The 72089-nt window shown below is 37.2% G+C and overlaps 2 protein-coding genes and 1 long non-coding RNA gene across 3 annotated transcripts; 2 read left to right on the top strand and 1 right to left on the bottom strand.

Moving 5' to 3' along the window:
- Positions 1 to 11947: 11947 nt before the first annotated feature.
- LOC127104079 (succinate dehydrogenase subunit 7B, mitochondrial-like) lies at positions 11948 to 12654 on the top strand. Its single transcript, XM_051041292.1, has 3 exons — positions 11948 to 12095; positions 12208 to 12276; positions 12454 to 12654. The coding sequence occupies exons 1-3, from the start codon at positions 12039 to 12041 to the stop codon at positions 12652 to 12654; spliced, it is 327 nt and encodes a 108-aa protein (XP_050897249.1). The 5' UTR covers positions 11948 to 12038.
- A 159-nt stretch (positions 12655 to 12813) lies between these two features.
- On the top strand, positions 12814 to 15069 carry LOC127104080 (uncharacterized). The gene is made up of 6 exons (XM_051041293.1): positions 12814 to 12822; positions 13806 to 13904; positions 14292 to 14416; positions 14634 to 14742; positions 14828 to 14891; positions 14975 to 15069. The coding sequence occupies exons 1-6, from the start codon at positions 12814 to 12816 to the stop codon at positions 15067 to 15069; spliced, it is 501 nt and encodes a 166-aa protein (XP_050897250.1).
- A 16171-nt stretch (positions 15070 to 31240) lies between these two features.
- LOC127105157 (uncharacterized) lies at positions 31241 to 31937 on the bottom strand. The gene is made up of 3 exons (XR_007794914.1): positions 31838 to 31937; positions 31503 to 31680; positions 31241 to 31372 (listed from the first exon to the last, which is right to left on the bottom strand). It is a non-coding gene; the product is annotated as an uncharacterized LOC127105157 (long non-coding RNA).
- Positions 31938 to 72089: the final 40152 nt, after the last annotated feature.

The following is a 72089-nucleotide window of genomic DNA, read 5'->3' on the forward strand; positions in this document are numbered from 1 at the left end:
ACATAATTTTATCCCGATAAATTGACTACCCCACCTTGGGGAAATTTATGCAAAAATTAGGGATTATGGCAAGTAACTGCATCCTGCTGATCTTCAGTCTTGAAGACATTCTTGAGCACAACCTTTGGTTCTGATTCGTCTTCAACCAAAGCCAAGAGCACAATAGATATCAAAGTTGGTAAACGGGTTAGTGATCATTGTATTCAATGTAGACCTTTTCCATGTAAATCACCATTTTTTCAACTTTTGTAAAAATCTATGGAGTCTTTTCATTTAAAGACTACCATCCTATTAAATAAAGTTGAGCTTTTACCCAATTGTTTCTACTCTTACTTATTTTAGCCAAATAGGTTTAAATTTTTATGATGATCATTTTGAAATTAATTTTTAAAGCAAAATCATGTTTCTTAAATAATAAGAGCAATCACTTTTTAAAAGCAATCGATTTCATTTAAGGAATATCAACAGCAACCCAAGAACAGGTGAGCCCTAAAATGCGAAGCACTGTCGGTTCTCCCAAGCAGTTGGTGTGAGTTTTGTATCCCCTCCAGCAGTGTTTTTGCATATCTAACCGAGTTTTATTGATTTCCCCAACTGAGTTTGTGACTGCCTCCCTTGAGTTGTAGGCATGTTGTCTCAGCAGTTTGCATTAAATCCAGCAAGATTCTTGTTTCCCCTCAAGTCTCCAGCGGATTTCATTCAGCACTGATTCTAGAGCAGTTGATTGTTCCTCTGCAAGGTTGTCTCCCATTTGATATGGTGTTGACCTAAAATTCCTCACAGAGTTGACAATTCAGATTCCCAATAGATCCGACATCTTTCCCCAGCCAGGGTTGAACCTTTGAGATGGATATTTTGCATTCATCCTTCACCTCTCTTTCTCCAGTTGATTCCCTCCTGTTGAGATTGGCTGAGTGTTGTATTGATGATTCAGATCGGTGACGTTTGTATCCTTTGTGATTGTTTTGTCAGCATAATCATCATATACATGCATATACATTCATGAATTTCATTATCACATTATTGCACTTTGTGATTCATTATTTCTATGATTCTCTGCTATGATGGTATCCTTTCCCATGCAGATTTGGTGTGTCTGTCCTCTTTCAATTGTAGAGTGTCAGCCCCTTAAGCAGAAAGAATTGAACCTTTCTCATTCCCACTGAGTTATTTCCTCGTGGATGATCATTATTTCAGTTTCCTTCTCAGTTGATTGTCTGGATAGACACACTCCCCCTGAGCTATATCCTCATTGGGTTGAGTCTTTGATTGACCGTTTCTTTCTAGATCTTATCTAGATAGATGCTTTTGGTCCCCTGAGAGTCTACTACCCAGTAACTGGTAATATTCTTCTCAATTTGCAAGTATTTCACCTTTGCCCAATACCCGACAAAAGTAACCTATTTTCCCCAGCGGATTCGTTTTCACGTTTCCCCAGGAAGGCTATCCTTGATATGTTCATCCTAACCGATGATGAATATTTTCTTCCCTTGCTTTGAGTCTATCCTTGATATGTTCATCTTAACCGGTGACAAATATTCTCTCTTTGGTATTCTACCCAGTAAATAGGTAGTTATAATCCCTATTTCTTTCCCAGAGGGTTAATCCTTGATATGTTCATCCTAACCGATGACGGGTTTCCTTCTCTTTGCAGTCTTCTGCCTAGTAACCGGTAGTTGTAAATCCTGCTTCCCCTCGGAGTCTATCCTTGATATGTTCATCTTAAATAATTACATGTATTCTCTTTTCGATATTCTATCCAGTAACTGATAGATATAATTCCTATTTCTCCCCTCAGAATTTATCCTTAATATGTTCATCTTAACCGATGACAAGTATTCTCTTTTAGGTATTCTATCCAGTAACTGATAGATGTAATCCTCACTTTTTCCAGCAGTCTATCCTTGATATGTTCATCTTAACTGATGACAAGTATTCTTCCCTTTGAGTCTATCCTTGATATGTTCATCTTAACCAATGACGGGTATTCTCTTTTCGGTATTCTATCCAGTAACTGATAGATGTAATCCCCATTTTTCCGGCAGTCTATCCTTGATATGTTCATCTTAACCGATGACATATATTCTTCCCTTTGAGTCTATACTTGATATGTTCATTTTAACTGATGACCAGTATTCTCTTTTCGGTATTCTATTCAGTAACTGATAGATGTAATCCCCACTTTTTCCTGCAGTCTATCCTTGATATGTTCATCTTAACCGATGACAGATATTCTTCCCTTTGAGTCTATCCTTGATATGTTCATCTTAACCGATGACGGGTTTTCTCTTTTCGGTATTCTATCCAGTAATTGATAGATGTAATCCCCATTTTTTCCGGCAGTCTATCCTTGATATGTTCATCTTAACCGATGACGGATATTCTTCCCTTTGAGTCTATCCTTGATATGTTCATCTTAACCAATGACGAGTATTCTCTTTTCGGTATTCTATCCAGTAACTGATAGATGTAATCCCCATTTTTTTCGGCAGTCTATCCTTGATATGTTCACTATAATCAGTGACAAATATTCTCTCTCTTTGGTCTTCTGCCCAGTAACCGGTAGTTGTAAACCCTATTTTGGCTTTTCCTCGGCATGTCATTCTTATCTAGTAACTAGTAATGAATACACCTCCTAGTTACCCTCAGTGAGTCATCCTTGATATGTTTACCCTAACTGGTAACTGATGACCTCCCTGTCATATTTGTTATCCCCTTACCCAATCGCCGGTAGTGGATAATACATTTTTGTTACTCTTATGTTGAAGATCATTTCTTCCCCTAGTTGAGTTTGAGTACGTATTTCCTCAGTGAGATCGCTGCTTCCTGCTTGAATCGAATATTTCGGTTTTGTTCTGATCTACCCGTTTCCCCCTGCTTGGATCGCGTATTTCCTCACAAAGATTACTTTTAACATTTCATATCATATGCATCATGAGGTCTCTTAGGGACCAAAATTCGTTTCTATTTTTGTTATTTAAGCCCATTCTACTGAGTCGATATGAAGATTTTAACCTTCATCTCCTCAGCTAGAACGTCCTTAAACAAGGGCAGCTGTAAGATCTTAATTTCAACCCTAAGATCCCTCATGTTATTCTCATCATATGCATTAGCATTGGGATCACAACTTGGCATCCTCCTTACCCCTCATTCATTGGGTTTGCATTAGGAGAGATCACCAAGCACATTTGATTGTATTATACTTCTTTTTTCTTTATTTTACTAACCAAAATACCAAAATTATGTCATTGTATAGTTTAACTCTTTTGTAGGTAGTGTGTATGCTCATATATGATCTATCAAGCTCATATCTAGGGTTTAAAACCCTCAGTGCAAGGAGTTCAATCAAGAATTGGTCTACATTGGCTCTAAGTTTCATATATGGATCCCCATGATCTCCACATGTTATTTTGATCAAGAAATCATCAAGAGTTTGGAGTTTGTTTGCCTTGGAAACCCTAATTCATCTAGGTATCTTATGTGACTTCTTCAACAAGTTTCTTCAACAATTGATCAAATATTTAAAGGGATATTCCAAATTTCATCATCTTATGCATATATGATCCTCCATGAGTCCCAAAAGTCAAGAGAATGTCAAGCTAGCAAGATGGTTCATGGTGGTTGACCAGAGAAACTCAACTCGTCAAAACGGGGGTTCCCTATACCCTATCTCCTACACTTTTTGTCATATGAAAATGACTCCAATAGAAAAGTTACTCTAAATGACATTCCAAACAACTTTCATGTTTATGTAAATATCTAGTTTTTCTTGTAAAGTCATTTTTTATGGTGAAATATTATAGGTCATTTTGTCTAAACCCTAATTTGGAGGTCAATTTACCAAGATCATAACTTGCTCATTTTTTATGATATGAAATCCATTCAAATTCCATGATCAATTTCAAGATGTCTAATTCAACATTTGAGTTTGTAGGAAGTGCAAATTCAACTTGAAAATGCATGTGCCAAGAGGAAACATTATAGGTCATTTTGGACCAATACCATTGAACAAGTGATTTTCCTCAACTTCTAAAATGCATAACTCCTTCATGGAAAATATAAATGAGGTCAAACTGGTGACCAAATTTAAGAGGTTTTAAAGAGCTACAAATTTTATGAAGGAACGTTTCTCATTTGAAGTCCATAGAAAAAGTTATTCAAGGCAGAAGAAGTGAACATTTGACTTAGGACTTAGAAAATTTTCAAATATCTTTGATTTCCCAAACTTACACCTCAAAGTTCATCATGATCCAAACTTCAAATGAAAAAGTGTTCAACATAAAAGTTGTTCCCCTTGATCTTACCTTTCCAAAACATCCAATATCATCTCATTTGTATCAAAATTGAAGGACTTGCGCATGGATTCATCATGGGAAGTGTTTTTGGCAAGTTTGAACTTCAAATGATCATTTGCTTTTGCATGCTTGCACATTATGAGTTCAGTAGACTTTGTGCATGATTTGGAGTTGGATTACATCACTCTCAAGGCCTAAATGATTGCCCATGCACCCATGCAAGTGAATTACTATTTTTGTCAAATTTTCAAGTGGTGCAAATATCAAACACAATGCCTATTTAAACAAGCTTAAGGCTTCAAATTCATCACCAACACCTTGCCTAAGCTTTGCTAGACCTCTGCAAACCCTCACTGCCATAGAATTTTTTGATATTTCTTTGTAATCGAGCTTGAACTTCACCATCTGTTTGTAAGTTCAAACTCCAGAAATTCACTTCCATTTTCAGTTCATTTGGTTCCTGAAAGCAAGAGGAGGAGAAAGCAATCAAATCCAGATCAAGATCAAGTCAAATTATATCAACTCGAAGGTGAATTTTCAGAAACTTCCACTCTTCAATTCTCTCTTATTTCTCCATTATTCTTGTTGATTTTTGGTTGTCTGAAGTCCTATCAATGTAGGCAACAAGATTGAGTTGCTTTGAGGTCAAATCGAAGCAACTCAGATCATGATCCTAAAAATTCAACTCCCTATATCTTTTCATATACTTGGAGTTAGACAAAATTGAGGCCATATTCATGCTCCTGAGCATTTTTTCTTAAAATCCATGTCTTGCTTTTTCATTTTGGTGATGGTTGAAGGTGGACCAGTTCGGTGAGGTACACCGGAGAAGAAGACCGGAGCTCTGGCTCCGGCGATGTGTTGGCAAGCTTCCCAACCACAGGATCCATTCAATTTGTTCTAATCTTGAGCGTTGGTTGTGATTACCACGCGTGCTACGCTGTTGACTGATGACCACATGGAACGTGCGCTTTGGACCATTTGATCTTCCACTTCAATTAATGAGGGAGATCAGATGGTCCACGTATTTTGTAATTTCTGAATTTACATTTTGTTTACTTTATTTTCATTAATTCATATTAATTTTAATATTGATCCAAAAAATATGGGACTTTCACCAAAAAATTTCAAAAAAATTTCTCTTTAATTTCCTGAATTTAAATCATTTTTTGGATCAATATTAATCTTTTTCATGATTTAATTGTTTTTGTGCATATTTTTAATTGTTTAAAAATACTTCTGACTTTTCAAAAATAGTGAAATTTTTTCTCCAAGGTCCTTTGACATTGTTTGACCTATGATAAATCTCTTGGCCATTTATTTGGTGTTTTGAAGAGGTTTTAGGTTTTTGATCAAATATAATTTAATTTAATGAACTTTTAATTGGTTTTTAATTTGGTTAATTGAAAATAAATTGTGTTGAGCCATTTTTATTGACTTGTGGAGTTTGACTATGTGTTTGGGCCTTGGTCAAGGTTGCTTTGACTTTTGTTGGACTAAAATCATTGGATTTAGGAGATTGAAGAAATGTATCTTTCATCTCCCAAAATGAATGAATGATTTTAATTTGATAAAATTCCTCCCATGACCAATTTGTGTTTGTCTTATTTCCCCTCTCTCTTCATCTTCAACCCCTTTCTATTCCACTCCTCTCATTGGCCAATGACATCTCAATATCCTAAGACTAATTGGTTCACGAACCAATACAAGTATGAATGAGATTAGGTCCATCCTTTGATCATTTTCTTTTTGTGTGTGGTATGTTTTAGGAGTATGGTTCATTATACCATATCTCTAACATGCATTAACACCAAAATCTTTATTCCCCGACCTCAGATAGTTGTGACTTCTACATAAGTCCAATTACGATTGCTTAACACAACGCTAAATTTTGACACAAAAGGCATAACATTCTAGTAAGTGGGATTGTAAGTCTCCCCCCTTTCATGGTATTGTGTGGAAACTTGGCCTTTTTTCCTTCCTTTGGAAGATGTCTTGGTTCAAGGATCCATGCTTGTGAATAGAGGGTTGAGTGTTCTCCAAAGAATGACTTAAACAAAAAAAAGAAAAACTCCACTAGCTTCTAATCAACTAACATTTGACTAACTTTTAATTTTAAGTCATTTACTTTGTGCAATTTAAATTCAAGTCATTTATCATTTGTCATTATACATACCATTTAACTTGTTTATTTTAATGTCATTTTCTCTTTGCTCACTTGAGCCATGAATTGTGTTTGTATATACTTGTTTGTGTATCTTATTTGTGATTGTGGTCTTAGGACCTTAAAGTACATAATAAACAACAAAAACCCTAAAAAATATTTGTGTGGACTGTTGGATTGTGATATGAGCTTTGGATTTAGAATTAGGCAACACTCCCTATGTAAAAGGACCTGGCGAATGCCAAATTTTCTGAAACCAAGTCATTGTGAAGTGAGCTTTCATCTGATGTAAGTATTGAGATCCCTCTGAGTTCATCTGCTACATGGTCTGGATGCAAACATTACTTTGAACCTGTGTCTAATGCCTTATTCTGAGCCATTCAAGGAGTATGTCATATGATACGTGGGGGCTTAAGAAAAAGACTATGGAGTTCCTAGCTTGGATGTGGCTATCTTTGTTTGATGCCTTGCTCTTCATCTCGCTACTTATGTATTGATATTGCTTGATTTTAAAGTCCAAGGGAAAAATGGGTTTCTATATGACATTCTTGTCTATTGGATTGCATCCCATTGGTCATATCTTTTCAACTCTTAACTTTTAAATTCTTGATTAGGATTAGTCTCTTCATCTCCTCCCACTTCTTAAATTTCAAATCTCTCCCCCCTTTTTTAAAATCTTATTTGCTTGTGATTTCTAAACTTAGACTTTATTGCAAACTAGAAACTTTGACCTTATGCCATTGCATTTTTAAACTCTTTTCTTAAATCAAACTTGTGAATAAATCTAATCATATTGACTTAAAATTTCAAAAGACAAAAAGAACTAACACTAATTCAAACTCTTTTAGGCCCTTTGGTGCCTTTCTTAAACTTAAATTTTTGTTAAAAGCAATTCACTCACTTTGAAATTGATACCACGAACTACGAGGTTTTGATCCCTCATTTTTATGTTGGTACGTAGGCACAAGTCTGAAGGTCTTGTCAAACACAAAAATATAATTAATGAATTCTTTTCTCATCCCCACACTCTATTTATTGCAAACATCTTTTATACCAAAACACATACACACATAAAAAAGGACTCCCTAGGAGTACCTAGGACACTTTGGGTGCTAACACCTTCCCTCTATGTAACCAAACCCCTTACCTGTAATCCATGAAATTTTATTAGTTTTGATTTGAAAACTTCTTATCTTTGGGTTTTGTTCGTACTTTTCCCTTTTCCTTTGGAAATAATAAAAGCGCGGTGGCGGCTCTGGTTTTATTAATGTTAAGTTTATCCATAGCTTAATGGTCATGAATTTACTGCTACACCCATAATGCAAGCTTCATACTCAACTATATTGTTTGTACATTTGAAGGTTAATCTAGCTGTAAACGGAAAATAAGTACCTTGAGGAGTAATAATCACTTCCCTAATGCCATTACCATATGAATTAATAGTTCCCTCAAATACCATGCCTCAACGGGAACCAGGTTCTGGCCCTTCTTCAAGCAATGGTTCATCACAATCTTTCATCTTCTAGTACACAATCTCTTCTTCAGGAAAAGCATACTGCACTGACTGATAATCTTCAATAGGTTGGTAATCCAAATGGTCAGCCAAGACACTACCTTTAATCGCATTTTGAGATCGGTATTCAATATCATACTCAGATAATAACATACGCCAACGGGAGATCCTCCCAGTTAAAGCAGGCTTCTCAAAAATGTACTTGATTGGATCCATTTTGGATATCAACCTAGCAGCCCAATCCAATGCGCATCATGTTTTCTCAAGCATAGAATATCGAGTCTCACAATCGGTGAACTTCTTACCGAGGTAGTAAATTGCATATTCTTTCTTTCCAAATTTATCTTGCTGACCAAGAACACAACCCATACTCTCTTCAAGCATAGTCGAATACATGATCAACGGTCTTCCTTCAACAGGCAGAGACAGAATTGGAAGCTCAAGAAAATATTCTTTGATACTATCAAAAACTTTCTCGCAATCCTCGGTCTAATCATAAGACTGATCTTTCCGAAGAAGCTTGAATATAGGTGCACATGTAGTAGTCATATGTGATATAAATCTTGAGATATAGTTCAAGCGACCGAGAAAACCTCTGACTTGCTTCTCAGTTTTGGTCGCAGGCATATCTTGTATTGCTTTGACCTTGGTAGGATCAACTTCAATACCCTTCTCACTGAGAATGAAGCCCAACAACTTACCAGAACGAACACCAAAAGTACACTTATTGGGATTCAAGTGGAGTTTGTACTTCCTTAAACGCTGGAGTAACTTCAACAAATGTTCAACATGTCCTTCTTCATCACTTGATTTGGCAATCATGTCATAAACATAGACTTCAATCTCTCTATGCATCATATCATGAAAAAGAGTGGTCATAGCTCTCTGGTACGTTGCACCAGCATTCTTTAAACCGAAAGGCATCACTCTATAACATAATGTTCCCCAGGGTGTAATGAATATGGTCTTCTCCATATCTTCAGGTGCCATCTTGATTTGATTATAACCGGAAAATCCGTCCATAAACGAAAAGACTTTGAATTTAGCTGTATCGTCTACCAACATATCAATGTGTGACAGAGGGAAATCATCTTTCAGACTAGCTTTGTTCAAATCTCTATAATCAACACACATACAGACTTTTCCATCCTTCTTCGGAACATACATAATATTGGCCACCCACTACGGATATTCAGAGGTAACAAGAAAATCAACATCAATCAATTTCTGCATTTCCTCTTTGATCTTCACTGCCATATCAGGATGAGTCCTCCTCAACTTCTGCTTGATCAGCGGGCATTCTGGCTTCAACGACAATCTATTCTCGACAATCTCAGAATTCAAACCAGGAATATCTTGATAGGACCAAGCAAACACATCTGAATATTGTCAAAGAAGATTAATCAACCCCTTCTTAGCCTCCGGACACGGTTAAGACCCAATCTTGACTTCCTTCACATCATCTTCGGAACCCAAGTTGACCAACTCAATCTGCTCTTCGAACAGCTGAATGGTTTTCTCCTCGTGCTTAAGTAGACGAGATAACTCATCAGATACTTCTTCACCAGTCTCTTCCTCAGCCTCAAACACAGGGAAATAAAAGTTTGGAGTGAGAGTAGGATCATTGTATTCAATGGGTTTGGGAACCAACCTACATAATGATTTGATATTTTGATTTTAGAGAAGTGAATTATGACCAAATATTATGCAGATGGACAATTATTATTTATTTATTTATGTTTTTTGTGATTAACATTTTTAGAAAGGGAAAAAGTAAAAATAAAACATCATAGATGTGGATCAAATAGAATTTCATTTTATTAATGATAATTGAAAATGCCTAACAATGTTCACTTCTCCCTTAGGCATAGAAGAAGGATTTTTCTTAAAACATGAAAACAAATTACTTAGAGCGGTGAACGATAACAGGAATATCGACAACAACTCAATTGTTGCAAGTCTTGCCATGTGTCACAAAGTTGGCGCAATCTTTGTCTTCATCACCCTTGATTACAGCAGCTGAGTGTTGTTCATTACCATGAATGAAACCTCAACTGCGGAAACTCGGTTGCACTTCTTCAGCTCTGGTGTTGAACAACCCTTGTTGAAATCCCAACCCGGCCCTATTCTTATTTTCAGCAATTTCTACCATGCGGCCCCACTGATCAGTGTTGCTTGACTCAATAGCCTTCTTAGCATCCTTGAAAGAAGACATGGGTGCCCCAGTTTTCTTCACTTCATCAATAAAAAAGGATTGGAACTAAGTTCCAACCTCCTCCTCAGCTTCAACATATGTAAAGGATGACATATGTCTCACCAATAATGGCTTCTCTCCCCACCAACAACGATAAGCTTGTCGTTCTTCACAAATTTAAGCTTCTGGTGTAAAATGGATGTCACAGCTCCAACCTCATGAATCCATGGCCTTCCCAATAAGCAACCATAGGCCGGGTGGATATCCATTACTTGAAAAGTAATCTGAAAATCACTCGGACCTATCTTGACTGGAAGGTCCACTTTTCCGATGACGTTTTTTCGAGAACCATCAAATGCTTTAACAATCACGCCACTATACCTCATTGGGGCGCCTTGATAGGATAACCTAGACAGAGTTGATTTCGGGAGTATATTAAAGAGAAGAATCGGTATCAACCAGCATATTGGACAACACATCCTCCTTGTAGTTCATCGAAATATGGAGCGCCAGATTGTGATTTCTGCCTTCCTCAGGAAGCTCTTCATCACAAAAGCTCAGATTGTTACAAGAATTAATGTTAGCCACAATGTGGTCAAAATGATTCATAATAACGTCATGCTCAACGTAGGATTTCTCTAACACTTTTTTCAATGCTTCTCTTTGCGCTTCCGAATTCATCAACAGAGACAACACCAAAATCTTCGACGGAGTTTGGAGCAACTGCTCCACCATATTAAACTCACTTTTCTTGATTAATCGTATTACCTCATCATCATCATTAGGCTTTAGCTCGCTGGATTCACCAGACTGACAAACTGGAGCACTAACCGAATTCACCACAGGTACATTCACCTTCTTACTGGCTGAAACATTCTCTACTTCCTTTGGAACAATTGGGCCAAATACATGACCACTACGAGTCACCTTCGTAATATCATCTATATTCACAACAGAATTTTTCATAGGCAATGGAACCTCTTGACCATTCTCCATCATGGTGGCATTATACTGATAAGAAACAACTTTATCGGATGCATATGGGACAGGGCATGCTAACCGTATTACTAACAACAATACCGATCTATTAACGTTGTTGCTGCTGCTACTATCAATTGAATTACTACCCGCTTAGGGGTCTTACACACTGGTACTATCACACTAATATCATCTACCTCTCTTGACTGACAAACTTGGATAAGCCCTTCATCCATCAATCTCTGAATATCCCTCTTGATAATGGCACATCCTCGAGGGTTCACACTGCATACCACACAACCATCATGGTCATGTTCAGAATCACTGACCGAACATATATCTCTATGAATTGCAACAAAAGATTGTCTGATATGGCGAACATCATAAACCTTATATTCTCCAGGACAACCATCTACCATGCTAACAGAAGAGTTACCATGGGCGGGCAACATATTGGCTTTTACATTCGGCGCACGATCCTCAAAGGACACCATCCCACTCTTCACAAGTTTCTGTACCTCATACTTCAATGGGTAATAGTTCTCAATATCATGGCCGAGAGCTCCTTGATGAAAGGCATAGCGGAGTTCAGACTTATACCACACTACGCCAAAAATGACTTTTAACAGCGCATCTTAGACAGCGCTTTTAAAAGAAAGCGCTGTCTAAGGTTAAAATTAAAATAAAACACGGAAAATGTTCCAAAAAAATAATGAAAGCGCTGTCTAAGGGGGGGTCTTAGACAGCGCTTTTAGGCTGAAAAAAAAAATGAAAAAAAAAGTATAAAGGAGAAAAAGTGTGATAAACCAAAATTCGCATGCTACGCACGTGTATCTTTCTTCCCAAAGCGCTCTGTTCTGAACTTGAGCAACATCATTTTCACATCAACAAACCATGGCATTCTTGTTGAGCAAATCAACCCTAGCTTCTCATTTTCGATCCACATCTCAGGTATTCATTCTATTCAAATTACACATCGAATCCTAATCATTTTCCATTTCATAATAACTTGGAATTTTGTTTTTTTCATCTCTGATTCATTATTGTCTTAAATCGAAAGCAGAAAATCGAAGATCCCGTTTCCCTCTCGCGCCGTCAGTTCCATGTTGAACCCGGGACTCGTGAAAAAGCTGTAAGCTTCTACTTTTCCATTTTTTACCTAATTTTCTCTCGATTTAGGGCTTCTAGATTACGGATTTCATTATAAATTACTTCGATTTAACCTTATATTAACCCAAATAATTTGTTGATTTTTTTATGTATATCACTTAGTAGGCATCATTTTTGTGATTTCTTTTATTTGCTGCAGCTCTTGGCAGAAGATTCAGCTCTCAAGCCATTCAAATCATATAAGCAGAGTGTAAAAAAGCTCCGGAAAATTGGGGATGTTTTAACTATTGTTGTTGTTGCAGGTATGCTATCTTCTAATCCTTCTTTTGATAAAATAAATGCGGGTTTAGGGATGTGTAGCACGGATACCTCGAACACAACCCCGACACTGACACGGTGACACCGGTAATAATTTGAAAATTTGGATAAATTAAACTTAATCACAAGTGTCGGTGCAAGTGTTCCACACGGACACGAACACTGACACATCTTTTTCAGAGGTGTCGGTGCTACATAGATGACAGAAAATTAGATGATTTTGATGTGAAGTGATGAAACCATGGCTTTGGTTTGTCATTAAAGTTTTCTCAAGGAGTCTGAAATCTGAAGCTAAAACATTTGAATGGGCCAAGGTTATTAATGGTGTATGGCATTTGATGGCCAAATAAGATGTTTGACATTAGCAAAATCCTTAGGGATTTGGAAATCCAGTATGCTTCTGTAGTTTAATTGTTAATACAAGATTACTTCAAAAATAATTGGGGTTACCGAATCTCATAGATTATTAAAATTACACTATTTGGATATTTTTCTAAAAATAATGCATTGCGGGGGATGTGATTCTCTTTAATCCCGAGGGTGCATTCTTGATACATGATATTATCACAGCCAGTTTATGATTGAATCAATTGGTCATTTTTCTTACCAGGTATATGGTTCCTTTTTACATCAATAATTTCCTCATATTTTAGCAGCTTCATTAGTCACCAATATAATCACTTCCATAATTGTTGAAATTCTTAACTGTACATCTCGTTGGTTTTGAAGCTCTACAATTGGAGGAAATAGCTTCCAGATTCTTATGTCAACATGTCAAAATTGGTCAAACTGTAAGTCAATTTTGTAATCCCTTGTTCATAAATAGATTTTGCATGCTTTTTCCGGTTGAAGGAATGAATCTGAAGTTCTATTCTAGGCCCTTTATCTTAATTTTTAAGGTGTGAACTGTGAAGTATCAATTTGGGTTACCATGCGGATAATGTATTTTAGTAACAACCATATGAACCATGCATTTTTATTAATTAGTTCCCAATACTTTTCGTCAGTGGCTGCATGCTTTGTAATTTGTATATGACTAACTGGGAAAGAACAATTGGATGAAGGACCAACTATAGAAAAATTAAATCTCCACTTGAATAGTTTAATGATATATTCTTTAGTATATATAAAGACCCATTCTTTAGTTATGTGGAACTAAATTTAGCTTCTTTAAACAATTTTCTTTTAAGTTGTTGATTTTTGTATTTCTATAATTTTTTTATATTAATACAGAGATATAACGTGCTTTATGGATTTCTTTGCAGATTAGTTACTACTTCTGCTAGACAATCACAGGATGCATGGGGTTCAGCAGACTGGACTGAAGTCGAGGTAGCTATATACTATTACTACCAATCATGTATACAATTACTTTATGCATCACCGTTTTTAGGATAATCGCTTAATTAGCCTGTTTTATCCAAACAGGATCGGTAACCACTTATTCAATAACTCTATATTATATGGGACTTATTTGCATTTGGATGTCTGTCTTGAAGCTATTTGCATTATCAGCATTTCTTTTCTTTGTAAAAATAGAATTTTGAGTAGATAAGGGGATAAGTTCAACACACATTGTTTCCTTTGGGATATCTTGACCAACTTATTATTAAAGTAAGCTGAAACAACTTATGAGATAGTCATCAAATTTCAGATGATTCTATCTTTTTGAGAGCGTGTCACTCACTCACTAACTTTTCTATTCACAAATAATTTCAGGGATCATGGATTCTCAAACCCAAAAGCTCCAAACCCAATTTTGTTGTACATTTTGTGGGAGGTATATTTGTAGGAGCTGCACCTCAGCTTACCTACCGCTGGTTCCTTGAGCGCCTAGCAGAAAAGTAAGTCCATGTGGTATGATTATTACTTGTGTGCTTATTGAAGGCTTTTTTTTTTCCTTTTCTTTTTTAAATGCATATATTGATTTGTTAGAGTAGAATCTTTGAATGAACGCTGAACTTTGTTCTAGGAAATATTTCATATCAGGATCATTTGAGTCTCATATATCTAGGATCTGTAGTTGAAAAAATAGCTAACTTTAAAACCATTTGTTACTAGGGGTGTATTGGTCATTGCAACTCCATATGCCAGTGGGTTTGATCACTTCTTCATTGCAGATGAAGTGCAGTTTAAATTTGACCGGTGCTACCGCACACTACAAGAAACAGTAAGCCTCATCTCATTATCCAAGGGATGGCTTCTTTGTTTTTTTTAATTTTCAAACAATTCATTAGAAGTACTCATTGTTTCAGGTCAAAGAGCTTCCTATTTTTGGTGTTGGCCATTCTCTGGGATCGCTTGTCCACCTCCTGATTGGTATATTCATAATCTTCTGTTACACTTGATTGTAAAAAGTAAATTGATTTGTAGATACTGAATTGCATTTGCTATTTAACCAGGGTCAAGATATGCAGTGCAAAGATCTGGAAATGTTCTCATGGCATTCAATAACAAGGTATTCATCCAGCAATCAACGAAATATAGCGCTGTCTAAGCCCCCCCCTTAGACAGCGCTTTGGGCAAAAGCGCTGTCTAAGCCCCCCCCCCCCCCCTTAGACAGCGCTTTTGCCTAAAGCGCTGTCTAAGGTATACCTAAAAAAATTAAAATAGGGGGGCTTAGACAGCGCTTTTGCCTAAAGCGCTGTCTAATCCCCCCCCCCCCCTTAGACAGCGCTTTTGCCAAAAGCGCTGTCTAAGGTATACCTAAAAAAATTAAAATAGGGGGGCTTAGACAGCGCTTTTGCCCAAAGCGCTGTCTAAGGGGGGGGGGCTTAGACAGCGCTTTTAAGATTTAAACAAGCGCTGTCTAAACCTTTAGCAGCGGAGGCTTAGACAGCGCTTTAAAGCGCTGTCTAAGGCTAAAAAAAGCGCTGTCTAAGGTCTTGTTTGGCGTAGTGCCACCATGGAAGTGGCTCGGGAATTTGAGGTGGATTTCTTGGTTGAAGTAGGTTCTTGAGAACCAAAGATGGGTAGAGTTCGGCGTATGACATAGGAATAGGGTCAAAAGAGACCTTCTTCCTCTCGAAGTTTTATTGTTGATTATTGTTGTTGTTGTTGTTGGTTATTTGTTGCGGTTGTTGTTGACGTTGTTGTTGAATTGGCACTGGTTGATTGTTGGAATTGTTTGAAAATACTGGAATTACTGATGAAACTTGATGTTGATGCTGACGTAGTTGAGGGTTTCTTCTGACATGAGGCCTCCTCTGCCTCCCCACGAACACTACATTGGTTTCCCCTTCCTTCTTTTTGGAAAAACCACTTCCATACTTCTTACTGGACGACACCTCTTACTTAGACAAACTTCCCTCACGAACTCCTTCTTCTAACCTCATCCCCATGTTTACCATCTCAGTAAAGTCACTGGGGGAACTGGAAATCATGCGCTCTTAATAAAACGAACTCAGGGTCTTCAGAAAAATCTTCGTCATCTCCTTCTCTTCCAATGGAGGATTAATCTGAGCAGCAAGTTCCCTCCATCTTTGAGTGTATTCTTTAAACGTCTCCTTATCCTTCTGATACATAGACCTCAGTTGGTCTCTATCAGGCACCATATCCACATTATACTTATACTGTTTAACAAAAGCTTCTCCCAAATTGTTGAACATGCGAACACTTGCACTGTCTAGCCCCATATACCATCTCAGAGCAGCACCAGTCAAACTGGCTTGAAAGTAGTGAATCAATCACTGATCATTATTAGTTTGAGTTGAAATCTTTCTGGAATACATAAGAAGGTGGCTAAGTGGACAAGTGTTTCCCTTATACTTTTCAAAGTCACGGACTTTGAATTTAATCAGGATCTTTGAATTTGGTACCAGGCAAAGTTCAATAACACTTTTCCCAAACATGTCCTTTCCTCTCAACATTTTCAATTCCTTTCGCAGCTTGAGGAACTGATCCTTAATTTCATCCATTTTCTCGTAAACATCTGGGCCCTCAGGTGGCTTAGAATGGTAGATGGTGTCCTCAACACGAGGTAAGGTATGAACAACTGGAGGTGGCACAAACATGACCAGGCTAGATGCCGCCATAGAAGCAAATGTGGGTGCAAACCCTTCAGGCATGAAATTTGGTGGCATCCCCCACGGGAATCCAGTAGGCATAGTTGGACCGGATTGAGTAGCAGCAACAAGCATGGTCGAGGTAGCAACCTCGGAAATGACAGTCCTCTAGGGAGGAGTTGCGGGAGTTGGTGAAGACTGATTCTACGCAACAAGAATAGACTCCATCATGGCAGTCAGCCGAGCAATATCATCCTTCAGCTCTCTGTTCTCTTGTTCCAAATGCTCCATAATTCCAGGTTAATTAACATGAGTGTGGTATCGGTGAGTCAGCTTGGCTGAAGCACAGAAGAATAACTGATAAGACATCTAGCAGAAGAAAACCTGTTATGCAGATGATGCATGAAATGCAATGTTTTTGTGTATTTTTAATTTCAAGGAACATATTGTGTTATTTGCAAATATATAATAATAATAACAATTTGATTGACCAGAAAAATCTCTTTTATTCATAAATTTTGGAAAGATTACACTGAGTATGATTTCAGAAACCAAAGTACAAATACAAGAGAAAATGAAACTAATCATCCTAAGGATCCCCTAACAACGGTGTCAGATGATCTGGCTGTAGGCGCGTACTTCCTTCGGATGCGTTGAATCTCGGTCTCAAAAGATGTCTTCATCTAAGCCTTCTCAAGGACAAGCTGATCACAATTTTCTTCCAAGCACCGGAAGGCTGAGGCATACTAGAGGAAGATGAACCCTCTGGCTCTCTCTGTCTCTTCACTGCTCGGTCTTCAAGAAGTTCAATAAGTGCGTCTTTGTCCTTTGACTCAAGCTGCAACTCCTCATGCTTTCGGCTTAAAGCATGGAACCTATCTTCCCATATATCTCTCTCTTGCTTCATCTTGGCGAGTGCGTCTTCCAAATCCTCTACATCTTGATTAGGGAGAGTTAATCGCTCAGCCACAACCAAAGACATAGGTCTCTCAAATGCATATGACATCTTCAATTCCAAAACTCTCTTCTTCACCCAAGTAGTATAAGCTTCCAAAACTACACAGTTGCACGGACCAAGCTCAGATCTTCCTTTCCTATGCACATTATGCCAAGCATGTATCACCTTCTGCTTCAAATGTTGGGGATCTTTACTCTCTTGATAAAAAATACCTTCTAACTTAGTGTTATTAGGTATGTCTCTCAGGGGGAACCTAAGTTGACGACGAGCCAAAGCAGGGTTGTAGTTGATTCCTCCTTGTGTACCAATGAGAGGCACATTAGAGAATTCACCACAACTATCAATAATATCCAAGTTACCCAAGAGAGAATCATACCAAAGAATATCATCATTAGTGAGAGACATAAGTCTCTGAGACCACCGTAGACATTGCTTGTTCTCCATGAAAGCAGGCGTCTGAGGCAAGTGCGAAATAAACTACTTGTACATAAGAGGAACACATCACACAATAATTCCACCACCTTTAGAAATCCTCAGATGCAAAGATAAGTACATATCACCCAACATAGTAGGCACAGGATTCCCAATCAAAGAGATTCTAATGGTGTTAACATCAACAAAACCATCAATCTTAGGGAACAAAGCTAAACCGTAGATGAGCAACACAAAGATGGCTTCAAAAGTGTCCATACTACCGGCTTGAGCAAACACAATAACTTTCCATATGAGAAACTCAGAAGTCAACCCAAAAGTCCTCTTTTCTTCACCCAATGAGCCTCAATCTCAGACTTCTTCAGATCAAGAGCTTTAGCTATAAGATGAGACCTGGGAATCTCCTCCAATCCATTAAAAAGCACCTTGTCAGAAATAGTTATTCCCAAGAGATGGGCATACTCCTCTAATGTAAGCATAAGCTGATAATCAGGAAAAGTGAAGCAATGGTAGAGAGGATCATAAAACTGAACCAACACACTAAAGAATCCTTTAACCACATCAGTAGATAACACAGATAAAAGCTTCCCATGACGTTGCTTGAAGTCCAAGAGATCTAATATAAAGGATGACAACTTCCTTAGCTCTTTCAAATCAGGACATCTGGAACTGTACTTCTTAGTGTTCCTTCATCCACAATCCATGGTCTGAAAATATTTTCAAATAAGACCTTAGTCCCTTGAAGTTATTTTTCGTGTGATGAATGTTACGATGCGCATGAATGCATGAATGCAACAATCACAAATAAGGGACCACACACAAGGCAAACAAACAAAGGTCAAGGGATGATTCAAGTAATTGTCAAGATCAATCATCCATTTTGGTGGATTATGATTTTCACCTTATCAACATCCAAGTTCCATTGATATTGGTAAGACTTGATTGGATCAACCAAGAATCAAAGGGTTTGTTATGAGTCACGAGCATGGAGTCATGTTAAGAACCATCCCAAAGGAGTGTACTAAGGATAAAAACCTGTAGATCATGTTCTAAAAAGTTCCCAGAGTCTTAATTCAATCTATCGGATATCATAGGTTAGGATGACTGACTCATCAACCCATAATTTTCTCAAGAGAAACTCGTCTGAGTGTAGTATCGCGTAACAATTGTTATTAAGTCTACACCTGAACAGTCTCCGCACTACGTCCTAAATAGGCCAAGTTGGGTTAAATGTTCTACAGTCCTCAGCTTCTCGGACCCCAAATCAGAGAAAGTAATGCCTAACCACAAATAACTTATGTGACATCAGTAGCTCCAAAATGGCTTCCACTGAGTAGATGGGTCTTAAGCCAACTTGTTAAGGACTACTCCACACAAGTCGAAGATGACTATACCATCCTCCTATCTTAATTGCACTCAAGTTCGGGTTAGAACTTATCTCACCACTCAGAGATCATCAAGCATAACAAGCAGATTATATCACACAAAATAAATATATAAACATCAAATATACAATTATATACACATACAAAAAGTAGGCTAAACCCACTGAGGACTACTCCCCAGCAGAGTCGCCACCTAATTTCTGTAGCGGTAAATTCACGACCATCAAGCTATGGATAAACTTGACGTCAATAAAACCAGAGTCGCCACCCCACTTTTATTTTTTCCAAATGAAAAGGGAAAAGTACGAATAAAACCCAAAGATAAGAAGTTTTCAAATCAAAACTAATAAAATGCCAGAGATTACAGGTAAGGGGGTTGGTTACACAGAGGGAAGGTGTTAGCACCCAAAGTGTCCTAGGTATTCCTGGGGATCCCTTTTTTATATGTGTATGTGTTTTGGTATAAAGGATGTTTGAAACAAATAAAGTGTAGAGATGAGAAAAGAATTCATTAATTATATTTTTGTGTTTTACAAGACCTTCGTTCTTGTGTCTACGTACCAACATAAAAATGCGGGATTAAAACTTCGTAGTTCGTGGTAAAAATTTCAAAATGAGTGGATTGCTTTTAGTCAAAAGTTAAGTTTAAAATAGGCCCAAAAGGCCCAAAAGTTTTAATGAGTGTTAGTTCTTTTTGTCTTTTTAAATTTTAAGTCAATATGGTTAAGTTCATTTACAAGTTTGATTTAAGAAAAGAGTTAAAAATGCAATGTCATAAGGCCAAAGTTTCTATTTTGAAATAAGGTCTAAGTTTGAAATCACAAGCAAAGAAGATTTTAAAAAGGGGGCAGAGATTTTGAAATTTAAGAAATGGGAGGAGATGAAGAGGCTAATCCTAAGAATAAAATTAAAAGTTAAGAGTTGAAAAGATCCGATCAATGGGATGCAATCCAACAGACAAGAATGTCATATAGAAAACCCATTTTTCCTTTGGACTTTGAATCAAGCAAAAATCAGCAAGCAATTAGCAATATGAAGAGCAAGGCATCAAATAAATATAGCCACATCCAAGCAAGCAAATCCCATAGCTAACAGTCTCCTTTGCCTTCTTATGCACCAGATGAAATACTCCTTGATTAACTCAGAATAAGACATTAGACATATGTTCAAAGTAACAGTTGCATCAAGACCATGTAGCAGATGAATTCATGTGGATCCCAATACTTGCATCAGATGAAATCTCAAATCACAATAACTTGGTCTTAGAAATGTTGGCATTGGCCAAGTCCTTTTGCATATGGAATGTTGCCTAATTCTAAGTCCAAAAGTTCAGATCAAACTCAACAGTCCACACACACATATTTTAGCATTTTTGTTGTTTATTAAGTATTTTAAGGTCCTAAGACCATAAACACAAATAAAATACACAAGCATATATATACAATCACAATATATGGCTCAAATGAGCAAAGTGAAAATGGCATAAACATAAACAAGTTAAATGATATGTAAAATGATAAATGAAATGGTAAATGACTTGAATTTAAATTGCATAAAAGTAAATGACTTGAAAAATAAAAGCAATGTTAATACAAGTTAGTCAAATGTTAGTTGGTTAGATGTTAGTGATGTTTTGCCTTTTAATTGATTAAGTCATTCTTTGGAGAACACTCAACCCTCTATTCACAAGCATGGATCCTTAACCCAAGACATCTTCCAAAGGAAGGATCCTCTATTCACAAGCATGGATCCACATAATACCATGAAAGGGGGGAGACTTACAATCTCACTTACTAGAATGCTATGCCTTTAGGGTCAAATTTAGCTCTATGTTAAGCATTCGTAATTGGACTTATGTAGAAGTCACAACTATTTGAGGTCGGGAAATAAAAATTTAGGTGCTAATGCATGTTAGAGATTTGGTATGATGAACCAAACTCCTAAAACATACCACACACTAAAAGAAAAAGATCAAAAGGATGGACCTATCTCATCCATACTCGTATTGGTTCATCTAACACAAGGTTATTGATGAACCAATTAGCCTTAGGATGTTGAGATTTCATTGGTCAAGAAAAGGGACGGGGAAGAATGGGATTGAAGATGAAGAGGAGGGGGGGGGGGGGGGGAAGACGAGAGAAAAACAAATTGGTCATGGGAGGAATTTTATCAAATTAAAATCATTCATTCATTTGGGGAGATGAAATGTACATTTCATCAATCCCCTAAATCCAATGATTTTTAATTAACAAAATTCAAATCAACCTTGAGCAAGGCCCAAACACATAGTCAAACATTAGAAGTCAATAAAAATGGGTCAACATAATTTCTATACAACAAATCAATTAAAATTCAAATTAAAAATACATTTAAATTCAATTTAATTTGGTCAAAACCTAAAACCTCTTCAAAACACCAAATAAATGGCCAAGAGATTTATCCTAGGTCAAACAAGGCGAAAAGACCTTAGACAAAAAATTTCATAATTTTTGAAAAGTCAGAAGTATTTTTAAACAATTAAAAATATGCACAAAAACAATTAATTCATGAAAAATATCAAAATTAATCCAAAAAATAATTTTAATTCAGAAAATGAAAGAGGAAAATATTTAAAGATTTTTGGTGAAAGTCCCATATTTTTTGGATTAAAAATGAAATTAATATGAATTAATCAAAATAAATAGATTAAATGAAAAATCGGAAAATAAGAAAAACAAGGGTTATCAGATCTCCCTCATTAATTGAGGTGGCAGATCTAATGGCCAAGTGCGCACGTTCCATGATGCACTGCAGTCAACGCTTCACACACTAGGTAATCAGAACCTAGGACTAAGATTAAAACAATTTAAATGGATCCTGTGGCTGAGAGGTGTGACAACACACCACCGAAGTTAGGGCTCCAGTCTTCTTCTCTGGTGGACCTCACCGGACAGGTCCACCATCAACCATCACCAAAATGAAAAACAAGGACATGAATTCAAAGAAAAAATGCTCAGGAACTCGAATCTGGCTTCAATTTTCTCCAATTCCAAGTATATAAAAAGATACATGGATTTGAATTTTGAGGATCATGAACTGAGTTGCTTCGATTTGACCTCAAAGCAACTCAATCTTCTTGCCTACATTGGTAGGACTTCAACCAACCAAAAATCATAAAGAATAGTGAAGAATTGAGGGATAATCGAAGAGATGAAAATTCTGGAAAATTATCTTTGAGGGAGCTTCAAACTTGCCTGATCTTGATTCCAATTGTGCTTGGCTTTGTTTCAAAAGCTTGTAGGAAGTGATTAGGATCAAGAAATGGCCTGGACTCTTGGAGTTTCAATCTCAAAACAGATGGAGATTTGAAGCTCGATTTTCAAATGAAAACCTTCAAGATAATCCTTTAATGGTGAGGGTTTGGATTGCAGGTTCAAAGCTTGAGCATGAGGTCCTCAATTCTGACCAATGAGGGTTGTATTTATAGCCAAAGATATTCATTTCCATACACTTTAAACAATTGTCAATTTTAGTAATTCTCTTTGCATGCTTGCATGGGCGTGTGATAGGCCCATCAAGTGATGTATTCAGGTCCAAAAATGAGTGAGAATCATGCTGAAATCATGTCATGTGGCCATGCATTTGTGTATGAAATGTGGAAGTGAAAATCATACAAAATGTACCTCACATTGCACCCATGCACAAGTCCTTCATTCTTTGGCCAAGTGAGGTGATTTTGGACTTTTTGGAAAGGTGATATCAAGGGGAATAACTTTCATGTTGAACACTTTTTAATTTGAATCTTGGATCGTGATGAATTTTGAGGTGGAAGTTTGGGAAATCAAACATATTTGAAAATTTTCTAAGTCCCAAGTCAAATGTTCACTTCTTCCACCTTGAATAACTTTTTTTATGGGCTTCAAATGAAAAACATTCCTTCATAAAATTTGTATCTCTTTCAAATATATTCAATTTGGTCACAAATTTGACCTCATTTGGATTTGGAATGAAGGAGTTATGCATTTAAGAAGTTGAGGAAAATCACTTATTCAATGGTATTGGCCGAAAATGACCTATAATGTTTCCTCTTGGCACATGCATTTTCAAGTTGAATTTGAACTTCCTACAAACACAAAATTTGAATTAGACATATTGAATTTGGTCATGGAATTTTAATGGATTTCATATCATACAAATTGAGCAAGTTATGGTCTTGGGAAGTTGACCTCTAAACTAGGGTTCAGACAAAATGACCTATAATCTTTCACCATAAAGGATCACCTTTCAAGCAAAACTAGCTCTTGACTTCAACATGAAAGTTTCTTAGAATGTCATTTTGAGTAAATTTGAGTTTGGAATAATTTTAATATGGCAAAAATTGTAGGAGATAGGGTCTATAGAACCCCAATTTTGACTAGTTGACTCTCTCTGGTCAACCACCATGAACCAACTTGCTAGCTTGATATTATCTTTCCTTTTGGGACTCATGGAGGATCATATATGCATAAGATAATTTAGTATGAAATATCCCTTAAAATATTTGATCAATTGTTGAAGAAACTTGTTGAAGAAGTCACACAAGATACCTAGATGAATTAGGGTTTCCAAGGCAAACAAACTCCAAACTCTTGATGATTTCTTGATCAAAAATGATATGTGAAGAACATAGGGATCCATATATGATGCTTAGAGATAATGTGAACCATTTATTGATTGAACTCCTTGCTTTGAGGGTCTCAAACCCTAGATATAAGCTTGATAGAGCATGGGTGAACACACACACTACCTCCAAAAGTAACAAACTATACATTGACATATTTTTGGTATTTTGGTTAATAAATAATTTAAAAAAAGAATGATACAATAAAAAATGTGCTTGGTGATCTCTCCCAATGCAAGCCCAATGAAAGAAGGGGTAAGGAGGATGCCAATGTGTGATCCCAATGCTAATGCATATGATGGTAGGAAGGATCTTAGGGTCAACATTTGAGATCTTACAAGTTTTAAAATCAAAACTAATAAAGTTCCAAAGATTGCAGGTAAGGGGGTTGCTTACACAGAGGGAAGGTGTTAACACCCAAAGTGTCATAGGTACTCCTAGGGAGCCCTTTTTGCGTGCATATGTTTTTGGGTATAAATGATGTTTGATAAAATATAGAGTGTGGGGATGAGAAAAAGAATTCATTGATTATATTTTTTTTGTTTGACAAGACCTTCGGTCTTGTGCCTATGTACCAACATAAAAATGAGGAATCAAAACCTCGTAGTTCGTGGTAAAAATTTCAAATAAGTTGGTGAGTTGATTTTAACAAAAATTTAAAAAGATGTAACAAAAGGCCAAAGTTTGAATGAGGTTGTTAGTTCTTTTTGTACTTTTGAATTTAAGTCAATATAGTTAAGTTTATTTACAAACTTGATTAAGAAAAAGACTTTAAAAATTCAATGGCATAAGGTCAAAGTTTCTAATCATTAAAACATATCTAAGTTGAAATCACAAACAAAGAAAGTTTTTGAAAAGAGGGAGAGATTTTGAAATTTAAGAAGTGGGAGGAGATGAAGAGACTACCCTAAGAAAAAATGTATAAGTTAAGAGTTGAAAAGATCTGACCAATAGGATATAATCCAACAGACAAGATTGTCATATAGAACCCTATTTTCCTTTGGACTTTGATTAAGCAATATGCAATGAGAAATATACAGACATCATAAAGATCAAGGTATCAAATAAAGATAGCCAGATCCAAGCAAGCATTCCAATAGCTAGCAGTCTTCATTGTCTTCCCATGTATCAGATGAAATATTCCTTGATCAACTCAGAACAAAACATCAGACAAAGATCATAACAAAGTCACAATTAAGCACAAAGACAAAATAGCATATGAACCAAAGAGATTTAAAGTCTTGCATCAGATGAAAGTCACTATCAAGGATAACTCAGTCTCAAATGTTGGCATTGGCCAAGTCCTTTAGCACATGGAAAGTTACCTGATTCTAAGTCCAAAAGTTCAGATCAAATCCCAACAGTCCATCAAATGTTTTTTAGGGTTTTTGTTGTTATTAGGTGTTTTAAGGTCCTAAGACGTAAAAAAAATCAATACATAAACAAGTATATACAATCATAAGATATGACTCAAATGAGCAAAGTGAAAAAGGGATTGAAACATAAACAAGTTATATGAAATGTAAAAGGCAATGAATGATAAATGACTGAAATTTAAATTGCATAAAGTAAATGACTTGAAAGTAAAAGCATAATGAATAAAAGTTAGTCAATGGTTAGTCAAATGTTAGTGTTGAGTTTTAATTGATTAAGTCATTCTTTGGAGAACACTCAACCATTCATTCACAAGTATGGATCCTTGAACCAAGATATCATCCATGAGAATGGCTCCAACTTGGATAATTCAGCTTGTATGCCACTAATTCTCATGAAAGGAAAAAAGGTCAAGTCTCCATACAATACCATGAAGAATGGGAGACTTACAATCTCACTTACTAGAATGTTATGCCTTGAGGGTCAAATTTAGCTCTATGTTAATCAATTGTAATTGGACTTATGTAGAAGTCATAACCATCTGAGACAGGGCAATAAAAATATAGGTGTTAATGCATGTTAGAGATTTGGTACAAAGAACCAAACTCCTAAAACATACCACACACTAAAACGAAATGGGAGGGACCTATCTCAATCATACTTGTATTGATTCATCTGACACAAGGTCATTGATGAATCAATTAACATTTAGACATTAGAGATTTCATTGGTCCAATGAGGGAATGAGAAAGATTAGGAATGAAGATGAAGAGGGATGGGGGTGGGGGGGATAGAAACACATATTGATCATGAGGGGAATTTCATCTGATCAAAACCATCCATTCATTTTGGGAGATAACATGTACATTTCATCAATCCCCTAAATCCAATGGTTTTGATCCAACAAAAGTCAAATAAACCATAACCAAGGCTCAAACAGAAATTCAAAATCACAAGACCATAAAAATGGCTCAACATAATTTTCAAACATTTAATCAATTAAAAATCAATTTAAAAATGAATTAAAATGATTTTAATATGGTCAAAAACCTTAAATCCCTTCAAAACACCAAATAAATGGCCAATGGATTTATCCTAGGTCAAAGGACCTTATACAAAAAATTTCACAATTTTTTAATAGTCAGAAGTATTTTTAAGCAATTAAAAATATGCACAAAACATTTAATTCATGAAAAATACCAAAATTAATCCAAAAAAGATTTTAATTCAAAAATGGAAGAGAAAAATATTTAAATATTTTTGGTGAAAGTCCCAAATTTTTTGGATTAAAAATGGAATTTCTATGAATTAAATAAAATAAGTGGATTAAATGGAAATTCAGATACTAAAAAAAACAAGGGACATCAGATATCCCTCATTACTTGAGGTGGAAGATCTGATGGCCAAGCGTGCGCTTCATACCATACACCTCAGTCAACACGTCATAGGGATGGTAATCACAAGGAGCGGTCAGGATTAAAACATTTTAAATGAATCTGAAGTTTGGGAGAGTGCCAACGCACCACCAGAGCCCTAGCTCTGGTCTTCTTCTTTGATGGACCTCACCGGACTGGTCCACCACCAACCTTCACCAAAATAAAAAGTGTGGTCATTGTTTTAAAGCAAAAATACTCAGGAGCTCGAATCTGGCCTCAATTTCTTCCAATTCCAAGTATATTAAAATATACATGGATTTGAATTTTGAGGATCATGAACTGAGTTGCTTCGATTTGACCTCAAAGAAACTCAATCTTGTTGCCTACATTGGTAGGACTTCAAAAAACCAAAAATCAATCAAAATAGATGAGAAATGAGGGAGAATCGAAGAAGAGAAGTTTCTAAAATCTCACATTCGGGGAGCTTCAAATCAGCTTGATCTTGCTTCCAATTTGCCTTGGCTTGACTCTAGAAGCTTGCAGGAAGTGAAATTGATCAAAGAGAGGCTTGGATTCTTATATTTTCAATCTCAAAACAGAAGGATATTTGAAACTCGATTTCAAGTGAAATCCTCAAGTTTATCCTTTAATGGAGGTTAGGGAAGCAATGGTTCAAAGCTTGGGCAAGCAGGATCCTCATTCTGATTACAATGGTCATATATTTATAGGGTTTTGCATTTCTTTTCACACACTTGAAAATTTGGCCAAAATTGGAAATGTTAGTGCTGAAAGCTTAACATGAAGCCATGCAATTGTACATGAGAAATGATTATGTGGTCATCCAAATGGGACCAAGAAGAGTAACCATGCGCAAAGGGGAACAATTTTCATGTTGAACACGTTTCTATTTGAAGTGATATTAGACGTTTTGGAAAGGTGACAGAAAGGGGAACAATTTTCATGTTGAACACGTTTCTATTTGAAGCTTGTATCCTGATGAATTTTGAGGTGGAAGTTTGAGATATCAAACATAATTGAAATTTTTCTAAATACCAAGTCAAATATCCACTTCTTCCACCTTGAATAACTTTTTCTATAAGTTTCAAATGGAAATTATTCATTTATAAAAGTTGTATCTCATTCAATCCTATTAAATTGGGTCACAAATATGACCTCATTTGGATTTGGCATGAAGGATTTATGCATTTTAGAAGTTGAGGAAAATTACTTGTTCAATGGTAATGGCCCAAAATGACCTATAATGTTTCCTCTTGGCACATGCCCTATAAAGATGAATTTTACACTTCTAAAAGAATAAAAGTTGGATAAGACATCTTGAAATGTATCATGAAACTTGGATGGCCTTCATATCATAAAAATTAAGCAAGTTATGGTCCTTGGAAATTGACCTTCTAACTAAGGCACAAACAGAATGACCTATAATCGTTCACCATAAAAAATGACTTTCCAAGCAAAACTAGATCTTCATGTAAACATGAAAGTTGTTTTTAATGTCATAAGGAGTAATTTTGATCTTGTAATAATTTTCATATGACAAACATTGTAGGAAATAGGGTCTAGGGAACCCCAATTTTGACCAGTTGACTTTCTCTAGTCAATCTCTTTGAACCAACTTGCAAACTTGAAGTTATATTGATATTTTGGAGTAATGGAGGATCATGTATTCATAATATTATGTTAAATGAAGTATATATTTATATATTGGACCAATTGTTGAAGAAACTTTCTGAGGAAGTCACATAAGATACCCAGATGAACTAGGGTTTCCAAGGCAAACAAGCTTCAAACTCTTGATGATTTCTTAATCCAAATGATAAATGAAGAATATGGGGATCCATATATGATTCTCAAAACCATTGTGAACCATCTCTTGATTGATCTCCTTGCACTAGGGGTCTCAAACCCTAGTTGTAAGCTTGATGAGACATTGCTGGATACACACACTACTTACAAAAGAATCAAAGTTATACATAGAAATATTTTTGGTATTTTGGTCAGTAGACAAAGGAAAACAAAAGTATGATATGATCAAATATGCTTGGTGATCTCTCCCAATGTAAACCCAATGAATGAGGGGTAAGGAGGATGTCAAGGTGTGATCCCAAAGCCAATGCATATGACGCGATAGCATGAGGGATCTTAGGGTCAAAATTGGGGTCTTAAAACTTGTAGTATAACTCTTTCTTGTGGTTGATCACCTTCTTTATACTGCCCAATAACTGGTAGTTGGTAATTCTTCCTCCTTTTCTGCAGCGAGTCATCCTTGATATGTTTACCTAGTAACCGGTAACGGATGGCGCTCTTCCCGAGTGTATTATCTTCCTTTTTTAAGCTACCCAAAAATAGGTAGTAGATAATATAACTCTTTTGCTCCTGTGTTGAAGTTTGGCTTCCCCCAGTTGAGTTCAGACTCGAATTTCCTTGTGGAATCGAACCGCTTTTCCCTCGCAGATGATTTTCCTATCGTATTGGTGGTATCCCAATACATGCATAATTTTTTCTCCAGTTTGAGTCTTCCCATTGATTTATTTTCATGGAAATCCCTTCGTGTCTCTAGCAGTTTTTAAGTCGTAGCTTGGCCTACGCATAATTCATTATCCCCAAAGTCTATGTCCCCTCAGTGATTTTTCCTTATGGAATACATTGTGCTCCTGTGGATTTTCAGTTTCTTCCGGATTCGTTTCCTTTGTGGCAATATATCCCCCACAAAGATTATATTTTGCATTCATATCATATGCATCACGAGGTCTCTTAGGGGCCAAATGTGTCTCTTGTTTGTTATTATTTAAGTCCATTCTACCGTGTTGATACGAATATTTTAACCTTCACATCTCCGGATAGAATGACTTTAAATAGGGGCAACTGTAAGACCCTAATTTTGATCCCTAAGATCCCTTATGCCATCTCATAGTTTTTAATTGGCATTGGGATCACACCTTGGTATTCTCCCCAACTATCATTCATTAGGTTTGGATTGGGAGAGATCACCAAGCATATATGATTGTATTTGAAGGAGAATGGCGATCTAAAATGCAGCGGTGTCATACCCCGATTTTGGTCCTGAAACTTTTTCATTTGGCACTTAGCCTAAAGTTCATTTGCATCTAAGATCCATGGAACTTTAGTCCATTATTGCATTCAAATGTATCAATACATGAAGAAAAACTACAATTTTGCTATGTTGACCAAAGTCAACTATATGACCATTGACACTTTCCAAGTCCTAATTCATGTTCATGTTCACTTTTAAACATGTTCATTATAAAGTCCATTTCTTTATTTTGTTCATTTTCATTTTAGACCCTATCCTTCTTCCACCTTCTAAACCATTTTTATCCTATACCATACATAAACCAATTCAATTTTAATATGTGGAATCGACCACTCAATTTCTCTTCAAACCATACAATGTTGTATTAAACCATTAGTTCAAATTTACAACATAAGTCATACATTCACTTTTCCATTTTTATTAACCTGTAACCATCAAATTTCCAATTCAACCATACGTACATTCATTTTCAATTTCATAAACAAATATATCCAACAATTATGAGCATAATTATGAGCAATTCAATTCAATAAACCATAACACATTCCCATTTCTATTCTAATTACATCCAATTATAAACCACAACCACACATGTGTCAACATAAACATTACAAAAATATCTTAAGTTACGAGATTTGCATTCCAAGCCTTCCAATCCACAACATAAAATTGAACCGAGAAACCATTGTTTGAACCAATTTCCAAACCTTCCATTTCATATATGAACCATACAAATACATACATCTTCATTCAAAGTTACAAATTTAACTATAAACCAACTATATAAATTCCTAACCATTTTAAACCAACTTCCATCTTCATTCCAATTACAATCATTAATCCAAATGCAACCCATCCAATTGACTACTCAAACGGAACCTAAGTTCATGTTGGTCTTCCTTGTTCAAGGAGTCTTTCGATTATGCCTTCATGATTCATTTGGGCTCCTTGTGATCCTTAACCCATTTTCAAAACATGGTTGTCCCATGTAGATTGAGCACATCAGACCTGCAACAATGGACCTTATACCTTCTAAATATTTTGTTGTCAAGGCCATTAATAACAACCTGTAAAATGATATTGCAGTAAGCCAACCAAACACATCCATCACCATCAGAGTCGTACCTAAATCACCTAGCCGCAAAAGCTGCATCGGAATCTCTCGTTGATCGCCGCAGACAATAACTAGTTGCAAGACATTTCTCAAGCTTCACAACTAAGCCTTTTAATGCTCAGCTTCAACAAACCAGAAGCATAAGAGTGCAGGTGTATAACGGAAACCTGGAAGGGGCGCTCCACTTGTGGCTCATGATTCTTTTTAGAACCTAAAGAAAAGAAGGGAAATCAGTTAACAGTTCGACCATAAAAACTCATAACAGTTCAATAAACTTCTGGAACCACGAAACTCAATGGAGTTCCAATAACGGTTAACAACCTGCAGAACCTGCACGCCGGCATACCTCCAATGCATTATACATGACCAATGTAAACCACTTTGCTCACCACATAAACCTTGTATCCAATTTGACATTGCCAGACATGAGCACAAGGCTAACAAGCTGCAGTAGGCAAGTACAACAAATCCATAACAACTCAGGCTCACTCTCAGTTAGAAATGCATCTACAACAAATCTAACAAAAACCAAGTAACAAACACAACCTCAATAAGGGCACAACAGTTCAACTCACCATCTCCTATTCAACAACTCCGCAGCATGAAGGCAACAATCCTTCTTGATCAATCAACCAGCTTGCCATGTTTTGCTTCCATCTGAATGCCAAGTTGGAATTGTCAAGCATCATGCATCAACCAAGATTGGTAGCCTGCACCATCATTCTCCATCCATTCTGCAGCAATACGACAAACCTGTAGTAGAACGCATCACAATACAAACCGAAGTTACTCATGCTTTCACTAAGTTTTCACTGCAGTAAACAAAGTAATTGGCAGCGGTAAGATTTCAAAAAATATCCCAAAAGAGAGTTGAGACAAAATTCAAAGAAGAAAGTTAGTTTTGTGTTACCTTCTCCGAATCCAAGCATCAAATAGGGCGACCAAAATCTGACAACCCTAAAGGGATTTCACAGAAACCCCTTTTTGATCTCTATATACCAATCTGAAACCCTAAGTTGTGGGGATAAATAGGAGCGAAACGGGTACTGTAAAGAGGAGGCGACCACCACGAAACCCTAATTCGAAAACAGCAGAAAACCCTAATCCTAAAACGGCGAAAAACCCTAGAGCTAGAAGAGTCGAGCGGCGACGGGAGGAAGATTCAAGCATCGTCATTACCGCCGGACCATCGCCGAAGCTATTCCTGTTCATATATTCAAGTTATTATTAATATAACAAATGACTATGAGTGGCCTAGTGGAGAGAGAGTAGTTTCACTTCCCTTAGTGGGGTGTGTTTGATACTTGGGAGTAGCATATATCTCCCTATTTTTATTTTTTTATGCTTACTATTTCATGTAAATTTTTTTATAACTTCTACTATTTATTTTACTTTTATATTAATTTAATCATTATTTAGTTGTTTATATTTTTAAATGTTTACCTGTTAGATTTAATTAATGGTTGAATTTCCGTTATTGATTTTTATTCGATTAGTCGATTTTTGTGTGTTAGTTAATATAATTAGGTTATTGGTATCCATGTTCATACCTTTACACATGTAAATAATCACTTTCAAATTCGCTAAATTTTCGATTTAAATTTCATTAACTTTCCATAGTCTCGACATTTAATTTCTTTTCCTCCCATTAGAATCTAGCATTCTGGTGGGAACTCGGTTTTATATATAAAATTAATTCGATATGCATATAAAATTGTAAAAAGTAATTTTATCCCTATAACAATTTTATTTTTAAACTATCTTTACAACCCGATTAAATCATTCTCGGTGCGATTCAAGTACTTTCCCAATCAAACATAACTTACAAAAATCTTTTCTTAAACAAACTCGAAAGAAAAGGACCGTTGGAATCTAGAATTCCAGTGTAACCCTTGAACAATTGAGTCCAAAGCATATGTCTTGTCCTTATTGATTTTTCATTTTCCATTAAACCATTTCAATTTCGACTTCCAATAATTTTTGTAACCAAGTCAAACTGTCTCAAATCATTTATGTGAATCTATCCTCGATCACATATTGAGAGATATTTCTTAAAATCAAATACAATATCCAAACTTTTTTTTCTAAATAAACTCGAAAGAAAAGGCCGTTGGGATCAAGCATTTTGGCGTAACCCTTTGAACATTTGATTCTCATCAAGTGTTCGTTGTCCATTAAATAATTTTCTTAAATAATTCGAATGAAAAAGGACCATTGGAATCCAGCATTCCAGTGGAACCCCGAGTGATAGATCCTGAGGCTCATGTCTCGTTCTCATCAAATATTCGTCTTTCAAAACTCAAAAAAAATATACTTAATTCCTACCTTAACACTTTTTCAATAAAGATGGAAATGGAACATGGTGTATACCGTGCACTCCTGAGATTAAGATTCAAGGTGGATGCCTTGCCTATCTTAGCTCTCGCCATCGTCTAAATTTGTCAATGCGGTTTCTTCAAACCCCTTTCTTAAACAAATTCAAAACACTTAATCTTTATTAAACATTTTTCAATAAAGATGGAAATGGAACATGGTGTATACCGTGCACTCCTGAGACTAGGATTCGAGATGGATATCTCGCTCATCCAAGTTCTCGCCATCACTCAAAATACATCCAACCAATCAAACTCTTTCTCGCCGCCGTGCGATTAATCAAAAACCTTTTTCATAAATGAAAGATATATTGTCTTAAAGTGATGCAAAACAATGTTTCGGCCACGATTGTTGAGTCGAGATAAGTGATGCTTTTCTGAATGTAGATTTATAAATCCGTTCGATGTGTGGTATGCGTCCACTCCTCATCTGTTTTGGGTAAAACAATGTTTTCGTCGATTAATACAGTATAGATTTTGCTAAAATCGACCAACAAACAAACATTTTTCTACCCAGAACTACGTAAACCTTGATTTCTCTTTTGAGATACGTAGGAGCAGGATTTGTAAATCTTGTCAGGCCCACTAATAAAAAACTTAGGTTTAGTCCTTCGTCAAAAATCCAAAAACATTTCTTCTCTCTTCTATTCTTTCTCTCCCTCATTATAACTTGAGAAGACTAACATAAGCTAACATTCAAAGCGAAACTAACTAAACGGTTCCCGTTGAATACAACGGACGTGAGGGGTGCTAATACCTTCCCTTTGCGTAACCGACTCCCGAACCCTAATTTGGTTGCGACGACCAATAATCATTGTCATTTTTTCTTGGGTTTTATCGATATTTCCCCTTTCCTTTTTAGGAATAAATAAAGTTCGATGGCGACTCTATTCAGTCCATCAATGCGAGCGTGCGATCGCGCTTCGCTTTAAAGTCGTATCCCGATTTTTCGAGGTGCGACAGATGGCTTTAGGTTCATATATGACCTGTTGTTGAACTTTATTCCATTGTCAGGTCATATATGAACCTGTTGTTGAGCTTTATTCAGGTTATATATGAACCTGTTGTTGAGCTTTATTCCATTATCAGGTCATATATGAACCTGTTGTTCAGTGCTATTCAGGTCATATGTGAACCTGTTATTGAACTTTATTCCATTGTCAGGTCAGATATGAATCTGTTGTTGAACTTTATTCCATTATCAGGTCATATATGAACCTGTTGTTCAATACTATTCAAGTCATATATGAACCTGTTGTTGAACTTTATTCCATTATCAGGCAATATATGAACCTGTTGTTCAATACTATTCAGGTCATATATGAACCTGTTGTTGAACTGTATTCCATTATCAGGTCATATATGAACCTGTTGTTTAATGCTATTCAGGTCATATGTGAACCTGTTATTGAACTTTATTCCATTGTCAGGTCATATATGAACCTGTTGTTCAACTTTATTCCATTATCAGGTCATATATGAACCTGTTGTTCAATACTATTCAGGTCATATATGAACCTGTTGTTGAACTTTTTTCCATTATCAGGTCATATATGAACCTGTTGTTCAATACTATTCAGGTCATATATGAACCTGTTGTTGAACTTTATTCCATTATCAGGTCATATATGAACCTGTTGTTCAGTTCTATTCAGGTCATATATGAACCTGTTATTGAACTTTATTCCATTGTCAGGTCATATATGAACCTGTTGTTGAGCTTTATTCCAATATTACCAGATTCTTGATATTCCCAACCATTATCAGGTCATATATGAACCTGTTGTTGAGCTTTATTCCAGCATTGCCAGGTCATATATGAACCTGTTTTGAAGAATCTTCTTTATGTTTGTTTCAGTGTTATCAGGTCATATATGAACCCGTTGTAGCATTTTTTTTCCTTATTCGGGTTTAGTAAGTCATATGTGAACTTACTACCGAAATCTCTTGTATTCTAAGTATCGTTTATCAAATTTCACTTTGAGTACTCCCTAGTGTGTGTCTGATTCTCCAGCAGGATTTTTTTTCCCCAGCAAGTTTGTTTTTTTACCATTTGTCTTTCTCCCTGTGGACCATCAGCATTCCCCACAGATTGGTCTGCCTAGTAGTATCCCCTGTTAAGGGTTCACCATATCCCTAGCAGATAAAAGTTACAAAAAAAGAGAATCTTGCATCAGCGCATATCATATCATATCATGTCATACGGATTCAGGATCCAAAATCCGGGTTTTCTTAGTATTTAACTATCTCCCACTATGATCATATGAAGAGTGTCCTGCTTCATATTCTCCAGTTGAAGATACTAAAATAGGGGCAACTATCATACCCCGATTTTGGTCTTGAAATTTTTTCAATTTTCATTTGGCACTTAGCCTAAAGTTCATTTGCATCTAAGATCCATGGAACTTTAGTCCATTATTGCATTCAAATGTATCAATTCATGAAGAAAAACTACAATTTTGTCATGTTGACCAAAGTCAACTATATGACCATTGACACTTTCCAAGTCCTAATTCATGTTCATGTTCACTTTTAAACATGTTCATTATAAAGTCCATTTCTTTATTTTGTTCATTTTCATTTTAGACCCTATCCTTCTTCCACCTTCTAAACCATTTTTATCCTATACCATACATAAACCAATTCAATTTTAATATGTGGAATCGACCACTCAATTTCTCTTCAAACCATTCAATGTTGTATTAAACCATTAGTTCAAATTTACAACATAAGTCATACATTCACTTTTCCATTTTTATTAACCTGTATCCATCAAATTTCCAATTTTGAATACAACGGACGTGAGGGGTGCTAATACCTTCCCCTTGCGTAACCGACTCTCGAATCCTGATTTGGTTGCGACGACCAATAATCATTGTCATTTTTTCTTGGGTTTTATCGATATTTCCCCTTTCCTTTTTAGGAATAAATAAAGTTCGGTGGCGACTCTGTTCAGTCCATCAATGCGAGCGTGCGATCGCGCTTCGCTTCAAAGTCGTATCCCCATTTTTCGAGGTCTGACAAGCGGAATTTAAAAGTTTCTCCTTTAGTGATCCTTACGAATGGGCATGATCAATGATAGAATCGTTACCTCTTGTGGCGATTGAAACCTTTGATACAGATCTACGGAGCGATCACGAACGTTGAACGGTGACAACGCCTCTACTCAGTCCACATGAACGGATTCCATCAATCTCAGTACTAGCTGCTACGAATGAAGGCTTTGAGTGAGAGAAAAAGAGAGAGAAACGAAATTGTAACTGCACAAATGTTTCTTCATAAGGGTCCTATTTATAGAACCACTTGTGTGGGCTGCAAGCTAAAAAGCCCACTTAAGTGTATGTGGCCCATATCTTATATTATGCCAAAATCACTTAAGCGCGTGGTACCTTACCATATTTCGTATTCTACTTAAGTACACCGTACCTGACGATGTTCTACAATTCATATAAGTGCACCGTACCTTACGGTGTTCCTTAGTTAATCTATCTCTCATCAATCCGTCCTTTTGTGTGTGACCCTGTAGGTTTTTGCGGCATTGGCAATTATATTAAATCACGTATTTAACATAATAAATAGTGAGCGGTATCTAGCAACACATCACTGCTACCCAGGACATGAAAATGTCATGTGATCTGACAAATCCTTTTATGATAATACTTATGTGTGCAATTACCCTTTTTCCCTTATGTCTATATTGAACACAAGGCATAAACCGTGTCATCCTTGTCTAGTTCAATATTGGGCCCATATACATTTATCCTGTTATGCAGGATGGGCAAATTCCATCTAGGTCACTCATGTCCCTCAGCATGCTTCGTGGAGTACCCATTAACTGTCTTTATGGTCATCCAGTTACGAACAATGTTTGATCAGCAATAAGGCACTTGACTCTAAATCTAGGGTCCATAGTAGTTTCAGGTCGAAGGGTGGTATACACCATTATCACCATGAGAATAACTTATGACACTTTGCCATAACATTCTATATAGTATTCTCATCGTGGGTCAATCCACTATAAATATTACTCTTAATATTCATACCTATGTTTAAGACTTGATAACTGCTTATCCATGATCCATGAGATGTGATCATCAGCCTATATACATAATAGTCTTAATACTTTAATGTTATCCCACTTCATAATAAAGCCCGACTACAGATACTTTAAGAATAATGTCCTTATGTTTAATGTGATCTCATGATTAAGTCACACTTGATACATTAAATGGACTAGCTATTCTAGGGACTTTATTAAACAAACATAATAAAGAAAAGCCTTTTATTATTAATAAATAATTTGATACAAGTACCAAAAGTATTGGCCTCTAGGGCTTACACCAACAATCTCCCACTAGTACTAGAGCCAATCAGGCATACCCCTAATGCCTAAAAAAGCCAAAACAAACGGGCCCCTAGTATGGCCATCATGCTTCTGTTGCGCAAGAGGCTTTGTCAGTGGGTCAGTAATATTGTCAAGTGTAGGTACTCTACATATTTTTACATCTCCTCTATCTATTATCTCTCGAATGAGGTGATAACGCCTAAGTATGTGTTTGGATCGTTGGTGAGATCTAGGCTCCTTAGCTTGTGCGATAACAGCATTGTTATCACAATAGAGACCAATGGGATCCATAATGCTAGGAACTATGCCAAGTTCACTAATGAACTTTTTGATCTAAACAACTTCCTTTGCTGCACTTGAGGCAGCAATATACTCGGGCTCGGTTGTAGAATCAACAACTCTATCTTGCTTTGAACTTTTCCAGCTCACAGCGCCACTGTTTAAGCAAAACACATAACCAGATTGTGATCTAAAGTCATCCTTATCTGTCTGGAAGCTAGCATCAGTGTATCCAATTACAATAAGCTCTTCCTGACCTCCATATATCAAGAATGAGTCCTTAGTCCTTGTCAAATACTTAAGGATATTCTTGACGGCTACCCAATGAGCATCACCGGGATCTGATTGGTACCTACTCCTTGCACTTAAAGCATATAAGACATCTGGTCGAGTACATAACATGGCATACATGATATATCCTATTGCATATGCATATGGAATCTTATTCATGCGATCCCTTTCTTCCTTAGTTGAAGGGGATTGTATTTTTGATAGACACAAGCCATGTTGCATAGGTATGAATCCTTTCTTGGAACCATGCATATTAAAGCGTCTCAGCATTTTGTCTATGTATGTACTCTGACTTAGGCCAAGCAGTTTTTATGATCTATCTCTATAGATCCTGATTCCTAATATATAGGCTGCTTCACCTAGGTTCTTCATAGAAAAGAATTTCCCCAACCAAGACTTTACTTGTTGCAGGGTAGGGACATCGTTTCCAATGAGTAATATGTCATCTACATATAATACCAGGATAGAGATCATGCTCCCACTAACCTTCTTATAGACACAGGGCTCATCTTCGTTCTTGATGAATCCATATTGTTTTACTGTTTCATCAAAACAAAGATTCCAGCTTCTGGAAGCTTGCTTCAATCCATAGATTGATCTTTGTAACTTACATATCTTTTGGGTTTCTTCTGGTATGTCAAATCCTTCAGGCTGTGTCATGTACACATCCTCAAGAATATTCCCATTAAGGAAAGCAGTTTTGACATCCATCTGCCATATTTCATAATCATGATATGCAGCGATAGCAAGTAAAATCTGAACAAATTTAAGCATTGCAACTAGTGAAAAGGTTTCATCATAGTCAACCCCATGAATTTGTTTATATCCTTTTGCAACCAGTCTTGCCTTATAAGTATGTACTTTACCATCCATGTCAGTCTTCTTTTTGAAGACCCACTTGCATCCTATAGGGTTAACTTCTACAGGAGGCTCTACCAAGGTCCAAACTTGGTTTGTATACATGGAATCCATTTCATATTTCATGACTTCTAGCCACTTCTCAAACTCGGGACCAGTTATGGCCTCTTGGTAGGTCACAGGCTCATCTTGATCAATGAGTAATACATCACCTTGATCAGTTATGAGATATCCATATCTCTCAGGTAGGTGACGTATCCTGCTTGACCTACGCTGGTCTTGTTCTACTTGAGCAAGTTGCTCTTCCATAACTACTTGTTTTTCCTGCTCTAATTCCTCCATAGGTGTATCAATGCTTTGTGATTCTTGAATTTCTTCAAGCTCTACTTTCCTCCCACTAGTTCCTTTGGAAATAAAATCCTTTTCTAGGAAAACTCCAGTTCAAGCGACAAACACTTTGACCTCAGAAGGATTGTAGAAGTAATACCCTTTTGTTTCTTTAGGATACCCCACAAATAAGCATTTGTCCGATTTGGGCTCAAGCTTAGTTGAAATTTGTCGTTTCATATAAACTTCGCAACCCTAAATCTTCATGTAAGACATATGTGGTTTCTTACCACTCCATATCTCAAATGGTGTCTTCTCAACCTTTTTGGATGGAACACTGTTAAGTGTGTAAGCTGCTGTCAATAGTGCATGTCCCCAAAAGGAGTTTGGAAGATCGGCGTGACTCATCATGGATCGGACCATGTCTAACAAGGTTCGATTTCTTCTCTCAGATACACTTTTCCATTGAGGTGTTCCAGGAGGAGTAAGTTGGGATAGGATCCCACACTCTTTCATATGGTCATCAAACTCTAGGCTTAAATACTCACCACCTTGGTCTGATCGAAGAGTTTTAATATTCTTACCTATTTGGTTTTGTACTTCATTCTTGAATTCCTTGAACTTTTCAAAGGACTCTGATTTGTGTTTCATTAAATACACATAACCATATCTACTGAAATCATCAGTAAATATGATGAAGTACTGAAAACCTCTTTTGGCTGGTATGTTCAATGGTCCACATACATCAGTATGTATGAGGGCCAAAAGATCATTAGATCTTTCACCTTTTCCTGTGAATGGAGACTTTGTCATCTTTCCAATTAAACAAGATTTGCATGTATCACATGATTCATAATCAAATGAGTCCAAGAGTCCATCTTTATGGAGTTTGGAAATGCGTTTCTCATTTATGTGGCCTAATCGACAATCCCAAAGGTAAGTTGGATTTAACTCATTAGGTTTCATCCTTTTAGTATTAATGTTATAAATAGGCATTTCAAGATCAAGGACATATAGTCCATTGTTCATTTGTGCAGCAGCATAGAATATATCATTCAAATAAATTGAGTAACAATTGTTCTTTAATATAAATGAAAAATCAAACTTGTCAAAACAAGAAACGGAAATAATATTCCTGCTAAATGGAGGTACATCATAACAGTTCTCTAACTGAATTATTAAACCACTAGGTAAAGTCAACACATAAGTTCCTAAGGCTAAAGCAACAACCTTTGCTCCATTGCCAACTCGTAGGTCAACTTCACCTTTTTCCAAATCTCTACTCCTTTTTAGCCCATGCACATTGGTACAAATGTGAGAACTGCATCCAATATCTAATACCCATGATGTAGAAGTAGATAAATTAATTTCAATAACAAAAATACCTGAAGTTGAAGTCTCTACTCTATTCTTCTTATCTTCCAGGTACTTTGGGCAGTTTCTCTTCAAGTGTCCGGTCTTACCGCAATGGAAGCAGGTGCCTTCCTTTGCTATGCCTCCACTAGGCTTCAAAGAAGGAGAAATGGGTTTTGTAACACCCCGATAATAATAAAATAATTATTTAAATTGAGTTAATAATTTATTTATTAATTTAATTAAATAATTGGAAATTTTATTATTATTATTATTGGATTATTATTATTATTATTTGGAAAATATATATATGTTGGAAATAAGAGAAAGAATCCCATTTGGTAAAAAGAAAGTTTCACGTGAAACAGAGAAGCATCGTGAAAGAGGAAAAGGGCAAAGAGACAGAGCAAGGGCTAAAGGTTGAAGAGAGAAAAGCTTGGAGCTCAAAGATTTGCCGGATTAATCAGGTAAGGGGGGTTTATCGTCGATTAATGGGTATTATGGGATAATATGTGATGGGTAGTGATAAGCCGTTAATTTGACCCTAATTGGGATTGTTGATGCTGAAGAATTATGTTGGATAAATTGTATTTAGACTGAAATTGAATCTGTGTTTGGGTTAGTTGTGAAATTCCGAACGTGTAGCTTTTTACGGAATCGGAATCGGAGGTCCGGAAGTCCTCCAACGGCGGAAAATGCGGAGAATTCTGCATTCTGCCTTGTGTTAGCGCAGGAACTGCTGTTTTGTCTGCGTTAACCGGTTAACCCAGGGTGTTAACCGGTTAACACTGTTATAATTGGTGAAAATGTGCTGTTTTTGCCTGCGTTAACCGGTTAACCCAGGGCGTTAACCGGTTAACGCTGTTGCGTTTTGCCAGAAAATGTGTTTTTGCCTGCGTTAACCGGTTAACCCAGAGCGTTAACCGGTTAACACTGTTGCAGAGTGGAAAAATTGGCTTTTTAATGTTGTGTACATAATTGAGAGTTGGCCTATGTTGGCGTATGATGTAATAGGGATTATTCCCGCTGTTTTGAGCAGTATAGGTATTAGTAGAGTGTGCTAATACTGTGTTTAATTGATTTACATGATAATGATGTGTTGATACATGTGATGATGATGTATGATGATATGCATAATGCTATGAATGTATATATTATGCATGTATTTGTGAATGGACTGTTGTATGGCTTAGAGTGTGAGCTTATGTCCGTTGTGAATTGTTGTTGATGCTGCATTGCTAGATGATTAGCGTGCATAGCATAGCCTTCGGGGTTGTAGCTAATTCCCATGGTGAGGAATTAGTGAGTGAATCATTGTGGATTTGTTGTTGATGTTTGCATACTAGATGATTAGTGTGCATAGCATAGCCTTCGGGGCTGTAGCTAATTCCCATGGTGAGGAATTAGTGAGTGAGTCATTAGATCTCAAATGAGTGGGACTAGTGAGCTTAGTAGCCGTATCTGGATTTGATCGGTGAGCTTGAACTAGATGTTCAAGAATAGTCGGTACCGCATGTGTTGAGTCGCATTGCATAATGTATGTATGGCGTATAATATGAATGGATGTATTCCAATATTATACGTGTGTTTGTGTTGTTGTGGAGTATGATTTGAGATTATACTTGTGCTTTATGTTGGTGTTGAGTATGATGTTGAGCTGAGGTGCTGTTACTGATTGTATGTTGCGATTAGGGTGATTAATGTGTTAAATTACTTAACATGACATTATATTCTATAATGCTTATTATATTGATTGAGGAACTCACCCTTACAACTATTTTTCAGGTAACGAGAAATGAGTTGAGTAGACGCGAATGCTTGGAGTCTAGTGTAGTCTCCTTAGTGGGTCGTGCTCTGATAGATGTAACATCGGGATGGGATATTTACCTTGTTGAATAATTTACATGTGAATGTTACGTGTTTTACATGATTGAGGAGATCTCTATCCGTTGCGTTTTATGCAAATGTTTATGTTTTGAATTAATAAAAGAGCATGACCGTTATATGGTTGAATGGTGTGAATATTATGTGTGACACCCTTGCATGGCATAATTACTCTGATTTGTTATATGTTTATTATTTGTAATTAAATATTTGGGGTATTTTAGAAGGGTGTTACATTAATGGTATCAGAGCATAGTCGGTCGAGTCGAGTCGTAATTATTCTGTTTCCCCTGTACGGTATAGGTGTTGCGTAACCCTATCAGTACTCATTGTTTTAGTTTGTTTGGGTTTTCAGAATAGAGATGGCTGGAAGAGGTAGAGATGATGCTGCGATTGCTGAGGCTCTGGGTATGCTAGCTGGAGTACTTGGAGGAAATCCGAATGTTGTGGGAATGGGAGCTGCTCGTCAACTGAGTGAGTTCCAAAAGAACAATCCTCCAATGTTCAAGGGAGCATACGATCCAGATGGCGCTCAGAAGTGGTTGAAGGAGATCGAGAGGATCTTCCGAGTAACTGAGTGTGCCGATAACCAGAAGGTTAGGTTCGGTACGCATATGCTGTCAGAAGAAGCAGATGATTGGTGGGTTGCTACCCGCACTGAGTTGGAAAATGCTGGGAATGCTGAGATCAGTTGGGCTGTATTCAGAGAGAGATTTCTGAGGAAGTACTTTCCAGAGGATGTCAGAGGAAAGAAAGAGATAGAGTTCTTGGAATTGAAGCAGGGCAATCGGTCTGTTACTGAGTATGCTGCTAAGTTCACAGAGCTGTCGAAGTATTATACTCCCTATAATGAGGCTGCTGGAGAATTTTCAAAATGTGTGAAGTTTGAGAACGGGTTGCGTCCCGAGATCAAACAGGCTATTGGATACCAACGGATCAGAGTGTTTTCTGACTTGGTTGACTGTTGCAGGATTTTTGAACAGGATTCCAAAGCCAGAGCAGAGAGCTATCAGCAAAGGGTTGATAGGAAAGGCAAGAATCAGAATGATCGTGGAAAACCGTATGCAGCTGGCAAAGGTTTCCAGAAGCAGAGTGGGATGAAGAGGCCTAGTGGGGGAGACTCTAGTGCTCCTGCTAAGTGTTATAGATGTGGTCGGGCTGGACATCGTGTCCATGAGTGTACCAGTGCTGAGATGAAGTGTTTCAAGTGTGGCAAAGGTGGTCATTTGGCTGCAGAGTGTCGGGTGAAGACTGTAACTTGTTTCAACTGTGGAGAGTTGGGTCATATCAGTCCACAGTGTCCTAAGCCGAAGAAAGAGAATCAGTCAGGAGGCAAGGTCTTTGCTTTATCGGGTTCTGAGACTTCTGCAGATGATCGTTTGATCCGAGGTACGTGTTATATTAATGGCTTTCCTCTTGTAGCTATTATTGACACCGGTGCTACACATTCCTTTATATCTTTGGATTGTGCTGTGAAACTTAAGTTAAAGATATCTGAGATGTATGGTAGTATGGTGATTGATACTCCTGCAAAGGGTTCAGTGACTACTACTTCAGTTTGCTTGAGTTGCCCTTTGAGTATTTTCGGTAGAGATTTTGGGATAGACCTTGTGTGTCTTCCACTAGTGCAGATTGACGTTATCTTGGGTATGAACTGGTTGGTGTTTAACCGAGTTTCTATCAATTGTTTTGATAAGACTGTGATATTTCCTGAGGTTGAGGAAGGAAAGGATTTGTTTCTATCTGCAAGGCAGGTGAATGAGGAAGTAGCAGGTGGGGCAGAGTTGTTTATGCTGTTAGCGACTTTAGAGGCTAAAGATAAACTGGTGATTGGCGATCTAGCCGTGGTGTGTGATTTTCCTGATGTGTTTCCGGAAGAGGTGAATGAATTGCCGCCAGAACGTGAAGTTGAGTTCTCGATTGATTTGGTACCTGGTACTAGACCGATATCGATGGCTCCGTACCGTATGTCTGCTGTTGAGTTAGCTGAATTGAAGAGTCAGCTGGAAGATCTGTTGGATAAGAAATTTATTCGTCCGAGTGTGTCACCGTGGGGTGCACCAGTGTTATTGGTTAAGAAGAAAGAAGGTACTATGAGGTTGTGTGTGGACTACAGGCAACTGAATAAAGTGACGATCAAGAATCGGTATCCTTTGCCGAGGATTGATGATTTGATGGATCAGTTGGTTGGTGCGAGTGTGTTCAGCAAGATAGATTTGAGATCTGGGTATCATCAGATACGTGTGAAAACTGAGGATATTCAGAAGACTGCTTTCAGAACAAGGTATGGACATTATGAGTATTCTGTGATGCCTTTTGGTGTGACTAATGCGCCTGGAGTATTCATGGAGTATATGAATAGGATTTTCCATCCGTACCTAGATAAGTTTGTTGTGGTGTTTATTGATGACATTTTGGTGTATTCGAAATCTGAAGAAGAGCATGCTGAGCATTTGAGAGTGGTTTTAGAAGTTCTACGAGAAAAGAAGTTATTTGCTAAACTCTCTAAGTGTGAATTTTGATTAGAAGAGGTTAGTTTTCTTGGTCATGTGATTTCAAGAGGTGGTGTTGCTGTTGATCCTTCTAAGATAGAAGCGGTGTCTAAGTGGGAAGCTCCGAAGTCTGTTGATGAGATTCGCAGTTTCCTGGGATTGGCTGGTTATTATAGGAAGTTCATTGAGGGATTTTCTAAGTTGGCGTTACCGTTGACGATGTTGACTAGAAAGGGGCAAGCGTTTGTTTGGGACTCGAAATGTGAAGAAGGTTTCCAAGAGTTAAAGAGAAGGTTGACTACTGCTCCTATTCTGATATTACCGAGTTCGTCGGAACCATTTGAAGTTTACTGTGATGCTTCATTGTTGGGTTTGGGTGGTGTGTTGATGCAGAATAAGCAGGTTATAGCTTATGCTTCGAGACAACTGAGGGTTCATGAGAGGAACTATCCGACACATGATTTAGAGTTGGCAGCTGTGGTATTTGTTCTGAAGTTATGGAGGCATTACTTGTACGGGTCGAGATTTGAGGTTTTCAGTGACCATAAGAGTTTAAAGTATTTGTTCGATCAGAAAGAACTGAATATGAGACAGAGGAGATGGTTAGAGTTTCTGAAGGATTATGACTTTGGGTTGAATTACCATCCGGGTAAAGCAAATGTAGTAGCTGATGCGTTGAGTCGGAAATCATTGCATATGTCGATGTTAATGGTTAAGGAATTGGATTTAATTGAGCAGTTTAGAGACTTGAGTTTGGTGTGTGAGAGTACTCACAATAGTGTTAAATTGGGAATGTTGAAGTTAACCAGTGGTATTCTGGATGAGATCAGAGAGGGTCAGAAATCCGATGTGTTTTTGGTTGATAAGTTGACCTTAGTGAATCAAGGCCAAGGTGGTGAATTCAGAGTTGATGAGAATGGTGTTTTGAAATTTGGTAATCGGGTGTGTATTCCGGATGTTACCGAACTTAAGAAGAGTATTCTGGAGGAAGGACATCGTAGTGGCTTGAGTATTCATCCTGGAGCTACGAAGATGTATCATGATTTGAAAAAGTTATTTTGGTGGCCGGGGATGAAAAGAGAAATTGCGAGTTTTGTTTATTCCTGTTTGACTTGTCAGAAGTCAAAGATTGAGCATCAGAAGCCGTCTGGGCTAATGCAACCGTTGGCTGTTCCAGAGTGGAAGTGGGATAGTATCAGTATGGATTTTGTTTCTGGGTTGCCGAGGACAAATAAGAATTTTGAAGCCATTTGGGTGAATGTTGACAGGTTGACAAAATCGGCTCATTTCATTCCGATCAGAATGGATTATCCGTTAGAGAGATTGGCTGAGTTGTATATTGAGAAGGTTGTAAGTTTGCATGGTATTCCGTCGAGTATTGTTTCGGACAGAGATCCTAGATTTACATCGAAGTTCTGGGAAGGTTTGCAGAGGGCTTTGGGATCTAAGCTGAGATTGAGTTCTGCATATCATCCGCAGGCTGATGGTCAGACTGAGAGGACGATTCAGTCATTAGAGGATCTTTTGAGAGCTTGTGTTTTGGAAAAGGGAGGTGCTTGGGATTGTTATTTACCTTTGATTGAGTTTACCTACAACAATAGTTTTCATTCGAGCATTGGTATGGCACCGTTTGAAGCTTTGTATGGTAGGAGATGTCGGACACCTTTGTGTTGGTATGAGTCCGGTGAGAGTGCTGTGGTTGGACCGGAGATTGTTCAACAGACTACGGAAAGGATTAAGATGATTCAGGAGAAGATGAGGATTGCTCAGAGTCGTCAGAAGAGTTATCATGATAAGAGGAGGAAGTCACTTGAGTTCCAAGAGGGAGATCATGTGTTTCTTCGTGTTACTCCGATAACTGGTGTTGGTCGAGCTTTGAAGTCGAAGAAGTTGACACCTCGATTTATTGGTCCTTATCAGATTTTGGAGAGGATAGGGGAGGTAGCCTATCGTGTCGCTTTACCGCCGTCGCTTGCGAATTTGCATGAGGTTTTTCATGTGTCTCAGTTGAGGAGGTACATTCATGATCCGTCGCATGTAGTCCAAGTAGATGATGTACAGGTGAGAGATAACCTGACTGTTGAAACATCACCTATGAGGATTGAGGATCGAGAGTTGAAGCAGTTGCGGGGTAAAGAGATTGCCTTGGTGAAGGTAGCTTGGGGAGGACCAGCAGGTGGCAATGTGACTTGGGAACTGGAGAGTAAGATGAAGGAGTCTTACCCAGAGTTGTTCGCTTGAGGTATGTTTTCGAGGACGAAAACTCTTTTAGTGGGGGAGAGTTGTAACACCCCGATAATAATAAAATAATTATTTAAATTGAGTTAATAATTTATTTATTAATTTAATTAAATAATTGGAAATTTTATTATTATTATTATTGGATTATTATTATTATTATTTGGAAAATATATATATGTTGGAAATAAGAGAAAGAATCCCATTTGGTAAAAAGAAAGTTTCACGTGAAACAGAGAAGCATCGTGAAAGAGGAAAAGGGCAAAGAGACAGAGCAAGGGCTAAAGGTTGAAGAGAGAAAAGCTTGGAGCTCAAAGATTTGCCGGATTAATCAGGTAAGGGGGGTTTATCGTCGATTAATGGGTATTATGGGATAATATGTGATGGGTAGTGATAAGCCGTTAATTTGACCCTAATTGGGATTGTTGATGCTGAAGAACTATGTTGGATAAATTGTATTTAGACTGAAATTGAATCTGTGTTTGGGTTAGTTGTGAAATTCCGAACGTGTAGCTTTTTACGGAATCGGAATCGGAGGTCCGGAAGTCCTCCAACGGCGGAAAATGCGGAGAATCTTGCATTCTGCCTTGTGTTAGCGCAGGAGCTGCTGTTTTGTCTGCGTTAACCGGTTAACCCAGGGTGTTAACCGGTTAACACTGTTATAATTGGTGAAAATGTGCTGTTTTTGCCTGCGTTAACCGGTTAACCCAGGGCGTTAACCGGTTAACGCTGTTGCGTTTTGCCAGAAAATGTGTTTTTGCCTGCGTTAACCGGTTAACCCAGAGCGTTAACCGGTTAACACTGTTGCAGAGTGGAAAAATTGGATTTTTAATGTTGTGTACATAATTGAGAGTTGGCCTATGTTGGCGTATGATGTAATAGGGATTATTCCCGCTGTTTTAAGCAGTATAGGTATTAGTAGAGTGTGCTAATACTGTGTTTAATTGATTTACATGATAATGATGTGTTGATACATGTGATGATGATGTATGATGATATGCATAATGCTATGAATGTATATATTATGCATGTATTTGTGAATGGACTGTTGTATGGCTTAGAGTGTGAGCTTATGTCCGTTGTGAATTGTTGTTGATGCTGCATTGCTAGATGATTAGCGTGCATAACATAGCCTTCGGGGCTGTAGCTAATTCCCATGGTGAGGAATTAGTGAGTGAATCATTGTGGATTTGTTGTTGATGTTTGCATACTAGATGATTAGTGTGCATAGCATAGCCTTCGGGGCTGTAGCTAATTCCCATGGTGAGGAATTAGTGAGTGAGTCATTAGATCTCAAATGAGTGGGACTAGTGAGCTTAGTAGCCGTATCTGGATTTGATCGGTGAGCTTGAACTAGATGTTCAAGAATAGTCGGTACCGCATGTGTTGAGTCGCATTGCATAATGTATGTATGGCGTATAATATGAATGGATGTATTCCAATATTATACGTGTGTTTGTGTTGTGGTGGAGTATGATTTGAGATTATACTTGTGCTTTATGTTGGTGTTGAGTATGATGTTGAGCTGAGGTGCTGTTACTGATTGTATGTTGCGATTAGGGTGATTAATGTGTTAAATTACTTAACATGACATTATATTCTATAATGCTTATTATATTGATTGAGGAACTCACCCTTACAACTATTTTTCAGGTAACGAGAAATGAGTTGAGTAGACGCGAATGCTTGGAGTCTAGTGTAGTCTCCTTAGTGGGTCGTGCTCTGATAGATGTAACATCGGGATGGGATATTTACCTTGTTGAATAATTTACATGTGAATGTTACGTGTTTTACATGATTGAGGAGATCTCTATCCGTTGCGTTTTATGCAAATGTTTATGTTTTGAATTAATAAAAGAGCATGACCGTTATATGGTTGAATGGTGTGAATATTATGTGTGACACCCTTGCATGGCATAATTACTCTGATTTGTTATATGTTTATTATTTGTAATTAAATATTTGGGGTATTTTAGAAGGGTGTTACAGGTTTGGGTTTGGAAACTTCATTGCCTTTCCCTTTATCACCCTGCTTGGTGGGTCTTTTGTTCTGTCTCTTTCCATTTCCGATCATCAGAATGGACTTCCCTTTTGACTTCAGATTCTGCTCAGCAGTTCTTAACATGGCTAGCAGTTCAGGAAGAGATTTATCCATATCATTCATATTGAAATTAAGGACAAATTGACTGAATCTATCTCGCAACGATTGCAAGATCAAATTAGTCGTAAGTTCCTTTCCAAGGGGAAAACCCAACCTCTCAAGGTTCTCCACATACCCAATCATCTTGAGCACATGGGGACCTATAGGGGCTCCCTCATCTAACTTGCCTTGAAAAGGGGATTTTGAAACTTCAAACCTTTCATGCCTTGCCTGCTCTTGATAGAGCATCTTCAGGTGTTCGATCATATCGAACGCTGCCATGTTCTCATCTTGAGGCAAGCAGTTTCATTGGCATCATCGACATGCTTCTTATAAGCATCTCTTTCTGCCTTAGGTACAAAACTAGGAGGTTCCTCTTTAGGAACAGGTTTCTCCAAGACATACATCTTTCTATCATGTTTGAGGACAATCCTCAGATTTTGGTGCCAATGCAGAAAATTTATCCCAGACAATTTTTCCTTATCAAGGATTGATCATAAAATGTTGTTAGAGGTGTTTGTTGTCATGGTAATCTACATGAAAATAATGAAAATATAAGTATCACTAACATATTTAATTAGGCCTTTAATTAAATATGCTCCCACTATTTTACTCAAAACAAATGACCCTCACCATTTGATTCGGAAAATCCCGTTAGAAGATTTTCTAGTGGGTCGAGATCCACATTTCACTTTGTTTTAGGTCCACGTAGGTGGATTACACAAAACTAGGTTATTAAGGTAGGAACTCCTTCCAATTGTATCTAATATAACTCTCGAATATTTTAGTTGGGTGAATAACTCCTTATTCCAATCCATCACATGGATCATTTCCAACTCTTTCTTCTAAACATATATAATCTTATTATAATTTATTTAGTTAAGTTTGACCCATTGTTTTAGCAATTGGATACTACAATTATCCCATCACACCTTACTAATATAAAATATGCACCTCGCGTAGGCGAAACCTACATTATTCGATACTAGTCTTGATGAGTACTAAAACTTGGAAAGCATAAACTTAATATTTAATTTGAGGGAATCTGCAATTATTCTGATCTCACCGGCTTATTTATCATATAAATCGGCTCTCACATGAAACAAAATACATTCACATGAAATAGTTATGGCCCCTAGTGTAATTGTTCTCCCAAGCCAATGAGAGAACCTAAGCTAACTAAATAACGATCTAAGTTTCTCCAAGCAAGATCTTCAAGGTTGTCCTCCTTTGATATTGTATTCTTCTCTTTCTTCATAACATTACATTATATAAAAGAAACTCGTTTTACATACGAGGGAGTGAGATGAGAAAAGAAGTTACATTAAGAGATTAAAAGAGAGGCACGACACACAGGTCGTATTTTAAAATCCCAAAACAAAATAAAGGAAAACTAAGGCCATAACCAATCACCACAAGACAATAATAATAAAAATATTATCATTATTATTTTAAATTCTGTTAATTAATTAAAACCAAATTAAATTTTGGCGACCAATCACACTACGCAGAGTTAGTCATTTTTCGCATCAACACTTGATACTTTAAAGCACAACTCTTGCGCAATCACAACCCTAATTGGATAACTCTTTGACATCGCAACCCTTGTGCCTTCATTAATCCTAATGCACCAATTTCAGACCGTCAAACACACCTCGATTGTTAATTCACTATGATTGATCAACACGTTATTGCTTCACTATACTAATGTCGGATCAAGAAGCAAATGACCATTGATCGCTAATAGGAAAACAACCATTAAGTGTTTGAATGAACGAAACAGAAACACTATATCATATATATCGTATTTTCCATCAGGATTACTTATATCATATATATAACTTGATCGATCTCAATTGCGTAACATATGGACGATCGATGTATCGCTGCTTTACCATACTAACATCGAATTCTGAAGCAATGTCAACATCAATCATCCAAATCGTACACACATGATGCCAAATTTAATTACTCATTTATTGCTTGATTCATTCTGTCTTTTAATCGTATTAATATAGAAAATAAACAGCTATCAGATGCATGGTTTCGTAAGTGGCTCTGATACCACTGAAGGAGAATGGCGATCCAAAATGCAGCGGAATTTAAAATTTTCTCCTTTAGTGATCCATACGAATGGGAATGATCAATGATAGAATCGTTACCTCTTGTGGTGATTGAAACCTTTGATACAGATCTATGGAGAAATCACAAACGTTGAACGGTGACAACGCCTCTACTCAGTCCACACGAACGAATTTCTTCAATCTCAGTGCTAGCTACTACAAATGAAGGCTTTGAGTGAGTGAGAGAGAGAGAAATGAAATTGCAACTGCATAAATGCTTCTACACAAGGGTTCTATTTATAGAACCACTTGTGTGGGCTACAAGCTAAAAAGCCCACTTAAGTGTATGTGGCCCATATCTTATATTATGCCAAAATCACTTAAGCGCGTGGTACCTTACCATATTTCGTATTCTACTTAAGTACACCGTCCCTTATGATGTTATACAATTCACTTAAGTGCACCGTACCTTACGATGTTCCTTAGTTACTCTATCTCTCATTAATCCGTCCTTTTGTGTGTGACCCTGTAGGTTTTCGCGGCATTGGCAATTATATTAAATCACGTATTTAACATAATAAACAATGAGCGGTATCTAGCAACACATCACTGCTGTCCAAGACACGAAAATGTCATGTGATCTGACAAATCCTTTTGTGATAATACTTATGTGTGCAATTACCCTTTTGCCCTTATGTCTATATTGAACACAAGGCATAGACCGTGTCATCCTTGTCCAGTTCAATATTGGCCCCATAGACATTTATCCTGTTACGCAGGATGGGAAAATTCCATCTAGGTCACTCATGTCCCTCAACATGCTACGTGGAGTACCCATCAACTGTCTTTATGGTCATCCAATTATGGATAACGTTTGATCAGCAATAAGGCACTCGACTCTACATCTAGGCTCCATAGTGGTTTCAGGTCGAAGGGTGGTATACACCATTATCACCATGAGAATAACTTATGACACTTTGCATAACATTCTATATAGTATTCTCATAGCGGGTCAATTCAGTATAAATATTACTCTTAATATTCATACCTATGTTTAAGACTTGATAACTCCTTATCCATGATCCATGAGATGTGATCATCAGTCTATATACATAATAGTCTTAATGCTTTAATATTATCCCACTTGACAATAAAGCTCGACTATGGATACTTTAAGAATAATGTCCTTATGTTTAATGTGATCTCATGATTAAGTCACACTTGATACATTAAACAGACTAGATATTCTAGGGACTTTATTAAACAAACATAATAAAGAACAAGCCTTTTATTATTAACAAATAATTCGATACAAGTACCAAAAGTATTGGCCTCTAGGGCTTACACCAACAATATTATACTTTATTTTTCTTTGTTTACTAACCAAAATACAAAAATATGTCTAGTGTAGCTTTGTTTCTTTTGTAGGTAGTGTGTGTGTCCACCTATACCTCACCAAGCTCAAAACTAGGGTTTGAGACCCTCAATGCAAGAGATAAAGCAAGAAAAGGTTCACATTGGTTCTAAACATCATATATGGATCCCCATGTTCTTTATTTTTCATTTTGATCAAGAGTTCATCAAGAATTTGAAGCTTGTTTGTCGAGGAAGCCTTAATTCATCTAGGTATCTTGTGTGCCTTCCTCAACAAGTTTCTTCAATAATTGGTCAAAGATATCAAGGGATACTTCATTTTACATCATAATAAGCATATATGATCCTCCATGAGCCTCTAAGAGCAAAGGAACTTCAAGTTTTCAAGTTGGTTCAAGGGGGTTGACCAGAAAAGTCAACTGGTCAAATCTAGGGTTTCCCAGACCCTATCTCCTACAATTTTTGTCATATGAAAATTCTTCCAAGAGGAAAGTTACTCTTTATGACATTCCAAACATCTTTCATGTTGAAATCAAGAGCTAATTTTTCTTGGAAAGTCATTCTTTATGATGGAAGATTATAGGCCATTTTGTTAGTGCCCTAGATAGAAGGTCAACTTCCAAGATGATCCAAGTTTCATGATTAATTTAAAGATGTCTTATTCAACTTTTCCTCTTTGATAAATATCAAATTCTACTTGCAAAGTCATGTGCCATGAGGAAACATTATAGGTCCATTTTGGTTCTCATCATTGAACAAGCAAAATTCCTCAACTTCTAAAATCCATAACTCCACCATCCAAGCTCCAAATGGTGTCCAAGTTGTGATTCAAATGAATATAAATGAATGTAATACAACTTTGTAGAAGGAACCAAGTTCATTTGATGCTCATATCAAAATTTATCCAAGGTGGAAAGAGGGTTCATTTGACTTTTAACTTAGAAAATTTCTAAGTATGTTTGATTCTTCCAACTTCAAGGCCATAATTCTTCATGCTCCATGCTTCAAATGGAAAAAGTCCCAACATCAAAGTTTTTCCTTATGATGATAGTTTTCTAAATAGTCTAAGATCACTTCATTTGGATGAGAATTGAGTCACTTGCGCATGGGTTTTGTTCATGGCTTAATTTAGCAAGTTTTGAACTCCAATTGATATACAATTTGCATGGCTTCATGTGATGACCTCAGTAAAATTTTGGCACGAATTGGAGTGGATTGAAATCATTCATTGGGCCTGAACATTCGTCTATGCACCCATGCAACTTGAATTTCTATTTTTGGTTCAAACTTGGAAAGGTGTGGAATTCAAATGTTTGGCCTATAAATACAATGCCATTGCCTCAGAATGAAAAAAGAACCTTACTCTAACTTTGCCAATCAATTCCATAACCTCATAACATAAAATTCCTTGAAGATTTCTCTTGAAATCGAGCTCTTGTTCAATTTCTGTTTATGAACAAGAACTCCAAGGATTCATTGCCATTTTCACCCATTGGACTTCTACAAGCAAGAGGAAGAGAAATCAAGTGGAATTGCATCAAAGATCAAGCTCCAAATCTGCTCCCCGAAGGTGATTTTTCTTAAACTTCACCTCTTCGATTCTCCCTCAATTCTCAAGATCTTGACTCAATTTATTGATGACTAAAGTCCTACCAATGTAGGCAATGCTCCTGAGTTATTTTGGACTTTAATTGAAGCAATTCATTTTGGACACCTCGAATTTCAACTCCACTTTTCTGATTATAGAGTGAGAGATGGAAGAATTGGAGGTCACATTCGTGTTCCTTGAGTTTTTATCTTTAAATTGGTATATGATCCATCAATTTTTGGAAGCTTTTTGGTCTGACCAATCCAATGAGTCTCACCAGAGAAGTTGACCAGAACTAGGGCTCCGGTGGTGTGTTGGCTTGCTCCTCATCCTCAGATCTTCATTCCATGTTTTAATCCTGGCCATTGCTTCTCATTACCAAGCACGTACACACATTGACAGTGGTGCATGATAGAGCAAGTGTTTTTGACCATCAGATTTACCACCTCGATTAATGAGGGAGATCTGATGGCCCGTGTTTTTTTGTTTTATTTTAATTTTGTAAATTATTTTTAAATTAGCATTTTCTTCAAAAATTCACTATAATTTCATTTTTAATCCAAAAGTTATGGGACCAACACGAAAATTTCACAAATAATTTTATCTTCCCATTTTTTATTTAAAATTAGTTTTTGGATTGAGTTTGATATTTTTAGTGAATTTTATGATTTTTGACTTGTTTTAATTGATTTTTAAATACTTTTGGCTTTTGGAAAATGCCAAAAAAAAACTAGTCAATGGTCCTTTGACCTTGTTTAACCTATGATAAATTCCTTGGCCATTTCTTTGGTGATTTGAAGGGTTTTAGGTTTTTGACCTTTAAAGATTTATTTTCTTCATTATAAAATTTGTTTTAAATTGGTTTAATTGCTTTAATGTTTTGTTGAGCTCTTGTGTTGACTTGGTGTTGACTCTACTTCTTTTTAGCCGTGGTCTTGGTTGAATTGGACCTTGACTTGGTCAATACCATTGGATTTAGGGGGTCGATGAAGTTTGAACTTCATCCCTCAAGATGAATGAATGGTATTAATCAAGTGAGATTCATCCCTTGACCAATTTTGGATCCTTTTCACTTCATCTTTCCATCTTCATCTCATTTCTTCCCTAATCATTTCTTGGCCAATGACTTCTCATAGATCAAATGCTAGTTGATTCATCAATGACCTTGTGTCAGATGAATCAACATGTGCTAGATTGAGATAGGTTCATTCCCTCTTATTTTTGTGTGTGGTATGCTTTAAGAGTTTGGTCTTGATACCTTGTTGTAGTGGGAAATTCATGATCATCAAGCTATTGACAAGCTAGAGATCAACTAACAAGAGTCGTCACCGCACTTTTATTGTTTCCAAGGGAAAAGGGGGAAAGTACGAACAAAACCCAAAAAGTAAGAAGTTTTCAAATAAAAACTAATAAAAGTCAGAGATCACAGGTAAGGGGATTGGTTACACAAAGGGAAGGTGTTAGCACCCAAAGTGTCCTAGGTACTCCTAGGGAGCCCTTTTTGTGTGCATACGTATTTTGTACAAAGTGATGTTTACAAACAAATAGAATGGGGGGATGAGAAAATAATTCATTAATTATATTTTTTGTGTTTGGCAAGACCTTCTGACTTGTGCCTACGTACCAACATAAAAATGAGGGATCAAAACCTCGTAGTTCGTGATACAAATTTCAAAGTGGATGTATTGCTTTTAACAAAAATTAAGTTTGAAAGGCACAAAGGCCTAAAAATGGTTTGAATGAGTTAGTTCTTTTTGGATTTTTGAAAGTTTAGGTCAAGTATAGTTAAGTTTATTCACAAGTTTGATTTAAGAAAAGAATTTTGAAAATGCAATGGCATAAGGCTAAAGTTTCTATCTTTTTGCAAAAGTGGTCAAAGTTTAGAACAAAAATAGTTCATACAAAGAAGATTTAAAAAAAGAATTGAGGGAGAGATTTTGAAATTAAAGAAAAGGGGAGAAGATGAAGAGACTACCCTATGTAAAAAATTAAAAGTTTAGAGTTGAAAAGATCTGACCAAATGGGTAGTAATCCAATAGATAAATGCATAATTATATTATCTTGAAGAGCAAGGCATCAAATAAAGATGTGCAGATCCAAGCTTATCCATTCCATGATCTTCTTCAAAATAGCCCATGCAACATATGAACTCCACAAGTCACAGGTTCAAAATAACAGCTTCACAATGATCATGTTGCAGATAAACTCAAAGATGTATCAGATGAATTTCAAACTGTAGGCACTTGGTTCTTCAACAAGTTGGCATTGGCCAAGTCCATTAGCACAGGAAGGTTGCCTAGATTCTAAGTCCATTTGTCCAAGATCAAGCCAACAGTCCACTCAATTTTTTTTAGGGTTTTTGTTATTATTATGTACATTAATGGTCAAAGACCACACAAACAAGCAAAGTATACACAAACAAAATATATCACACAATATGGTCCAAATGGACAAAGTGAAAATTGCATTAACATAAACAATTAGAATGATATGAACAATGGCAAATGAAATATAGTGCTAAAATTAAATTGCATTAAAGTAAAGGCTTGAAGTTAAAAGTTAGTAGTTAATAGGTTAAGAGTTAGTATTATTTTGTTTTTGCTTTTCATTTCAAGACATTCTTTGGAGAACACTCAACCCACTTATCACAAGCATGGATCCTTGAACCAAAACATCTTCCAAAGGAAGGAAAGAAGGCCAAGTTTTCACACAATACCATGAAAGAGGGGAGACTTACAATCTCACTAACTAGAATGCTTATGCGTTTTATGTCACAAATTTAGCGCTATATTAAGCAATCGTAATTGGACTTATGTAGAAGTTACAACTATTTGAGGTCGGGCAATAGAATTTTGGTGTTAATGCATATTAGAGACATAGTATAATGGACTATGCTTATGAAAGATACCACACACAAAAAGAATATGCAAAAGGTATGGCCTAATCTCATCCATACTCATGTTAATTTTTCAATCAACTAGCATTAGGACTTTGAGATATCATAGGCCAATTGGAATGAATGAATGGAGAAGAGGAATGAGATAAAGTGGGAGGGAGATGAATGAAATCACAAATTGGTCAAAGGAGGACTTTTACCAAATTAATATCATTCATTCATTTTGGGAGATGGAATGTACATTCCATCAATCCCCTAAATCCCCTAAATCCATTATATTAATTTAACAAAGTCAAATCAACCTTGACTAAGGCCCAACAACAAGAGTCAAACATAAACAAAGTCATCACAATTGGTCAAATTAAAAATATTAAAATAATGCATTTAAATTAAATATAGTTTGTCCAATTCCTAAAATCTCATTAAAACACCAAAGAAATGGCCATGAGATTTATCATAGGTCAACCATGGTCAAAGGAGCTTGGAGAAAAAATTTCATAATTTTTGGACATTTAAAAATATTTTTAAACAATTAAAAATAAATGCAAAATCAATTAATTCATGAAAAATATTAATAATGATCCAAAAAATAATTTTAATTCAGAATATGAAAGAGAAAAATATTTGAAATTTTTTGGTGAAAGTCCCATATTTTTTGGATCAATATTGAATTTAATATGAATTATTGAAAATAATGCAATTAAAATGAAAATTCAGAAAATCAAAAATACGTGGACCATCTGATCTCCCTCATTAATAGAGGTGGCAGATCAGATGGTCCCTAGTGCGCGTTCCACATGGTCTTGAGTCAACAGTGCTGCACATGTGGTAATTAAAACCAACGCTCAAGATTAAAATAAAAGGAATGAATCATGTGGTTCAGAGTCTTGCCAATGCATCGCCAGAGCCAGAGTTTCGGTCATCTTCTCCGGTGGACCTCACTGGACTGGTCCACCATCAACCATCACCAAAATGAAAAACAAGGACATGATATGAAAGAAAAAATGGCACTGAGCTCGAATCTGGCCTCAATTCACTATAACTCTAAGTATATTGAGAGATACATGGAGTTGAAATTTGACGTACATGAACTGAGTTGCTTTGATTTGGCCTCAAAGCAACTCAATCTTCTTGCCTACATTGGTAGGACTTCAGACAACCAAAGAATCAATAGAATTGAGCAAGAATTTGAGAGAATCAAAGACTTCAAACTTTCTGGAAAATACCTTCATGTAGGTCTGGATTCAATTGATCTTGATCTTGTTTGTGCTTGATCTCACTCCAATTGCTTGCAGTAGAAGGATTAGATGCTTGAAAGGCTATGGATTCCTGGAGAATTGAATTTCAAAACAGTGGAAATTCAATCTCAAATTCAAGAGAATTTTTTTCAGGCTTATCCTTTGCAAAGTAAGGGTTTAAGATGGGGGATCAAAGCTGGCGCGAATGTGTGTGAATTTCTGAGCAATTGAAGCTCTATTTATTGCCAAAACAGTTGATAATTGCACACTTCAAACCACTTTCCAATTTTGGCAAATGGTGATGCAAGGGTTCATGGGCGTGCACAGGCCCATGAAATGATTGCTTGAGGACCACAAATGAATATTGGATGGTCTGAATAAGGCTTGGATTGCAAGGCAAATGTGCATTGATGTTTGAAGTTTGATCCTTGCCAAGTGATGTCACCCTGTTTATGCCATATGCAACCAATGCATTTCTTGTCCAAAATGAATGAATTTGAGCTCTTTGGAAATTTGAGATCAAGAGGAACAACTTTAATGTTCAACACTTTTGCATTTGGAGCTTGGAACATGGAGAAATTTGAGGTGGAAGTTTGGAAATTTTTGACATATCAAATTTTTTCTAAGTGTCAAGCCATATGTCTAAATATTCCATCTTGCTTAAATTTTTATATGAGCTTCAAATGAGAAAAGTGTCTTCATTAAAGTTGTAGCTCTCTCAAAGAAATTCAAAATGGTCACAAATTTCATGTCATTTGGATTTTAAATGATAGAGTTATGCATTTTTGATGTTTGGAAAAATCACTTGGTCAATGGTATAGGTCAAAAGTGACCTATAATATAACCTCATATCATATGCTTAAAAAAGTTGAATTATCTCCCACCCAAACATAAAGGTTGAAATAGACACATTGAATTTAATTATGAAACTTGGAAATCTTTCATCTCATAAAAATTGAGCATGTTATGGCCTTGGGAAGTTGACTTTCAAATTAGGGTTTAGACAAAATGACCTATAATGTTTCAACATAGAAAATGATTTTCCAAGAAAAACTAGCTCTAGGTATAAACATGAAAGTTGTTTAGAATGTCATTTAGAGTATGTTTTCTCTTGGAATCATTTTCATATGGTAAAAATTGTAGGAGATAGGATCTAGGGAGACCTAGTTTTGATCAGATGAATTCATCTGGCCAACCACCATCAACCAACTTGCTAACTTCCAATTATATTGACTTTATTGGCTCATGGTAGATCATATATGCATAATATAATGATTTTTGAAGTGTCCCTTGAGAAATTTGATCAATTGGTGAGATAGCTTGTTGGAGAAGTTACTCAAGATACCCAGTCAAACTAGGGTTTCCATGACAAATCACCCTCAAACTCTTGAAGAAAGCTTGATCAATATAACATGTAGAGATCATTGGAACTCATATATTATGTTCATAACCATTCTTGAATCAATTCTTGGTTGTGCTCTTTGTTCATGAGGGTCTCAAACCCTAGATGTGATCTTGATGAATCAATGAGATCATGCTCTTCCTACAAAAGAGTTAGACAAATACAAAGACATATTTTTGGTATTTTGGTTAGTGAAATGATAAAATACAAGTATGATATAATCACAAAGTTCTTGGTGATCTCTCCCAAAACAAACCCAATGAAAAAGGGGTAAGGAGGATGCCAAGACATGATCCCAATTCTAATGGTTATGATGGAATTGCATGAGGGATCTTTGGATCAAAATTGGGGTCTTACAGCCGCCCCTATTTAAAGACATTCTAACTGAGGAGGCGAAGATTAAAATCTTCATGTCGACTCAGTAGAATGGGCTTAAATAACAACATATAGAAACAAATTTTGGTCCCTAAGAGACCTTATGATACATATGACATGAATGCAAAACTTAATGCTCTGTGGGGAAATAGAGCCACAAAGGAAAAGAAATCAGAGAGACCAAAAGTCCGTAAGAGTATAATGCATTCTGTAAGGAAAACTCACTGGGGAGACAGAGACTCTGGGGGATAAAAAGGAGTTATGCGTAGGCCATGCTACGACTTAAAATTACTAGGGGACTAGAGGGATTCCATACAAATATGGAAAAGACTCAGCCAGGGAAATCACGACGTCTGTAGGGGACACGAGTAAGTCAAGATAAAACTGAAGTACTCGTCTCACGCAGGGGAAAAAACGATTTCACTAAGGAAATGCGCACTCAACTCAACTAGGGAAGATAAACTTCAACACAGGAGGAGCAAAAATCTACTATCTACTACCTGTTACCGGGTAAGGAGATAATAAAGATCTGACAGAGAGAACATCCGTCGTCGGTTAGGATGAACTTATCAAGGATGACTCACTGAGGACTCCAGGAGAGGAATATTCATTACCAGTTACTGGGTAAGAATAACCTTGCTGGGGAAACTGCAGAAAATAGGATTTACAACTACCAGTTACTGGGCAGAAGACCAAAGATGAGAGTATCCGTCATCGGTTAGGATGAACATATCAAGGATAAACTCAACAAGGAAGAAAATCCGTCATCGGTTAGGATGAACATATCAAGGATAGACTTTCCTGGAAATGTCAAGGAGGATACCCGTCATCGGTTAGGATGAACATATCAAGGATAAACCAACTGAACAAAGAGGGGTAAGGAATTACATCCATCAAGAGCTAGATAGAAAACCGTCGGAGAGAAAATCCGTCACCAGTTAGGATGAACATATCAAGGATAGACTCTGCAAGGGGACAAAATAGGATTTACAACTACCGATTACTAGGTAGAAGACCAATCAAAGAGAAAATCCGTCACCGGTTAAGATGAACATATCAAGGATTGACTCTGAAAAGGGGAGAAAAAATAGGGACTACATCTATCAGTTACTGGATAGAATACCAAAGATGAGAATATCCGTTACTGGTTAAAGTGAACATATCAAGGATAGACTCATGCGGGGGAAGGAAAGATATCTGTCATCGGTTAAGATGAACATATCAAGGATATATTTTCTGGGGACTCCACTGAGGAGAAAAAGGGTACTTTCGTCGGGTATTGGGCAAGAAGTAACAAATTGCAAACTAAGAAGAATATTACAAGTTACTGGGTAATAGACTCTTAGGGGACCAAAGTATCCATCTAGGTAAGAGCTAGAAAGCAACAATCAATCAAGACTCAACCCATTGAGGACATAACTCAAGGGGAGTAATTCCATCCAGAAAATTTACTAGAGATAAAACTGAAATAACAACCATCCATGAGGAAATAAACTCAGTGGGGAAATAGAGAAAGATTAAAGTCTTTCTGCTTAAGGGGCTGACACTCTACAGTTGAAGGAGGACAGACACCAGATTTGGTACGGGGATAAAGTACCGCCATAACAGAGAATGAGAATCTCAAACAAATCAAATATGAAGATGCAGGATATGAAAATCATGAAATTATATGAATGTATATGTATATATGATGATCATGCTGACAAAACAATCACAAAGGATAGAGAGGTGTCGCAAAGAGAATTGAATCACTGGTACAATCCACGGTCAATCCGCAAAATATGGAGACAACTGTTGGAGCACATAAAGATCATTATCCCAAAGGTTCAAACCTAACTGGGGAAAGAGGAGATCTGTTGAGGATAGATCATCCAATCTGTGGGGAATTTTAGGTCAACACCATAAAAATGGGAGACAACCCTACAGAGAAATAATCAATAAAAGCTGTTGAAAAACCAGGAGGAAACTCTGACTGGGAGCAAATTGAGTGGTGATTAGTGGGGACACCAAAACGATCTAATGGGGAAGATCAACTATCTATGAAGATCAACCTTGCTGAGGAGATATAAACTTCACTGGAGAAGGCAGAAACTCCGTTGGGACAATGGGAACTCTGTCGGGGGAAATAACACGCCGCATGATATATGAATTAACCAAATCAGCTGGGGACAAAGACATGAATTCCAATGGGGATCAAACACTCCGCCGAGGAACTGAATCAAGACAAACGTCTAGGGATACCCAAAGGGTTAACTGCTGGGGGAACCTCTGATGTTTCACACTTAAGGGCTTGCTATCCATCGAAATGCTGTTGATATTCATTTTAATTGCTTTGAAAAATTCTTGCTTTATATATCTTAAAAAAACTTGAATTTTGATTTAAAAATTTAATTTCAAAATGATCATAATAAAATTTAAAACTATTGGCTAAAGTAAATAAGAGTAGAAATAATTGGATAAAAGCTCAACTTTATTTGATGGAATGGTAGTCTGTAAATGACAAGACTCCATAGATTTTTACAAAGTTGAAAATGGGAATTTACATGGAAAAGGGATACATTGAATATAAATGATCCTTAATCCTTCTACCAACTCTCGATATCCACTGTGCTCTTGACCGCTGGTGGAGATGAACTAACGTCAACCCTTGTGCTCAAAGAAGTCTTCAAAATCACTAAAGATTAGCAGAATGCAGTTACTTGGCATAATCCCTAATTTTTGCATAAGTTTCCCCAAGGTGGGGTACTCAACTTATCGGGAAATTCTTTCTGTTTTATGTCTCTAATTTTTGCCTGGACCGCCCTTTTGGGTTTTCAATCCATCGAGACGCTCATTTTTGCCTAAGCCTCCCTTTCGGGTTTTCAACTTAGAGAGTTATTCTTTTCTTTTTAGGCGAAGTATTTCTTGACTGCATCCGCGTTTACAGGACGAGTGAGCTCTTCACCATCCATAGTTGTAAGAATCAAAGCACCGCCTGAAAAGGCTCTCTTGACAACATATGGGCCTTCATGATTGGGAGTCCATTTTCCTCTGGAATCTGGCTTGAATGTCCAAATCTTCTTGAGCACAAGGTCACCTTCTCTGAATACTCGAGGTTTGACCTTCTTATCAAAAGCTTTCTTCATTCTCTGCTGATATAACTGACCATGACACATGGTAGTCAATCTCTTCTCTTCAATCAAACTCAACTGGTCAAACCTGGTTTGACATCATTCAGCTTCAATCAACTTGGCTTCCATGAGCACATGCAATGAAGGGATCTCAACCTCTACGGGGATCACTGCTTCCATACCATATACAAGAGAGAAAGGGGTTGCCCCTGTTGAAGTGAGGACGGATGTACGATACCCATGCAAAGCAAATGGGAGCATCTCATGCCAATCCTTATATGTGACAACCATCTTCTGGATAATCTTCTTGATGTTCTTATTCGCAGCTTCAATAGCCCCATTCATCTTGGGTCTGTAGGGATAAGAATTATGATAAGTAATCTTAAAGTGTTTGCAAAGAGCTTCCACCATATTGTTATTCAAGTTCGATCCATTGTCAGTAATGGTCTTACTTGGCACACCATAACGGTATATGATCTGATTCTTGATAAACCTTACAACGACTTGCTTGGTTACATTTGCATACGATGTCGCTTCAATCCATTTGGTGAAGTAGTCAATTGCCACTAAAATGAAATGATGTCCATTCGAAGCTTTGGGTTCAATCATTCCAATCATATCAATTCCCCACATGGAGAAGGGCCATGGGGAAGATATAACATTCAATAGTGTCGGGGGAACATGAATCTTATCAGCATAAATTTGACACTTGTGGCATTTCTTCACAAATTTGCAACAATCAAATTCCATTGTCAGCCAATAGTAACCTGCTCGCAACATCTTCTTTGCCATTGCATGTCCATTGGAATGAGTACCAAAGGAACCTTCGTGCACTTCAGTCATCAACAAGTCTGCTTCGTGTCTATCCACGCATCTGAGCAAGACCATGTCGAAGTTTCTTTTGTACAGTATATCACCATTCAAGTAGAAATTACCGGCTAATCTTCTCAAAGTCTTCTTATCTTTCAAAGATGCCCCAAGCGGGTAAATCTGACTTTGGAGGAAACTTTTGATGTCGTAATACCACGGCTTCTCGTCTTTGATCTCTTCAACAGCAAACACATGAGCTGGCCTATCAAGACACATCACAGATAAATTGGGAATTTCATTCCAATATTTCACTACAATCATTGATGCCAATGTTGCAAGAGCATCTGCCATCCAGTTTTCATCTCGAGGGATATGATGAAACTCAACCTTTGTAAAGAAAGTTGAAATCCTCCTCGCATAATCTCTATATGGTATTAAACCGGGTTGATTCGTCTCCCATTCTCCTTTGATCTGATTCACAACCAAAGTTGAGTCTCCAAAGACATCCAAATACTTGATTCTGAGATTCATGGCCTCTTCAAGCCCCATAATGCAAGCTTTATATTCTGCCATGTTGTTTGTACACTTGAAAGTCAATCTAGCTGTAAATGGTAGATGCGTGCCTTGAGGAGTAATAATCACTTCCCCAATGCCATTTCCATATTGATTAACAGCTTCATCAAATACCATGCCCCAATAGGAACCAGGCTCTGGCCCTTCTTCAAGCAATGGTTCATCACAATCCTTCATTTTCAAGTACAAAATCTCTTCATCAGGAAAATCATACTGTTCTGACTGATAATCTTCAATTGGTTGGTGAGCCAAATGGTCAGCCAAGATACTACCTTTGATTGCTTTCTGAGATCGGTATTCGATATCATACTCTGATAACAACATCTGCCAACGGGAAATTCTCCCAGTTAAAGCAGGCTTCTCGAATATATACTTGATTGGATCCATTTTGGATATCAACCAAGTGGTATGATTCAACATATACTGGCGCAGACGCTTAGCAGCCCAAGCCAATGCGCAATAAGTATTCTCAAGCATTGATTATCGAGTCTCATAGTCGGTGAACTTCTTACTGAGGTAATAGATCGCAAATTCTTTCTTTCCAGTCTTATCTTGCTGACCAATAACACAACCCATACTACCTTCTAGCACAGTCAAATACATGATCAATAACCTTCCTTCAATAGGTGGAGACAAAATTAGAGGCTCAAGCATATATTCCTTGATACTATCAAATGCTTTCTGGCAATCTTCGGTCCAATTACAAGACTAATCTTTCCAAAGAAGCTTGAATATAGGCGCACATGTGGCAGTCATGTGGGAAATGAATCTGGAAATATAATTCAAGCGGCCGAGAAAACCTCTGACTTGCTTCTCAGTTTTGGGCGCAGGTGTAACACCCCGATAAAATATGATAATTATTTAATTTAAGTTTAATAGTATATTATGATGATAATATGAATGAGAGGGTATTATTTTTCAAAATAAAAGATAAACCCTTCATATATATTATTATTAGTATATTTATTAATTTAATTAAATAATTGGAATATTATTGGATTATTATTATTGGAATAAAAAGTTGGAATCAGTAAAGAGTCCCCTTTTGGGTAAAAAGGTTTTACACGTGAAAACAGAGAAGAAACCGAGAAAGGGAGAAGAAGAGGCTAGGGCTCAAGAGGAGAATTCACAATTGTTGAAGGTCAAAGAAGGATTTGCCGGATTAACTCAGGTAAGGGGGGTTTATCGTCGTTTAATGGGTATTATGGGTTAACATGTAATGGGTAGTAATAAGCCATTGAATCGACTCTAATTAGGAAGATGAATGCTGCAAATTATGAACTTATGGATGAATGAAATATGGGTTTATAATTGAAGAAAATTCGTAGGAATTGGATGTAATAAGGTTAGAAATGGTGAAATTGAATGGGTATGATCTGTGTTAGATAATATGAATGAATGCTGTGTAAAAATTGGACTGTGGAAGGTTGGATCTGAGAAATCTCGTAGCAGAGAAAACCCATAGCAGATCTGGAAAATTGGTTTCTGGTCATACGCGTATGACACTAGGCCATACGCGTATGAGATGGCCTGGTACGCGTATGGGGTGAGGCCATACGCGTATGAGTGAAGAAGATGATGTTCTAACGTAGTTTTGTCTCTGTTGGTACGCGTATGGGAGAAGTGGTACGCGTAGCATACTCGTATAGGAGAGGCCATACGCGTATGGGCTTGGCTAGGAAATGTGCCATATGCGTATGGACATGGGGCATACGCGTATGGGCAGAAGTTTGGTTTTTCTGAGCTGTTGTTGTGCAGTTTTGAGTCGTTTCAGCTGAGTGATGTAATTTAGCTGATGTATGATATAGTAGGGATCATTTTCCGTTGTTTTGAGCCGTATAGGTATTAGTAGAGTGTGCTAATACTGTGATTTATTATTTGGCATGACATGATATGATTCTGTGATAAAAATGCTGATGATGTATGATGGTATGCATAATGCTGTGAATGTATCTATTATGTATGCAATTGTGGATGGACTGTTTATGGCTTAGAGTGTGAGCATATGTCCATTGTGGATTGTTGTTGATGTTTGCATGCTAGGTGATTTAGCGTGCATAGCATGGCCTTTATGGTGGTAGCTAATTCCCATGGTGAGGAATTAGTGAGTGAGTCACTAGGTCTCAAATGAGTGGGACTAGTGAGCTTGGTAGCCGTATTTGGGTTTGATCGGTGAGGTTGAACTATGTGTTCACGAATAGTCGGTACCGCATGCATGGAGTCTCATTTCATAATGTATGTATGGCGTATAATATGAATGGATGTATTCCAATATTATACGTGTGTTTTGTGTTTGTGTTGAGTATGATTTATGAGTTGATGTTGCCGTTGCTGAATGTGTGATATGATTAGGGTGATGAATGTGTTAATTTACTTAACATTACATGATATTTTATAATGCTTATTATATCGATTGAGGAACTCACCCTTACAACTATGTTTCAGGTAACGAGCAGTGATTGAGTAGAAGCTAGTGCTTGGAGTCTAGTGTAGTTCCTTAGTGGGTCATGCTCTGGTATATGTAACATCGGGACGGGCTGTTTTACTTTGTTTTCATCTTTGGTTGTTGAACAATTTTACATGTAATGTGTTACATGGTTTGCATGTTGTTAGATTTCTATCCGCTGCGAATTGTGCAATGTTTTATTTTGATTAATAAATGAGCATGACAGGTTATTTTGGTGAATGGTGTGAAGTGTCGAGTGTGACACCCTGAAATTGCATATCTACTCTGATTCATATATTGTTGTTTTAATTAATTATTGGGGTATTTTAGATGGGTGTTACAGCAGGCATCTCTTGTATTTCTTTGACCTTGGCAGGATCAACTTCAATACCTTTCTCGCTGACAATAAAGCCCAATAACTTACCAGGACAAACACCAAAAGTACACTTATTGGGATTCAAGAGGAGTTTATACTTTCTTAAATGCTAGAATAACTTCAACAAATGCTCAACATGTTCCTCTTCATTAATTTATTTAGCAATCATGTCATCGACATAAACCTCAATCTCTTTATGCATCATATCATAAAAAGAGTAGTCATTGCTCTCTGGTAAGTTGCACCAACATACTTTAGACCGAAAGGCATCACTCTATAACAGAATGTTCCCTAGGGTGTAATGAATATGGTCTTCTCCATATCTTCGGGTTCCATATTGATCTGATTATATCCGGAAAATCCATCCATAAATGAAAAGACTTTGATTTTGCAGTATTGTCTACCAACATATCAATGTGTGGTAGAGGGAAATCATCTTTCAGACTAGCTTTATTCAAATCTCTATAATTGACACACATGCGGATTTTTCAATCTTTCTTCGGCACAGGCACAATATTGGCCACCCATTGCGGATACTCAGCGGTCACAAGGAAACCGAAGTCAATCTGCTTCTGAACTTCCTCTTTGATTTTCACAGCCATATCAGGATGCGTTCTTCTCAACTTCTGCTTGACTGGCAGGCATTCTGGCTTGAACGATAATCTGTGCTCCACAATCTCAGAATCCAACTCAGGCATGTCTTGATAGGACCAAGCAAACACATCTGAATACTCTCGAAGAAGATCAATCAACCCCTTCTTAGCATCTGGACACAGTCGAGACCCAATCTTAACTTCCTTCACATCATCCTCAGAACCCAAGTTGACTAGCTCAATCTGCTCTTCAAACGGCTGAATAATCTTTTCATCTTGCTCAAGAAGACGAGACAATTCATCACTCACTTCTACATCACTTTCCTCTTCGGCCTCAAACATAGGGAATTCAAAATTTGGAGAAGGAGAAGGATCATTGTATTCAACGGGGTTAGAAACTAATCTGCATAATGATTTGATATTTTGATTTTAGAGAAGTGAATTTGTGAACAAATATTATGCAGATGGACAATTATATTGTTTATTTATGTTTTTTGTGATTACCATTTTCAGAATAAAGCAAAAAGTAAAAATAAACATTAAAGATGTGGATGAATAAAATTAATTTTATTGATGATCAATTTAAAATGCCCAAACAATGTTCACTTCTCCGTTAGGAATAAGAGAAGGATTTTAAAATATAAAAGCAATTACTTAGATCGATTCAAAATAACAGGAATATCAACGGCAATCCAATTGTTGCATGTCCTTCCCTGCGTTACAAAGTTGGTGCAGTCTTCCTCTTCGTCGTCCTCTAGCACTGCAACTAAGTGTTCTTCATTGCCATGAATGAACCCTCCGCTACGGAAGCTAAGTTGCATATCTTCAGATCTAACAGTTGATGAGCCTTTCTGGAACCCCAAACCGGTTTTGCCTTTGTTGTCGGAGACCTCTACCATGTGCCCCCACTGATAAACAACACCTTCTTCAACAATCTTCTGAGCATCTTTCAGCGAGGACATAGGTGCCCCAACTCTCTTCTCAACAACAATAAATAAGGCTTGGAACGGAGTCCCAACCTCATCCTTAGCTTCAACATGCGAGAAAGATGACAAATGGCTAACTAACAACGTTTTCTCTCCTCCAACAATCACAAGCTTGCCATTCTTGACAAATTTGAGCTTCTGGTGCAGAATGGAGGTAACGGCCCCAACCTCATGAATCCATGGTCTTCCTAATATACAACTGTAGGCCAGGTGGATATCCATTACTTGAAAAGTCATTTGAAAATCACTCAGACCTATCTTGACTGGAAGGTCCACTTCACCAATTACCGTTTTGCGCGAGCCATCAAAGGCTTCGACAATTACCCCACTATACCTCATGGGCGCTCCTTGGTAAGATAGCTTTGACAAAGTTGACTTAGGAAGCACATTGAGTGGCGAACCGGTGTCAACAAGCATATTTGACAAAGCATCTTCCTTACAGTTCATTGAAATATGCAAAGCCAGATTATGATTTCTTCCCTCCTCAAGGAGTTCTTCGTCACAGAAGCTCAAATTATTGCATGAAGTGATGTTAGCCACAATGTGATCAAATTGATCCACATTAACATCTTGCTCTATATATGCTTGTTCAAGAAATCTCTGTAGTACTTCTCTGTGTGCTTCAAAAATCAAAAGCAGAGATAACACGGAGATCTTTGAGGGAGTCTGGAGTAGCTGCTCAACCACATTAAATTCACTCCTTTTTATCAATCGGAGTACCTCATCATCATCATCATTGGCTTTCAAGTTGCTGGATTCACCAGACTTATCCTTTGAACAACCAACTGGATCTACATTAGGCACCTCCTCCTTCTTACCAACAATCGTTTCCTCTGGGACCACCGGCCCAAACAGTCGACCACTGCGGGTCACCTTCGTTACATCAACAATGCTCACCACTGAACTAGTCGTAGGTAATGGGACCTTTTAACCATTCTTTATCATTGTAGCATTGTACTGGTACGGTACAGCCTTATCAGATGCATACAGGACTGGGCCCACTAACCGTATTACCAACGACGATACTGATCTTTGACTGACATTATTATTGTTGCTTCTATCATACTGAATTACCAACCTCTCTTGTTGCTTGAAAACGGGCACTATGACATTGACGTCGTCATCTACATGATGGGATTGAACAATCTGGATCATGCCTTCATCCATCAGACGCTGGATGTCCCTTTTCACCACATCACACCCTCTTGGGTTCACATTACAAATAACACAACCATCATGATCATGTTTGCAGTCACTCACCAAACAGATTTCCTTGTGCATCTGCACCAAGGATCTTCGAATAAACCGGATATCAAAAACCTTGAATTCTCCAGGACAACCGTCCATCATATTCACTGAAGAGTTCCCATGAGCGGGCAAAGGGTTTGCTTTCACATTCGGCGCCCGGTCCTCAAAGGACACCATACCACTCTTCACAAGCTTTTGAACCTCGTATTTCAATGGATAGCAGTTTTCATTATCATGTCTGGGTGCTCCTTGATGAAAAGCACAACGAAGCTCAGGTTTATACCACCAGGGAAGTGGTTCTGGGATCTGCGGTGGGTTCCTCGATTAATTTAAGTTCTTGAGAACTAGCGAGGGATACAACTCTGCATACGACATAGGAATCGAGTCAAAAAAGACCTTCTTCCTCTCAAAGTTCTGCTGATGCTGATTGTTGTTGGTATTGTTGTTGTTGTAGGTGTTTGTTCTTTGTTACGGTTGTTGTTGTTGACATTGTTGTTGTTGTTGAATTGGTGCTGCTTGTTGATTAGAAAATACCGGAATTACTGATGACACACTACGCCAAAAACTGGAATAGACAGCGCACCTTAGAGGGCGCTTTATTACAAAAGCGCACTCTAAAGTGAAGAGAAAAAATAAGGAGCGAACAACTGGAATAGACAGCGCACTTTAGAGGGCGCTTTTGTAACAAAGCGCCCTCTAAAGTGAAGCGAAAAAATAATGAGGAAATGGAGGGACACCAATAGAGGGCGCATTTATGAAAGCGCCCTCTAAGGGTACCCTTAGAGGGCGCTTTTAAAAAAGCGCTCTCTAAGTCCATGTACATTTCCAGTTTATAAGGCGCTTTTGGAAAGCCTTAGAGAGCGCTTTTAGAAGCGCCCTCTTAGGCCCCCTTTAGAGGGCCTGTTTTTTACACAAGCGCCCTCTAAGGTCCCCTTTAGTAAACATTAAAATTATAACATATACTGCACGTCTCTTTATTTTCCCTCGCTATATGCTATTTCGTTTAGGTAACTGGGTTTTCTCTCTACTGCGATTACTCTTTACTGCGATTACTCTCGTCCTCCGTTCGTTCTCCCTCCCTCACCGTCGTCGTCGCCGTCGCCTTTTTCTGCTGCTGCGTTCACGTTCACTGAGTTATCTGCGTCCACCGTCGCTGTTCACTTTCTTCTCCATCGTTATCGTCACCTTGAAGGTATTTCTCTCAATAGTTTCTATTTTCAGGTGTTTGATTAGGGCATTTTCTAAACTGAGTTTTACATTTTGTGCATTATGTTGATTAATGTTGTTTAGGGCAAACGAGCACTATATAGTGTTCATGAGCACCTTGTTGAAAATCATTTTTTGTTATTTTTTTGTGTATGGTTTTGATCACTAAATGTTGTATGTTGTATGGTTATGTAAGGTTTTTTATTTCTGATTGAAAACTGATGTCATTTGGAGTGTGTTTGAGCTTGTGCTTGGAAGTTTGATGATTATGGATGCAAGTTTGTTCATGTTCCAAACAC

The sequence above is a fragment of the Lathyrus oleraceus genome, chromosome 7 (assembly GCF_024323335.1).
Source record: "Lathyrus oleraceus cultivar Zhongwan6 chromosome 7, CAAS_Psat_ZW6_1.0, whole genome shotgun sequence".
NCBI lineage: Eukaryota > Viridiplantae > Streptophyta > Magnoliopsida > Fabales > Fabaceae > Lathyrus > Lathyrus oleraceus.

Coding starts and splice junctions, on each gene's coding strand:
- LOC127104080 (XM_051041293.1), top strand. Junction 14,417..14,633: donor CTTGAGCGCCTAGCAGAAAA/GTAAGTCCATGT, acceptor ATTTGTTACTAG/GGGTGTATTGGTCATTGCAA. Junction 14,743..14,827: donor ACCGCACACTACAAGAAACA/GTAAGCCTCATC, acceptor TCATTGTTTCAG/GTCAAAGAGCTTCCTATTTT.
- LOC127104079 (XM_051041292.1), top strand. CDS start 12,039: ATGGCATTCTTGTTGAGCAAATCAACCCTAGCTTCTCATTTTCGATCC. Junction 12,096..12,207: donor ATTTTCGATCCACATCTCAG/GTATTCATTCTA, acceptor AATCGAAAGCAG/AAAATCGAAGATCCCGTTTC. Junction 12,277..12,453: donor CCGGGACTCGTGAAAAAGCT/GTAAGCTTCTAC, acceptor TATTTGCTGCAG/CTCTTGGCAGAAGATTCAGC.